The sequence below is a fragment of the Adiantum capillus-veneris genome, chromosome 15, assembly GCF_014529385.1.
Source record: "Adiantum capillus-veneris isolate H3 chromosome 15, ASM1452938v2, whole genome shotgun sequence".
Lineage (NCBI taxonomy): Eukaryota > Viridiplantae > Streptophyta > Polypodiopsida > Polypodiales > Pteridaceae > Adiantum > Adiantum capillus-veneris.
In genome coordinates, this window is record NC_140945.1 from 32580043 (window position 1) to 32652131 (window position 72089).

At 43.0% G+C, this 72089-nt stretch overlaps 1 protein-coding gene across 1 annotated transcript; it reads left to right on the forward strand.

The window, feature by feature from the left end:
- Positions 1-5944: 5944 nt before the first annotated feature.
- Positions 5945-48104, forward strand: LOC147440497 (uncharacterized). The gene is made up of 9 exons (XM_086530217.1): positions 5945-7066; positions 7144-7214; positions 7327-7420; positions 7519-7617; positions 7699-7791; positions 7865-7984; positions 8264-8367; positions 41873-41945; positions 46875-48104. The coding sequence occupies exons 1-9, from the start codon at positions 6065-6067 to the stop codon at positions 46935-46937; spliced, it is 1719 nt and encodes a 572-aa protein (XP_086386343.1). The 5' UTR covers positions 5945-6064; the 3' UTR covers positions 46938-48104.
- The last annotated feature ends 23985 nt before the right edge of the window (positions 48105-72089 follow it).

The following is a 72089-nucleotide window of genomic DNA, read 5'->3' on the forward strand; positions in this document are numbered from 1 at the left end:
TATTTTTCTAAATAAGGTTTCGTGACCATTTTTCAATTACAAGCTTTAATATCCATTGACAATTTTTTTTTGATTTGTTACTCTTTTAGCCTATTATCTTTAAAAATGCTTCAATTCAATTTCTCTAAAATGTATATTGTCTAAAATCTTCTTTCAAAAGACTTGCATACTAAGGCCTCTACCTTGATTTGGATGTATTAAGGTATGGAAGTTCAACCTGGAGACAAGGTGTATATGCTACTAGGGAACAAATGTGTTGGTGTTGGCTACATTTCTAGAATAAATCTTGAAACTTGTTGCAGTTGCACTAATCTTGGTGAGGGAAATGTATAAGCGTTTGTGGAGAAATGTATGAAAGATGTGGAACTTCCATTCTCAACTATGTATGCACAATATCTCCAAAATGCAATTTGGAGTTCAGCTCGTTGGCCTAAGGTGACGTTGATGCATATTGAAGGTCCGGAAATGGAAGATAGGATAGGACACAAAGGGTCAAAGGAGGCTCCAATTACAGAGGTCATACCGATGACATCTCTACAATCTGACCTCAAAACTAGAGAGTCTTAGAAGAGCAAAGATGTGATTTTGTGGAACAAAGAGAAAACCCAAGCCATGCATAAGGGTGTTGTGTTACACGTCATGCCATATAACAATGTCAACTTTGAGGACCTTGGGGAGGATTGTATTGGTGCCATTGTTCAGAGGCCACAAGAGAATGCATTACCTAAAAGTAGTCTTGTGGTGGATAGTGTAAATTTGATTAAGTGGCCTATTATGCAAATCACATTGCTAGACCAAACTCCATTGTAGCACTATGTGAATCTTGATGATATGCATGATGTTGAGAGTGACCATGGTAGTGTTGAGGATGTAATGATTTCTCAAGAGTTGCAACCCTAAAAAAAGAGAGGCTACACTTTCATCAATAGAACTCCAAAGCCAAAAGACCCACTAGTTTCTCTGCTTTGCATGTCTATGGAATTAGTGGAAAGGGTATTTGCAAATCGATTTTTGTAAGAATAAATGTTTTCAACTTGTAGATCATAGCATTATGATGTGCATATGTCGGGGTTATTGGGGCCAATACCAAGAGACTCGAACAAACTGTGTATATGATATGCTCTCTCTGTGTTGGCTAAGAGATCCAAATTCACAAAAAATTAAGCGTGACTTCAAGCTTGAAGGGATAGTTGTGTGTTGCAGAGCACGGTATGAGATCCATGGAATCCCTAAAACATCTTTTTACTACTATTGGGAGAAATTTGAAGTTGGTGTACGTCAACATGTGCATGGAAATATAGGAAATGTTAGAAGAACCTTAGAGCACAATGGTACGGCTAGAGCTCTAGATTTTGTGAATATTAACATTAAGCGAATGCCTAACAAAAGTAGAACAATGCTAGATGGGTCAAGAGAGACTCAACTAAAAATATTAGAGACATATAGGCAAGTGGACATATTGATGATATCAATTCAACCCTTGATCAGTTGGGGTATGAAAAGAAGTTATCCAAATCTTCATTTTCAAGGATTTGGAATCAAGCGTACCCACATGTGGCATTAACTAAAACTAGTGATTTCTCAAAGTGTAGCTTATGTAGCTCACTAAGAGCTAGAATGATAGCAAAGCCAAGTCCAGAAGAAAGGGCCAAGATAAAGGAGGAGATAAAGATCCACATGTGCCAACAACAAAGTTGTAGAAATATGTATTATGCATGGAGATGCTAATCGAGATTAAGCGACAATCACCAAATCGCATGTAGGCTAGCTTGGTGAATTTGTACCACCGCAAGGAGAAAATTTTGTCTCTTGAGTGGCCTCTGTCAGCCTCTGTGCCACAACTTTTTCTTGCTCTCCCTGTACTACTGCCATCACCCACCATCGTTTGGAAATCCTGATTTTACACTAAGGTGCCCCAAGGGTTGGGTATCTTAACTTTTTAAACCTTAAGGGCGCGTGCACATCAGCAATCTTGCCTTGAGCAAAGAGCTTGAGTGCAGAAGCTCTTTTGACTACAAGGTATCATCCATCACGATAGTACTTGGAGTATGATCTTTGCAATTTTTGTAGATCCTTCGGCAAGGCCTATGAATTTTGGCAAGTTCCTCTTCCAATATTTTAAAGTGTTTATAAAATTTCCTCATCCTCTTCACCCAATTCAAGTTACGGTGCGGAGTATCCATCAACTTCCAATCCTTATCCACCAACAAGGTTCAAAACTTGGCGGCTTTCAAAAGTCGTACTTGAAGTAAGAAGCAAATTTGGCAATTATTTTGGGTTGACAATGATTTCCAACATTCGAAATCGACATCGACAAATTACTTTGCCTTCATGGTTTTGATTTAGGAAGGCTAATCGATTTTTCTGTTAGAGCTACTCATCTACGATCATTCTTTATTTTTGCCCGACATTTTTTGCAACAAGGTATTCATCTTGTCTTGTTTGCACAATACATTACACCATGGGTTTGGATATTGACGTGCATCATAGTTTTGATTTTGAGAACCCTGCACTAGTTTCGCCTCTTGTTGCCCCGCAATCGACCACTCTCATGGAGGGTGTCCGCATGGAAACTGGGCTAGATGATAGCATCAAACTACTTGATATGCAAGAATCTAGGGCACTGCAAACACACATGTCTATTTTAAAGTCCAATTTTTCATATCGAAATGCGAATGTAATTTTTTTTGATATGCTTGTGCAATTCGTGCAACAATCAAGGGCCCAATCAATGAGCAGACTAGGGTTTCTTTGGCCACCGTGTCTGAATTAAACACACTTTGTCTACAAGAGTAAGGCAACAATTTTAAGGGGTTGCCCCTTCTCTCTCAAAAAGAGGTGGATGATTTGTTAAAGAATGCGAATCCAACAATTTTGAGTAGAGGAAAAGGAGCGCAACAAAGATACAGTGAACATATTCCTAAGCATAAGGTATGGTATTCATGATCTTATACGCACTCCCAATGCAACAAAGACATTGCAAACAAATCTAACACTATAGGGTAAGGCCTATAAATGGTGGATGTTGCTCAAGGAGAAAGGCATCCAAGGTCACAAGGTGAGAATCCCGGTAGTAGATGACGGTGCTTCGCATGATTTCATTAACTATAAGTTAGTGAAATGGCTCAATTTGCCCCAGACTCCTAGTTTTCACAAGCTACAAGGTAGCTATGATTAATAGCCATGACGCCGAGGTGTGGGATACACAAGTAAAGAGATGTACTGCTAGAGATTCAAGGGTATCATACATCCTTGAATTTTCAAGTAATGAATATGGATCGGACACATGTGATATTAAGTTAGGAGTGGTTATACAGGTAAGGGTCCTCATTAAAACCTAGCTATGAGCATAATAGTTTGATGTTTGAATCCAATGGCGTGCACGTGCTGCTATTGGGGGAAAAGGATGTTCCTTCCTTGCGACTTATTTGTGCAACTGAGCTTATGAAGCTCTCTTGTCAAGATGAAATAGAAGAACTCTTTTTGTGTTACTAGCTGTGTCATTTTTGGTCAAATGTTGATTGTGTTTTAATAAATGACAATTCCTCAACACTGCATTCTTCTCTCTCCTCTCTTCCACCTCTGGCTACTTCTCTATCACTAGAACAAGCAAATGTTGCTAGTAAATTAAGAGAATTATTAAGGGATACATGGATGTTTTTCCATACGATTTACCACCATGGTTATCGCCCTTGACACATTTTGTGTAACACGACATAGATGTGGTTGCAAGTATCAAACCTATTAGTAAACCACCCTATAGAATGAGTAGTTTTGAGGCTATTGAGGTGGGACTTTAGCTTGCTGACTACCTCAATAGAGGGTTCATTAAACCTAGTTCTTCATCATGGGTCCCTCCCATTTTGCTGGTGAAGAAAAAGGATAGTAGTATTCGCATGTGCGTGGATTATTGTTGCCTAAATGTGGTTATTATTAAGAACCAGTATCTGTTTCCTAGAGTAGATGAGTTATTATATAAACTCACCCGTTATCTGATCTTTACAAAGATAGATTTGTGATCAGTGTATCATCAAGTATGCATTAAGCTTACTAATATACCCAAAAATGCTTTTTGAACAAGGTTTGGACACTAGGGTGAATGTCCCATATTAAGGACACTGAGATTGGGCGGAAGCGCATCATCTTCCGATGGATATCCCCTCAGTTGTGTGGCATGATTTCGATAATAGTTCAACCAAATAGAGAGCTTGAAGGCGAACACACTCCGAGGCAAAAGAAGTACAATTCCATGAGAGGGCTCAATCTCTCGATCTGGAGGTCCATAACTTTTCGTGAGCTAATGAGATAACCACATTCTCATACCGGCTTGTACATTCACTGGTACACAAAGTATTCTTTTTATTGGGGTGAAGAGAGGCCTTGAAAAGGGGCATGTCCCGTAATTGGCCCCTTTACCCTATGAGTTTTTAGTTATGCCCTTTAAGTTGACCAATGTGCCAACCACTTCTACGACACTCATGGACAATGTCTTGAAACCATATTTGGGCAAGTTTGCTATTGTTTTCCTTGATGACATCTTAGTGTATAGTGTTTTTGAGGAGGAGCACTTACAACATCTGAAGCGATGTTTTAAATTACTGGGGCAAAACAAGTTATATGCCAAGGAATCCAAGTGTAATTTTCTCAAGGATGAGATTCACTATTTGGGGTGTGTAATTTCAACTATCATATTTCATATAGATAAATCTAAAGTTGATGCCATTTAGAGATATCCTTCTCTCAAAAATCTAGAAGAGCTCAGATTTGTTTGGGATTTGCTGGTTTTTATCAACGATTTGTTAAAAACTATACTAAAAGCCAAGGGAAAATGTTTCAGAGAGGAGAAGCTCAACAACAAAGTTTTAGTCCTTTCATGATTATGTATGGTTTTCAACCTAGATCACCAGTTACGATTGGGTTGGCAAGTGAAAAACTTCAGCATGTCAAGGATTTTCTCCAAGATCACATGGATATGCTGAAACTTGCTCATCAAAATGTTCAACAAGAAGGATAGATACAAAAAGTACGCCGATGAGAAACGATGGCATGTAACCTTCACGGAAGGGGAAGAGGTATTTTCACGTGTGTCAAAACACTCAAAAAGTTTAAAAACTAAACCAACACCTAAATTATCTCTAAGATATTGTGGGCCTTTTAAGATACTCAAGCGAAGTTGCTTATAAACTCTCTTTACCTGCATACTCTTGTATTCATCTGGTTTTTCATGTAAGTCGTTTACGTAAACGCTTGCATAGGGACAACAATATCATTGACCAGCAGATTTTGGTTGATTTCATTGAACCTCCAACCCAATTGCATGAACCTGATTGAATTCTTGACTATCATGATTTACGTATTCGTCATCATGTATGTCATCAACATTAGTCAAGTGGAAATAGTCAAGTGGAAAGACGACATGAAGTGAAAAAACATTAGTGTTCTTAAGAAGAAAAATTTCACTTTTTTTTTTGAGGACAAAAACACTTCTCGAAGGGGGAGGAAGTGGGGACATAAATGGCACACTAAACCCTATAGATGCAACTAATAACATCAATGTATGCGGTTCGAGCTCCCCCTTCACTTCGAGGTGTTGTCATGATGAAGTTGAATGATCATGATCTGCTAGCATAGACATCTTCTGTAGATTTCCTTACAGGTCGATGAGGATGGGGCTATTCTCTGACTGCCAAGAAATCTCATATCTTGAGCGAAATAAATTGAAAAGACCGATGAAACAACAAATCCAAAGGATGTAATCAGCAAGTGGAGAGTGGGCACATTCCTTACGGTTGGGTGATGATGATGCCACCTCCCCGTCATTTTTTTTTGTGGACACGGTATGCAAGCACATACTTCAATGATCATGATTTTCTGAACCCATGTGTGTAGTGTGACTACCCTATACGAACCATTCCCCTAAAGAGTAATGTGCTTTGCGGCGGATTTGAACGCGTACTGCCTAACGCTAAACAACGCAGCGAAAGCTATTCGGGAATTGCTGTGGTAAGTGGGGGGTGCGCGATTCTCTGCAGGCAGCGGAAAATGAGCGTGGCGCGAGCGTTCCATGGATGTGTGCGCAACAGTGACCGTGCTGGCTAAAGCAGGGCTGTGCCTAGGGTTTTTATTCAGGCTTCTTCTGTGGCAGGTAAAAATGGGTCTGCGTGCTCGTCTGGATGCCATGGAAAGTCATTCCACTGCTCAACATTGGAAGAGGCAGCGCTGCTTCCGTGCCACAAGCGGGCTTGCAAGCTTATGCTCTCCTGATGGCAGCCTTGCGCATGCTCCTGCTGACGGGTATCGCAGCATTCTTGAAAATAATTATTACAAGCAGAAAGAGAGTTTGAGCCAGTTTGTGTCGTCCTCAGTAGTGCGAAGGAGCGCCTTGAATCCAAATATAGGCTCGAATAAGTCTCGCTTCCCACTCGATGAGGCCTCAACTTTTGACCCACTTGGCATTGTACATTTTGGATCACATCCATATGATGCACCTGCCAGCGTGAGTGCCAGGGAACACCATTTGCAAGATTTTCAGCTCCACAATGATAGTACATCTTCAAGAATGCAACGGCAGCCTTTTCCATCTTCTGAAAAATACTCTGCAGCTGAAACATTGGTTGATATGCATGGCTCCGATCCGGCTGATGTTCGTTCTTCTCTTAATGATGTTTCTGCAGCTGAGGCATTGGTTGACATGCATGCAGCTTCATCTCAGCATGCAATGAAAGCTGCCACTACTTGCTCCATTTCGCGCGAACCATCTACACATTCAGGCTCTTTACGCATGCAGCAAGTGCATAGAGAAACCATGTCAAGAGAGACTTTGTGTCAAGCTTTTGAAACAAGCTTGACTCTTCCAAAAACAGTTTCTGCACCAATTTCAGTGGGAGGAATCCCTAAGCAGGAACCTTTATATAAGCAATTGTTGGAGAAGAGACATGCAGATGATGCTCGCTTCAAAGAGTTGAAATCAAAAATTGAGGTTGAAGAGGCCCTTTTGGAAAGTCTGCGACGAACCAAACAAGCACTGTTTGAGTGCAAGAAAAAGGAGTCAATTCAATTACCAACAGTAATGTTTGGACCTGCATCATCTTCCCTTTGTTTGCAGCAAAAAAGTAAATTCTTCTAAGCTTGAGTTTTGTGCAGTCTGCTGCTTTCACACCACTATCTGAGGAGGAGGAAGAGGAAGTGTGCCAGGCTTTGAATGGATCAAACAGGTACCTCTTTGATAGTGGGAGCAAATTTACAACCTTGAGAGCAAGCTTTGGATCATGTAAATTGTGCAGAGCAATTGTAGTGTTGTAGATTTGAGAGTTTTAGCACTTTCAGGCATGAAGTTCTGGTGCAGCATGAAGCCTCCAATATCGATTTGTCAAGGGCAACTCTGCAGTGCTTAAAGCCTGGAGCCTGGCTGAATGATGAAGTAGGGGTTAAAAAAATAAATAAATTCGTGGATTTATTTGAAGGCGAGCTTGGTGTGCCTGTGTCTGAAAATAACTTTTATAATACTGTTTATGCCAGGTCATAAATCTGTACATGGAGTTGTTGAAGGAGAGGGAGTGCCGAGAGCAAAAACTTTATCTGAAATGCCACTTTTTCAACACTTTTTTCTTTAACAAGGTACACACAATTCTGCACTCAGTTTGCAAAGGCTTTCCATTGTTTACTTGCATAGGAGTTGATTTCTGGTGCTCATTGCAGCTTTATAAAGATGCTCGATCGTATGATTATAAAGCAGTCAGAAGATGGACTACGCAAAGAAAGCTTGGGTATTCTTTACTTGAATGTGATAAGGTATTTTTAAATGGAGAGGAATGGAATATTGAAGAGAGCATATGCATATGTTTATTGAGATAATCATTTGCAGATATTTGTCCCCATTCATAAGGACATCCATTGGTGCTTGGCAGTCATCAATTTGCGCGAAAAGAAACTTCAGTATCTAGATTCGCTGAAAGGCCAGGACCTGAATGCTTTACAGGCTCTTGTAAGTTTCTGAGCCAAGCAGTGCACCCTTAATCTCCACTTCTTTCTTGCAAGTGGTATAGGTGATAGTGGGAGGCAGGATATAGGTCTAAGGTTGTGGAATTTGTCTCGAATTTTAGTCTGAAGGGCCAGAGCATGTTTTACCGACAGTTTGCTGATAGGTCTTGTATATTGGATGAAATATGAGAGTCCACATTTTCATCACAATACAGATATAATGTTTCACTCCTTAAAATCTATGGTTTTTGTGGTTAAATTGTCACATGAAACATGCTTGCAGGCAAGGTACATTAGAGATGAAGCAAAAGATAAGGGGGCCGAAGTGGTCGATATTAGCAGTTGGGAACTTGACTGCCCGAAAGATATTCCCGAGCAAATGAATGGGTACTAAATTTTGGATTACAAACTTTTGAATCTGCTTTCTTGGCAGTTTTGTATGCCTTGGATTCATTTATTTGCATCTTGGGCGTGACATGGTTGACTGGTGAACCTAGTTTGACAACCTGAACTTAATAAGCTATCAAGAGGAGAAACCATGTTATACTGGCAACTTGTTATTGGAGCCGCTTTTGATTGCACAGGAAAAAGGTGTTTCTTAAAAAGTCAGATCTGTTAAGTAAACCAGCAATCTTTCTGAGACCATTTACGTCACAACATCTAAAAATGACACATGGCTAAAACACTGCTGAGAATAGAGGCTCTGACCCTGTAATGATCTAGGAATAGGGGTCCCCCCTCATACCAGCCTACTTGGTGGGCTCACACATGGGGTATGCAACCAGAAGGCATGTCTACCTCACATACAGCCGCCATCCTTTGCTCACCTCCTTGTCGGTCTCTTGACGCCTTCCCTGAAACTCAGGGTCAAGCACATAAGCTGCTGCATGAAGTGGAGAGTAGTATCCATTCCACCTCGACTCACACAAGCCATGAATCTCCGCATACTGAACAGGGTCAGGCACAAGCTTCTCAAGTGCCTCTATCATCCGATCCATGGCTTCATAGACTGTGCCAATGCATGGCTGCAAGCCATCCACCACTCGAAGTAGGTGTAGAATAGGCTTGACCATGGCGTCAAGAGTCTTCACCTCCTCCCACCAAGCGGCGTCGTCGACCGATTCTCGGTATTTCAATCCTACGGCTGATGTAGACTCCGGCATGGCCTGGAACTCATCACTGAGAAAGAGGCCCCTTAAGGCTCCGCCACATGTAGACAAGCGGCCTAGCATAAGCCAATTGAATGCAAATCTTGTCTCTGAATATTTGAGCAAGGACAAGTGGCTCCTCTTTGAGAATTCATGGCGCACTTTTTGATGGTTGAGCACAAAGGAGACAATTCGAGAGGCGTCACCAATGGTGGGTGAAATCCATGACAAGTTCCCTATGTCCTTGAGGAGGTTATTGAGGCAATGCGGCATGCAAAATGTGACATGGATGCTGGGATACATGCCCTCAATGATAGCTCTGGTTGCCCTATTTGACGCCTCTCCATCTGCAACCATACAAAGGACATTCTCCGGGCCGGTGATCTCTATGGTGCTTGTCCACTCCGCAACAAGCATCTCGGCGGCCTTGCCACTATCGGATGCATCATGTGACTCCACAAAGTACATCTCCCCTCGAGTAGGCCACCACCCCGTGGATGGACCGCTTGCGGGTGTCGCTCTATCTATCTACAAGGAGAGAGATGCCATTGGTCTCCCACAAATCCTTTGTCACTTGGGCCGCTTGCTCCACGGCAAGCTTCTCTTTGTCAAGGAGGGTGGTGCGAAGCCTCTCCGATGAAGGTGGCACATAAGAGGAGCTATTTCCCCTATTTTCGTAACCATGGTTCGAAAGTATGGAGACCTATCCACACAAAATAGAGCATGTTGTGTTAGTATGGAGAGTCGAGAGTCAAGAGTCGAGAAGTTATAACCCATTATGAATACAAAATGTAAGATTGCAATGTGCATATGCCAAGGGAAACTCTCCGCGAAGCATGGAAGGCAATGTGGTCGTGGAAGAAGAATCGGGCAACTGACCTATCCACCTCTTCCTTCAATTTAGGATTCCAATTTTCGTTGAGAGTGCTTTGGCGATGCGGAACGGAAGAGGACGGTGTAGATGCATGGCTCTTGAAGCTTCGAGAGATGTCGTCAAGGTTGGCTTCCCTTTGTTCTCGCGGTGTCGCTGTGGCGGAGGGATCAACGGCAACAAAACGGCCCCTCTTGGCCGCTTCCGCAACCTCATACACCGTGAGCTTCTCAAGAAGATCCAACCTCTTCTCGCCTACATGAGGGAAAAACTTCACCTCGTGACTGGGTTCATGAAGAAGATGGGCTCGCACTTTGTTTGAACCACCCGTTCTCTTGTGTGGGCATAGCTTGCATGTCCATGGTCTTGCAACGCCACCTTTGCCACGCGTGCTAAAGTCGACTTCATCCCACCTCGACCACGTTTGCACGGCGGGCCTCCTTCGAGAAGAACCGGCTTGAGAAGTGGAGTTGGCTTGAGATGACATGATGGTGGAGAGACTCGAGAGGGTAGAGCTTAGAAGTTAGAGGAGTTAGAAGAGAGCTTGTGTGGAGAGAGAGTAGAGGAGAGCTTCAAAGTGGGTAGAAGAGGGAGAGGAGAGCTTCAAACTTCAAAGTTGGTAGAAGAGGGAGAGACTTGAGAGTGGAGACTCAACTTTCAAGGGTAGATACTAGAGTGTAGAGTAGTCAATGGTCATGCTTGAGCCTTGAGCAATGACTCAATGAGGCTATGAGGCTTGAGCATTGAGTAGAGAGGAAAGTTGGTCACTTGAGCTTGAGGGAAATTGGAATGAGTATTAAGAGGCCCAAGGGAGCCTTTTATAGCCTCCCAAGGGCCAAGGCCTCCCAAAATGTGGTAGTTGGGCTGCAAACAGCCGTTTAAAACGGTCATAAACGACTACTTTTAGCCCGCCTGACTGCTGCCATTCCCGGCCGTCCCCGTCCGACCCCGTCCGATCCGGTCGTCCCCGGTCCGTCCCCGTCCGTCCCCCTGCGACCCGCCTGTCCGGCCAGAGATCCGGCCGTCCCAAGGCGTCCCCTTCCGTCCCCGGCCCGGTTATGGCTGTCCCCCGACCCTAGGGCCCGTCCCCCCCGTCCCCTGTAACTATGAAATTTAGAGCCACCACCGGATAGGAGACGAACCTCTTTAACAACCCTTTGGTCATCCAACTCTGCCATATTTTGGGAGGCCTCATAAGTAAGTCTCGGGAGTCTGGCTGGTCTCATCTTGTTGATTCAATGTAAAGAAAGGATAGAGCCTCCACTGCTATAGGTAGTACATCAAACTTGGCTATCATGTGGTACATATGGTTTTGGCTGTGAATCATTTGTGCTAGCAGTAAAATCTGGGGTTTCCCTAGTATGCACCATGATAGTGTGGATAAACCCGGTGTCCAATTTGAAGTTGCATACATCAGTGGAGGTGCCACCAGTGTGTTGAAGAGCGAGCACTTCGTGCGTGGCTCATGGAAACGCGCCTGATGACACTGCCTCTCAAGCATGGCTAGTGAAGCATATGCCTTTGTCAAATGATCCTGAGAGGCCTGTGCCATGAAGAACCTCCATGCTCTGCCACTGAAAGTGATTCCCAGATATACATGAGATCCCTCTACCTATCTGCCCTTAGTGAAGATTGATGGTCTTCGTACCCATGCTGAGGTGTGAAAGATCATAACCTTCCAGGAGGGTATCATTGCATGGTTGCACATTTGCAGAGGGACCTCCCAGTTGTTGAACTCTTTGATTGTTATGTGTAGTGGAAGTGATTGATGGTGAATGCTCAGGATGTGTGCTTAGTGCGTGCTCAAGGTTCCTTTTACTGAATGAGAGAGCAAAGACTAGAGGGAGAAGAGAGTGATAGTGTGAGTGAAGGTGTAATCACTTTCTGGTGAGGGATTGGATAGAAACATAGAGATAACTACAATCTATCACAGAGTGCTGACGTGGCATGCCCAACTAGAAGAGAATTGGCCGAGTGGACAAGAGGAATTGAACCCAAAAGATGGACCAAGGAGCCTAAAGGGGGTTAGGTATTAAAAATTGTCACAAAGTGATGACGTGGCTGCCCGTGGAAGAAAATGCTGACGTGGCGTCCATTAGACACACACACTGAAATGGTGAAGCGGCTGACCAGCTGGCTGCAGCGTAATTCGCGGGCGAGGCTGCCACATGGCACTGCGTACGGAAGACAATGCGTTTTGCGGAAGCCCAGCGCTCAGCTTTTGGACTGCTTTTTGCTACGCAAAATGCTGACTGGAAGTCTCCGCTGGCTAAAACGATTTATTCTACGCTAGCTTGAGAAGGAAGAGCTTTAAATTTTAAGATGCTTTAAAATTAGAAGCCCATTATTGGGGCAGTTTTTTATGGGAAGCTCTTGGATTTTTAAGCTTTTGGGGCTCTGCTCTTGGCATCCCATGTAACCTTTAAATATGTGAGCAGGCCTCTCACAACTCAGAGCATGTGGACGCAGAGTCTTGAGTGTGAGCGCCTGCCCGCACTCTTGTACTTTCAACTCAGATTAATACAAAAAGAAATACCGAAAGGGGTGTCACAAAGTGATGACGTGGCTATTGACAACAAAAACCCTAATTCCTGCAAACCCTAATTTGGGGACCATAACGCGTATGGAAGCCTGTCTTAGGAATATCTTCGAGTTTGTTTCGTATCTGATGATAGCCTGATCGCAGGTCTATCTTCGTAAAATACAACGCTCCATGGAGTCGATCTGTCAGATCGTCCATGTGTGGGAGCGGATACTTCTTCTTAACAGTGAGCTTATTTTATCCTTTGTAATCCACGCAGAAGCGCATAGTGTTATCCGTCTTTTGAGAAAGTAACACTAGCGCTCCCCACGGGGATTTACTTGGCCGAACAAAACCTCGGTTGAGATAATCTTTCAGCTGCCGCTGAATCTCGTGCTCCTCGGTTTTACTAAACCGATAGGGTTGCTTTGAGAAGGGCTGACTACCGGCCACCAACTCAATGCCATGATCTACTCCTCTCGAAGGCGGCAAGCCAGGAGGTAGATCATCAGGAAAAACATCCTTGAAATCAGTCATGATTTCTCGGATAAGGTTGGATTCGTCGAAATTCCTAAGTTCAACAGAAGAACATGAACATTTTTACGAAATTCAGTGACAGAAGTACTAAGCACTAATGAATCAAACCAAGCAGATGGTACACATTGATAAAAGTCAACATCAAAAGACTTTGTTCTTTTATACATTTCCAAAGCAGTAACAACTGGTATTGCAAAACCATTATTTATAGACTTCTAATTACAAAGCGACACAGATACATGAGGCATGTCCTGCTTAACAAAAACAAGAGAATGGTGTACATAGTCTATAAACAATGAGTCTTGTTTATCATAAAACCATGGAATTCCTAAAATAACATCTGCTCTGTCCAGGCGCGTGATGTGGAAATCCAGGTTCTCTCTGTAATCAGCTAGCTCGAGCACAAGTCTGGAATCATCCGATTCCATACATCCGTATCCTCTCCATGAGCCATCTTTACGCGATACTCATGGTCACTGTCTCGCGTCCGCATGCTCAGTTTTTGCATCAATTTTTGCATCCACAAAATTGTGTGAGCTTCCATTATCAAGGAGTACGGTCACGTCGTGACCATTGATCATCTCGGGGAAACGGAGAAGATCGTGCTTATCAAACACTTTGGTGCTAAAAGTACAGTTAGTGCATGAACTGTGCGTTAAATGATGGATTTCAACTTGAACAACATTAGAGTTACCTGAGATCTCGTGAATTTGAACCGAAGGACGACCTTGCGGTTTCTGTATCTTCTTCTTCTTCTTGGGGCAATCCTTGATTTGGTGACCTGTCAGGCTGTCTTGCCACATCCGAAGCAAGCTTCCTTCTTCACTGCATCAACAACTGAAGCATTTTTGGCTTTCTTCTTCTCCTGAGGAGATCTCGCCGGTGATTTGGACTTATACTGGAATCGGGGTCGCTTCCTCGAGGCACCCTCATCGGATTGATGGTTTGTAGTTCTTTTCTTCTCACAGCTCGCTCCATTTATCAAATGGAACGTCCTGGCTTTTGCCACAACGTGCGTAGAATCCACCTTGCAGAAGGTGAGCGCTTCTTTGAAAGCTGTTGTATACTTATTAAAAGATAGAGCTTTCATCGAAAGACTCTGCAATTTAACATAAGCTTTCAAAGAATCCATTTTGGCGAAATCCCTCTTGAATTTCACACAGAAATCAGCCCACGTCGTAGGCTTCTCTGTCATGTCGCACCACCAGGTAAGCGCCTTACTGCGCAGATAGAGAGGAATCGTCTGAATCCTCCGTTCATCATGCTCCCCATGGAGATCAAAATACGTGGTCCAGTGATGCAGCTAGTTATTTACGGCCAGTTCTGTACACTCCTTATCTTCACCTGAGAAATTTGTAGTTTTGTATGGAATTGTGGTAGTCGAACCACCCTGTGAACGCTCAAAAGCAGCAATCTGCGTCCGCAATTGCTGGAGATGGGTTTCGCCCTCGAAAATACGCGCAATCGTTGACTGAGCCGTATTTTCTAGAGTAGTAAGCCGGGAACTAAGCCCTTGCACGACCCCTTCGGGAGAGGCCAAGTGAATGTTCTCCTGAACGTTCGTGTATTCCAGAGCGGTAACACGCTGGTTGAAACTCTGGAAAGTACTTGTAATCCATGTGTAGAGAGTATGCGTGAATGGAATTTGAACATTACCTGGCGCGTCGTCATGCTGCATATCCGAGCTGGAGGAATCCATGGCAAAGTGTGTGAAAAACTGGAAGTTTCATGCGAAACTGGGCCTTTCCTGCACATTTCGGTCGCGAATAGTTGAACTTCGAGGAGCTCTACGCGTCGGCGTGAGCGTCCGAAGGCGAGCAGGTGATGGCAGGAGCTCGGGAGCACGAGCAGGTGGGAGAGAGCAGACTTGAGAGAGGAGCAGGAGAGCTAAAATGAAGTTCTCTGTAAGTTTCTGTAAGTCTCTGTAAGTGAGTTTTAATAAATGACAGGTTTCAGACCATACTTTAAAAAACTCAAAATGTCCTGGCCATTTAAAATAAAAGGGTCCCTTAATAAAATGAAACAATCTATCATATAGCGTTAAAAAAAAACCCACGCAAAGCGACCAGCGTAGAAAAAAAAACTCAAGCGCTTAAGAAATCAAACACCTGTAGATGACGCGTGGAAGGGGGAGAGAAAAGAATCTGGCATGTGCCCGCTCGTGCTTGGCACGCAACAAAAAAAAACCACACTGGCTAATCCGCTCGCTTTCTCTCTCCTCTTGTGCTTTCTCTCTCTCTCTCTCCTCTTCTGCAGCGCAAGAACTCAGATGACAAGAAGTTTTTGCTGCATACTGAGAGCAGCCCCCTCTCTTCGCTCCACACTGGAGGCAACAGAGAAGGAGAGCCAAACTTCTTCTGTCTCTCTTTCACTCTCTCTCTCTTTCTACGTTTCGCACAGAGAACATTACAGAGAGTTTTAATTGTATACTGAATTTTAATCTAAAATCAGCAATTCAAAAGAAATTCACTAATTTTGTCAAAAATCAGTAAATTTAATGAAAAACTTGCACTTCTCAGCTTTTCTGCCCGCAAAATTGCTGAAGTTTATAAAAAATCAGCAAAATACACATTAAAGTTCACCTGCAAACATGTTCATGAGAAGAAAATAATCGATGAGACAGTTATTTCATAAAAAATTACATAAAACAGTGATTATCCGACTCTAACCAGCCCGTAGGTGTGCACACAGTCCTTCGTGCAGCCAAGCCGGCTCTGAGACCATGAAACGAACGTGGAGAGTGGATCTCCCGGCTACACGGACCGCCTATAGACACGCGTCAGACAAACCACCCGACCATAGCCACCATCCGGCAGCTCCTTCGTGCTGGGGCTAGCGTCCGAGGACGTAGGCGTGCACCTGTAAGACCAAGCATCCCATACCACCCGGCCTCACCTCCTCGAGGTGACCTCGCGCACTCCTAGCCTCACGGCCTAACCACTGTCTCTTTGCCAATGGGGGTCAATAATTGTAAATGAGGCCTTGGCCTCCCTTTTATAATAATGGGCGGCCACACTGGTCGGGTTCACGCTACGTCCGCCCGGACACTGGACGCCTATCTTGACGGTGTCTGGGCTAGATCCCCTCTCTTGTGAGCGGGACATAACAGTTGTATTCTTCGCTCTCTATCTTTCAGTCTCAGCACCTTCATTCACAGTGTTCATCCACTTTGTTTGTGTCCATTGCACTCTCTCACTAAAGGAACAGAAGGCTCTCCCTTCCGTAAGTAAAAGGAACCCTTGAGCAGAGTTCGGAGCACTCATCTTGAGCAAAGTTCAACATTGACTTCCGCTGCACCTTACACTACAAGACAACTTTTCGGACGACTTTCGGTTTATTTGAATTTTTGGTGATGCCTTTTGGCCTTACCATTGTTCCAACGACCTTTAACCGAATGATGGATTTTCAAAGAGTACATATCTTTTGCTGGCACTTTCTTTGATGACATTATTGTCTTCTCCAAGGATGAGACAGAACACAGAGAACATCTGCTACAAGTCTTTCAAGCATTGCACGATCACAAATTGGTGATAAATGCAAAGAATTTTTCCTACCAGAGAAACACTTTTTGGGACACATCGTCTCAGCAGAGCATGAGTGCAGATGGACCCGGCCAAGATTGAGACTATACGTGATTGGCCCAATTTGAAGAATGTCCATGAAGTTAGAAGCTTCTTGGGCTTATGTTCTTACTACCGGCAATTCATTAGAAAGTTTGCAGAGGTTGCTTCCCCTTTGCATATCTTGACACAAAAAGGAATCCCTTTCTTGTGGGGACCCACAGAGGTGACTGCCTTTTAAACTTTGAAAGAGAAATTGACTACAGGACCAGTTTTGACTTTGCCGGATTTGCAGAAGTCATTCGAAGTATATTGTGATGCTTGTGGTCGTAGTCTGGGTGCGGTCTTAATGCAAGAAGGATTGTGTTTGTACAACGGCAGTTCATTCGAAATTTTGCAGAGGTTGCTTCCCCTTTGCATATCTTGACACAGAAAGGAGTCCCTTTCTCGTGGGGACCCACAGAGGTGACTGCCTTTCAGACTTTGAAAGAGAAATTGACTACAGGACCAATTTTGACTTTGTCGGACTTGCAAAAGTCATTTGAAGTATATTGTGATGCTTGTGATCGTAGTCTGGGTGCGGTCTTAATGCAAGAAGGCCATGTCATTGCTTACGAGAGCCGATTGTTTTCAAGGCCGGAATTGACAGTACAGATTTATGAGAAAGAGCTTTTGGCGGTATCCATGCTCTTACTCAGTGGCTACACTACCTACTCGGAGCTGATTTTACTGTCTTTACAGACCATCAGAGTTTAGGCTACTTCTTGTCACAGAAGCAACTATCAAAAAAACAGATGCGGTGGGCGAACATCTTGTCACAGTTTCACTTCAAGATTGTCCATGTGCAGAGACAAAAGAACTTGGTGGCAGAAGCTTTGTCCCGGAAGCAGTTGGTCTTGACTATTTCCACGATACAGCATAGAAGCTTCGAGGACATGGTCGATTTTAGTACGCCATAGATCTAGATTTTGTAGATGTATTCGGTCGAATACAGAATGGGGAGGTAGTAGCGGGATATTCCATTCGGGATGGCTACTTGATGAAGAAAACGATGTTGTGCGTTACACGGCCGTTGTGGGAAAAGGTTCTAACCGAATGCCACTGTCCACCATTTACGGGTCACCGCGGCATTGATACCACCTTGAAAGGTGTGGAGAGATACTTCTTTTGGTCGAGACTGAAGAAGAACATGGACGATTTTGTACGTAGTTGCTTGGTATGCCATAAGGTCAAGTTTGACAGGCATAAAGCACAAGGATTGTTACAGCCTTTACCCATTCCCATCCGCCCATGGGAAAGTATTGCAATGGATTTCATTTTTGATCTCCCGAAGACACAGAGTGGGCACGATGGTATCTAGACTGTTATTGACAGATTTAGCAAGCAAGCTCATTTCATTCCAATGAAGAAAATAGTCAAGCCGGATCACTTAGCGAGACTGTGCATTGCCTAGATATATTCAGATTACATGGCATGCCTGAGATAATTGTCTCTGAAAGAGACCCCCGATTTACAAGTTTGTTTTGGAAGGCTATTTGGGAGAACATTGGCACGCGGTTGCAGCAGTTCTCGTCATCTTTCCACCCGCAGACAGATGGGCAATTTGAGATCGCAAATTCAGTCGTTCTGTGTTTATTGAAGTCATACATTTAGGATTAGAAGACTCAATGGGAAAAGTATTTGTCCTTGGTGGAATTTGCCTATAATAACGATCCACTTTTCGACGGGGAAGGCGCCATTTGAGATTATTGAAGGTGCTTTGAAGGTTCCACCCTTCTTAAGCACGAAAGATAAGACTTTTGAAGCCGACCAGTACACGAGGGACTTGGACACAGCTTTTGCCAAGTTCTGGGAGACTTTACAAAAATCTCAGGAAAGACACAAAAAGGCAGTAGATCGACACCGTCGCGATTTGAAATTAAAGGGGAACGACTGGGTGCTCTTATGTTTTGAGAAGGCACGCCTGAGAAAGAAAAAGGGAAAGGAGCTGCTTTTTTCAAAGCTTAGCATGAGATACTATGGACCTTTCCAGATAAAAGAAAAGATAAATGATGTCTCCTGTAAACTGAAGTTGCCCGATACTTGGAGAATTCACGATGCTTTTCATGTGAGTCCCCTGAAGCCTTTTAAAGGCGATGTGTCTGATGATGGGGAGCCATATGAGCAACCCGAAGTGGAGGAAAGTGAGGAGATACTCGTTCCAGAACAGATACTGACACATAAAGATAGAAAGATAAAAGGTAAAGTGATAATGCGGTTCTTGATTAAATTCAAGAACTATCCCGCATTGGATGCGAAGTGGATGGAGGAGGAGGACCTAGCAGATACTCCTCACATTGTGAAACTTTACCTTGAAGCATTTAGTTTAGCATAATCTACTTCGATAGAACCCCGATTTCAGCCTGGGCGGAATTTGGTGCAGCGGGCTTGCACAAGAGGGGAGTCACTCCGCTCCTTTGTCAACAGATTGCCTCGATTTTTGATAATAGAGTCATTGATGTCCTACTGGGTTTCAGGGATAGCTGACAATGATCTGCTGTAATGACTTTAAGATTTGGAATTCCCGATAATATAATACTGATTTGTACTTGACTTGTTTGAGTGCAGGTACTGATAGACGAAATGATTGCAACATTGTGGTCCGATAAATCTCTATAGACATGATTGTAATAAGGATTAGTTAATTGGGTATCTGAGAGGTCCCAATTGGATCTAGATGCGATTGCTAAATATGTTGCCGATTAATCATGGTCTGAGATTAGAATGATTTTTGAATGTGATTTGTCATGTGATGTCTTGTAATGGTGTAATAGACTTGGACACACCAAGTCAAGAATCTACCGCGACAGCACAAATAAACACTTCAAAACAGTTCACAGTTCACAATTGATTCGACAGTGGCCCGGCGGAGTTCCGTGCCTAGAGATATTGGCCCCAAAGACTGGCGCCCCTTTCGGTATTTCTTTTTGTATTAATTTGTGTTCAAAGTACAAGAGTGCGGACATGCGCTCACACTCAGACTCTGCGTCCAGATGCTCTGAGTTATGAGGCCCTGCCCACGTATTTAAGCGTACAAGGGATGCCAAAAGCAGAGCCCCAAAAGCTGCCCATAAAAAGCTGCCCCAAAACATAGGCTTACAATTTAAAGCATCTTTAAAAATTAAAGCTCTTTCTCTCTCTCAAACTTGCGTGGAAGCAAAAAGCAACAAGTGCGTAGGAATTTCTAGCCTGAGCTTTGCGTAGAAAAAGTAGCAAAAGCTATCTGCATTTTTCGCCGCTTTTTACGGGCTGCCACGTCAGCAAGTACGGCACTGTTCTGTATGGATCTTGCCATGTCATCCTGCCGTGTCAGCTTGCCACGTCAACCTGCAGTTTTTGGGAGCAGGCTGCAGAGAGTGTGTGTGTTGTGGGCATGCCACGTCACCAGATTGTGACATACCCCCCTCTTGAAAGCATTATGATCGCCCTCGATTACGCTTGCAAAACAGACAGAGGCCATAAACTGTCTTAGCAGACACTGACTGTTAGTACCGACGCACTAGGAACACACATCTAGCACATGTACCAATCGACAATCACATCACAGGACATCACTTGGCAACACAGGACATCACATGACAAATCACATTCAACATGCTTTTGGATCTTAGACCATGATTTATCGGCAATGCAATTAGCAATCGCATCTAGATCCACTCAAGACCTCATAGATGCTCGATTGATTAACCCCTATTGCAACCATGTCTATTCGAGATCATTCAGACCAAAATGCTACATTCATTTCGTCTATCAGTTCTTGCACTTAAAAACAAGTCAAGAACAAACCAGTTTCACATTCAAGAATTCCATTTCATAAAGTCATATAACAGTATACTGTCAGCTCTCAGTATCCCTGAAGCTCAAAGAGACATCAATGACTAGTATTCTAAAATCAAGGCATCTCTTGACAAAGGAGCGGAGTAACTCCCCTCTTGTGCAACCCACTGTACCAGATGTCCGGCCAAGCTGAATTCTGGGTTCCATTTGGAATAGACTACGCTAAACCAAAAGCTTCAAGGTAAAGTTTCACAATCTGAGGAGTATCTGCTAGGTCCTCTTCCTCCATCCACTTTGCAGCTAGAAGTGAAATTGTGACAATATGTTCGCCTACCGCATCTGTTTTTCCGATAGCTGCTTCTGTGACAAGAAGTAGCGTAAACTCTGATGGTCTGTAAAGATAGTAAAATCCGCTCCGAGTAGGTAGTGCTGTCACTGAGTAAGAGCATGGATAACTGCCAAAAGCTCTTTCTCATAAATCTGTGCTGTCAATTCCGGCCTTGAGAACAATTGGCTCTCGTAAGCAATGACATGGCCTTCTTGCATTAAGACCGCACCCAGACTACGACCACAAGCATCACAATATACTTCAAATGACTTGCAAGTCCGACAAAGTCAAAATTGGTCCTGTAGTCAATTTCTCTTTCAAAGTCTGAAAGGCAGTCACCTCTGTGGATCCCCACGAGAAAGGGACTCCTTTCTGCGTCAAGATATACAAAGGGGAAGCAACCTGTGCAAACTTTCAAATGAACTGCCTGTAGTACGAACACAATCCCAAGAAGCTTCTAGCTTCATGGACATTCTTCAAATCGGGCCAATCACGGATAGTCTCTATCTTAGCCGGATCGATGTGCACTCCTGCTGCTGACACAATGTGTCCCAGAAAGTGTATCTTTGCATTAATAACTAACTTGTGATCTCGTAATGCCTGATGATTTGAAGCAGATGATCTCTATGTTCTGCCTCATCCGTGGAGAAAACAATGATATCGTCAAAGAAAGTGCCAACAAATAGCCTGTACTCTTGAAAAATCCTGTCCATCATGCGGTTAAATGTCTCAGGAGCATTGGTTAGGCCAAAAGGCATCATCAAAAACTCAAATAACCCATAAGTCGTTCGAAAGGTTGTCTTGTAGACGTCTCTCGGCGCGATTCGGATCTGATGATACCCACTTTTCAAGTGTATCTTGCTAAAGCACGAGGATCCCTGAAGTCGGTCAAGTATATCATCGATTCTAGGAATCGGAAATTTGTTCTTGATGGTGATTTTGTTGAGAGCTCTATAATTGATGCGCATTCTCCAAGATCCGTCTTTCTTCAAAACCAACAACACTGGAGAGCAGTACGGTGAAGTACTAGGCTGGACAAGACCCTTTTCCAAGAGGTCTTTCACTTGGTTCATAATCTCTTCGTTCTGGGCTCGGCTCACACCGTAAGGTGGCCGGTTGGGTGGTGTGCTTCCAAGTATCAGATCAATGGTAGGATCTTCAAGACGAGCGGGTGGTAACTCGCCTGGCAGGCCTTCTGAGAAGCAATCGGCATGAGAGTGGAGAAAATTTTGGCGTTCTTTATCAAGTTCAGACATGTTTGTCCTCTTCTCATCACTCAACTCTTTCATAAAGATCGAGTAAACAAACAGAGTGGATTTCATTAACTTTGAAATGGTCGAAGCCGATACAATAGGGACAGACTTGCTCTTAAGTTTAATATCAAGTACAATAGTTCTGCCCTTCTCTTTGGTCAAAGTCACTTTTCTCACCTGATAGTCGACCACGGTCTTGTTCTTGTGGTACCAGGGAATTCCCAAGAGAACATCACAACCTTCCAAAGGCATTATGTAAAAGTCCTCATGCCTCACCCCTGACAATGCAATTGAAGTTTGCCAATGACAGGTGTAATGGCTACGTCCCTGCCGGGTGCTGCTAGAACTGCCTTCGCAAGTGGTCCCATCCGATTGGGAGTGATCTCGAGCCGCGCCGCCAATCCCGGTGAAATGAAGTTGGCCTTGGCTCCTCCATCAAAGAAGATCAGGGCTTCTTGGTCTTTCACTTTGCCCCAAGCTCGGCAAAGTTCTGTACTCTCGTCCATCGTGCTGGGATCGGTACCCATGCAATCTGGAACCAGTCCTATTTTCATCTTGCCTTTTCTTCCACGTTCCTTAGCTGCTCTCAAACTCTCAGGCCTCTCGTCGTCCTTGTCGTTCTGTTCTATCTGTGCCTTTTTAGGGCACTTCACGGAGATATGCCCAGTTTCCCCGCATCCAAGGCACTTCCCTTCCGTGATATAGCGAGCTCTCTCCTGAGGAATGAGTTTGGGTCGTGCATCTTTCTTTTCTGGGTTGCTCTTCCTGTTTCTTGGATGTCGTGGTATTTAGTCAATACTATGCATGATGGAGCTGATGGTTATATTGTCTTGTGGGTGACTACCATGGGTCTATACCTTGCACTTTCCTTCAAGGGTGAATCTGGGCTTATCCTGGATTCATCTAGGTATATGCTCTTCCTGTTTCTACTTTCATTTGTCGAAGTCTGTTCGGCTCTTTGCGTCATGATCTCATCGGTGGGGTAGGTCAAGCTGCGAGAGTGAATGGAAAAACCCCGTTTTGCATGACTCATCAACTCCTGAATGGAAGCTGACTTTTGTTCCAAGCAGTGATCTCGGATCTCTGAAGGAAGACCCAAGGTAAACCGCTCAATCTGTTCCTTGAACGAGATCTTCTTAAATGAACAGGCGGGTAGAAAGGAGCTCCAGAATCTCTCGCAATAAGCGTCCACTGTATCCTTCTTGGTTATCCGAAGATGGTTCCAAGCAATTCGTATATCGCGTTCATACTCTCGAATCAGCCAAGAAGAAATAAAAAGCCTCTTGAATTTCAGCCATTTAACTGGCGCAATCTTGTTTAATAGAAGCGTGGACCACCAAGTTCGAGCATTCCCCTTAGAGTAAGAGGCAGCTCTCCGAATCTTAGAGTGCTCTGAGTAACGCCCTCCCGCGAATGCGATGTGAAAGTGCTATACCAAAGACAAAGCCTTTGAAGCATCTCTATAACCAGAAAACATGTCAAATTTAATTGACTGGCCACCTTCCTTAAACTCTCTGACTTTCTAGCTTTTGTCTTCCAGAAAGTCATACTGGTTGGCTTTGTAAAAATTTTTCTTCTTTGCATAAAAGCTGTTGTCATCAGAGTCCGAACTATCTATAGACGAGTCCTCGGTAGAACTGTCAACCACGGGGCGAGATTTAGACTTCTTGGCCTTTTTCTTGCCCTTTCCGAAGTGTTGCTTTTTACTTCGCTTTTTGTCTTTTCTGTCTTTTTCGCTCAATTCGGATGAGCTAGAAGAACTGCCAGAAGAAGAAGAAGAAGAAGAAGAAGAACTGGGAACTCCTTCAAATCGAACACGCTTCTTCTGTTTCTTTGCCTTTTCAAAAGTAGACTGACGACCCAAATAACCCGGGAAGTCAATGCCTTTCTTTTGCTTTTTGTCATGCTTTTTAGCTTTGTTCTGCGCGTCAAAAAGCTGAGCAATTCGTGCATCAACCACCTCTTCTAATTCTTGCTCTGTATACTTCCTAGGAGTAGGAGGTTTCTTGAGAGCGGGTTTGGGGGGTGGTTTTGTGGTCTTCTGCCACTGCAGTTGCACCTCTTCGAAAGAAGTCTGGCTCATATATTTTGCCAACTTCGGGTCCTTGGCAAAATTAAGCATCATCTTTGTTGCATCGCCGATCAATTGTCGACGCTCCATCTCTTGACGCTCCGCCTGAGTAGGCCAAGGCGGGCCGCACTCCTCGCGTGAATCTTTGTTGTGATCCCTTCCCGCATCTCCGGATGTAGAGGGAGTTGATTGATCTTTGCTTGAAGCCATAAGTGCCGCGGAAAAAAAAGGGATCGGATTTCCCGTAGAAGAGAAATCGGCCGTGCTCTGATACCATTGAAACAGACTTGGACACACCAAGTCAAGAATCTACCGCGACAGCAAAATAAACACTTCAAAACAATTCACAGTTCACAATTGATTCGACACTGGAGTTCCATGCCTAGAGATATTGGCCCCAAAGACTGGCCCCCTTTCGGTATTTCTTTTTGTATTAATCTGTGTTCAAAGTAGAAGTGCGGGCAGGCACTCACACTCGGACTCTGCGTCCAGATGCTCTGAGTTATGAGGCCCTGCCCACGCATTTAAGGACTACAAGGGATGCCAAAAGCAGAGCCTTAAAAGCTCCCTATAAAAAGCTGCCCCAAAAAATAGGCTTACAATTTAAAGCATCTTAAAAAATTAAAGCTCATTCTCTCTCTCAAACTTGCGTGGAAGGAAAAAAGCAACAAGTGCGTAGGAATTTCCAGACTGAGCTTTGCGTAGAAAAAGCAGCAAAAGCTATCCGCATTTTCCACCGCTTTTTATGGGCTGCACATCAGCCAGTACGACGCTGTTCTGTACGGATCCTACCACGTCATTCTGCCATTAAGCTTGCAGTTTCCGAGAGTAGGCTGCAGAGAGTGTATGTGTGTTGTGGGCACGCCACGTCACCAGACTGTGACAGATGTCAAGTGATGTCCTGTGATGTGACTGTCGATTGGTACATGTGGTAGATGTGTGGTTCCTAGTGCGTCGGTACTAACAGTCAGTGTTTGCTAAGACAGTTTATGGCCTTTATTTGTTTTGCAGGCGTAATTGAGGGCGATTACAATGCTTTCAAGAGAGGGCGATTACAATGCAACAGGATGAAGACAATTGCCAAACCATAAACAAAACTGCTTATAGCATACCCATGAGAACCATAGTAAGATTTACAGGCTCATGTAGTGGGCACTGTGGATATATTGCTAGTACAGGAGCATAAGATTGCCACTCCGTTTGGCCTTGGACACAGCAGACCCGGACCCGCAGGCTGACGTGGCAAAATGATACGGATTTTCGAAAATCATGCCGCGAATTGCGTTGACACGTGGCAGTTGTACGGATCAACTTTTAATGGCGCTAGCTGTACGGAATTTCTGAAAAAGCGTGGCTGAATTTACGTGGGCTGATTTTGGCAGCTTTTGAGCCCATTGGTTTATTTTAAGAAGCCTAAGGGCTTTTGATTTTTGGGGCTCTGCTTTTGGGCATCTCTTGTAACTTATAAATAAGTGGGCAGGGCCCTCACTTCTCAGAGCATCTAGACGCAGAGTCTGAGAGTGAGAACCCTCCCACTCTCTTGTACTTTGAACACATATTAATACAAAAAGAAATACCGAAAGGGGCACCAATCTTTGGGGCCAACATCTCTAGGCACGAAACTCCGCCGGGCCGTGTCGAATCAATTGTGAATTGTGAACTGTTTTGAAGTGAATCTCTGCTATGTCGCGGTAGAATCTTGACTTGGAGTGTCAAAGTTTGTTACATCAGATGCTTTTGGGTGCTGTGCTTTTGGATCAAGTGCTTTTGGGGCTCTGCTTTTGAGCAACCCTTGTAAGTTTAAGTGCCTTGGGGCCACTCTTCCGGAGAGCATATGGACGCAGAGTCTTGTAGAGGTTTGGAACCTCGGGAGTTGTACTTTGTGAAGAGCAATAATAAAAAAATACTGAAAGGGGCTCCAGTCTTTGGGGCTGTCACAAAACGGGAGCGTACACGAGCACTTGAAAATCTGAAAATTGAAATACTTTGCAAATGTGAGAGAAGGGAGAAGACCGACACAGTATTGGGGACCAGAAGATGGGCTGGTCCCCCCCCGTTAAGAGTATTCTTTATTCAGGGAGAATTCTTATACAAGCACGAGAACCCGAGGAAACCCCTCCGTTCTGTAATCTTAGACCCGAAGGTCGTGCTTTCCCGTAAAGGGCTTGGGCACAAGGCCGTTCCTTCCCGTAAGGGACTTAGGCGCGAAGCCGTACTTTCTCGTAAGGGGCTTAGGCATGCAGCCGTACTTTCCCGTAGGGGACTTAGGCGCGAAGCCGTACTTCTCGTTAAGGGCCTTCTCGTAAGACGGGAGATTCCTTCAAAACAAACCACACAAAGCAACAATTCTCAATGCGTATCAACACCTTATACCTGTCGCTCCTTGCTCGGAAAAGCGACCTCCGTGCTTCGTAGTCTCGCGATCTCTTGCGGCAGAGTCTTCTCTTGCTGATGTTGGTACCTCCCGTGAGTGAGGGCATGTGGTGCTTTTATAGCTCCCTGGCCACTGCACGAATAACTGCTCGCGTAGAGATCGCGGTCGTTTTTTTTTTTTTTTTTGCGCTGTTCTACCCGAAATAGGGAGAGAGAATTCGCTGGCTGGTTTTGTTGCTTTATCTTCTAAGTGGCTGCCCACTTATTAAGTGGGTGGCCGGCATATTTTAAAATTGGTATGAACCTGCCCAAAAACTCAATAAAACTTTATAAGTTAAAACCAATGCATTTAACAACACTTCCCAGGCGTCCCTGGATGCAACCACATGCACGAATGCAATGCAAACATAGATTCCTCGCGGGAAAGCGTTTGCCTTCCCGCGATTGTTCCTGCTTTTCGAAAAAAGCTTCATTGAACCCATCTTTATTCTTGTGCTTGCGTTCTTACGCGTATTTTCTTACTCAATTCGGATTTCCTCCTTAGCCTATGGAATGCCCCCTTTCTGATGCACCCGTCACCCATCATGTGACGCATCAGGGGCACCCGTAACCCGGCCCTTTCCACCGAACTTACGGAAACTCCTTCGCGATGTTTACCGTCACCCATCAAATGACACATCAGAGTTGTTCGTTCTTGATGGCAGTTCCTGTAGCTACAATCTTTGAACAGTTCTTAGTGCACACAATAAAATATCCTAAAAAAGAGATTAATCATTAAAAATAAGAAAAAAGTCCAATTAGCAACATCCCTCTGGCTTCTAAACAGTTGACCTCAAGTGAAGTGCTTGGACATATACCTCCAGTATCTCGGGATAAGCTGCTAATTCCTCCTGCGCCATCCACTGAGCATCTAGATTCGAATAGTTCTTAAACTTAATCAAATACTTCCGTGTTATCTTTCCGGACTTAAGGGGCCGCTCCTGATGACTTACAATCTGCTCCGGTTGGAGTATTTCTTCTGTTTTCTCAACCTCAGGAGGTTCCTCAGCACTTGGCTGACTTGGAGGCGGTCCCACATACGGCCGGAGTAAACTGACATGGAAAGCATTGTGGATTCTCCAATTAGGCGGTAGCTCTAATCGGAGTGTAACATCATTCACTTGCTCAGTGATCTTAAACGGCCCATAATAACGGGTAGAAAGTTTTACCACCTTCCCCTTATGAGACGCTTGTTTCTTAAGTCTTGCCTTCTCAAACTTGAGTAAGACTAACTGCCCGACCGTTAAGTCGAGATTCCTCTTGTGCTTGTCTGCAGCTTTCTTATGCTTTTCTTGAGAGCGTAGAATAGCTCTCCTCACTTGCCCGTAGGCTGTGTCCAAAGCCCGGACAAATTCGTCAGCTGCGAAAATCTTATCCTTAGTTAAAAGGATAGGTGGAAGCAAAGGCTTACCATAAAGTATCTAAAAAGGTGCTTTCCCCGTCGATGAGTGTATGGTATTGTTATACGCATACTCGACAAGAGGCAAATATTTCTCCCAGTCAGATTGCCGGTCTGACACATAAGCTTTTAACATATCCAATACTGTGGAATTGGCTATCTCACTTTGCCCGTCCGTTTGAGGATGGTAGGCAGATGAAAAATTCAGCTTTGTACCAAGATTATCCATCAAGGCACGCCAAAAATTTCATGTCATGCGAGGATCTCGATCACTCACAATAGACTTAGGCATTCCATGATGCTTAAAGATCTGTGCTAGAAAGACCCTAGCCATATGATCTGCTTTGATCGTTTTCTTGACTGGTATAAAGTGTACTTGCTTGCTAAACCGGTCCACAATGGTCCAGATTGCGTCATTTCCAGTCTGAGTTCTAGGGAGGTCCATGATGAAGTCCATGGCAATACTTTCCCAGGGTTCATTAGGCACAGGCAAAGGTTGTAGCGACCCAGGCGTCTTATGCCGATCATACTTCACTTTTTGGCAAACCAAGCATTCCTTGACATACTTATCAATGTCTGCTTTAAGGCTAGGCCAAAAGAAATATCTTTCCATTGCTAAGGTTGTAGGGAGAATACCCCGATGACCCGCATAAGGCGAAGCGTGTGCTTCATCCATGATCTCATTTCTTAATGGTTCTGCCACACATATGGCCTGATGGTGGTAGAGATAACCGTCCCGAATGGAATAGGGAAACTCATTCTCTCCACGATGTAGCTTTCCCCAAATGGTGGAGAAGTCTGGATCATTCGGATACAAATCCGGTAGTGCTTCTAATTCTTGGTGATACACCGAAGTGATAGCGTTCACCCTTGGCCGCCTAGACAGTGCGTCTGCGACTACATTCTTACTCCCAGCCGTGTGAAGGATCTGGAAGTGAAACATAGACAAAAAGTTTGCCCATCTCATCTGCTTCTCAGATAGTTTCCTTTGTGTAAGAAAATACCGCAAATTCTGGTGATCAGTCTTGATCACAAAATCCGCTCCTAGAAGATAGTGCTTCCAATTGGATAAGGCGTGAATCACTGTCGTGAGTTCCTTTTCGTAGATTGATGCATGCAACTCTGCATCCTTAAGCCGTCTGCTTTCGTAGGCCACTGCATGGCCTTCTTGGTTTAACACTGCTCCGATGCAATCGCCTGAAGCATCGCAGTGAACCTCAAATGGTTTTCTTAAGTCAGGCACTATCAAAATAGGCCCATGGCTTAGCAAGTACTTGAGCCGATCAAAAGCTCCTTGTTGTCTCGATCCCCATATGAAAGGAATCTTCTTCTTTGTCAAGTCATAAAGTGGTCCTGCTACATGAGCAAATCCTCGAACAAACCTTCGATAATATGAACATAATCCTAGGAAACTACGTACATCATGTACCGTAGTGGGAATAGGCCAATCTTCTACCACTCCGATCTTGGCAGGATCCATACTCACTTGATTGTGAGAGACTATATGGCTGAGAGAGTGTATCTCTGAGAGAGAGAACTCGCTCTTCTTTGCATTCACATGCAACTCATGCTTTCGCAATTCTTGAAACACTAAGTCTAAGTGCTTCCGATGTTCCTCTTCTGACTTAGAGAAGATTAGTATGTCGTCAAAGAATACTCCCGTAAAAGCTCGATACGGGCTGAAAATGCGGTCCATCATGCGATTGAATGTCGCAGGAGCATTGGTCAAGCCGAAAGGCATTACCAAAAATTCATATAGTCCAAAGGTTGTGCGGAAAGCAATCTTATGGACATCCTCAGGGGCGATCCGTATCTGATGATACCCACTCTCTAAGTCTATGCGACTAAAGACACTTGCACCCTGCAACTTATCAAGTATATCATCAATCCGAGGGATCGGAAAGCGATTCTTGATTGTGATCTTGTTTAAAGACCGATAGTCTATGCACATTCGAAACGTGCCATCTTTCTTCTGCACCAGTAGAACTGGAGAGCAGTAGGGTGAAGCACTTGGTCGTACTAACCCTTTCTCTAGAAGCTCGTTGACTTGCTTCAAAATTTCCTCTTGCTGAGCAAGACTTACCCGATAAGGGGTTTGATTGGGAGGCGAGCTACCCGGTATGAGATCTATGCGGTGATCTTCTGGGCGTACCGGAGGGAGTTCATTAGGAAGTGTTTCTGTGAAACAATCTTTGTACTTTTCAATAAATTGAAGACGCTTCCCTTTCTCCATTTCTGTGTTTCCTTGAACATTTGGAATTTAGTTCGAGCTTGGTAGTGCGGGTTCCTTCCTTGCTTTCTCTTGCCTCGTAGAGGCTTGCTCTTGCCGTTGCTGCTTTAGCGGGCAATCAGGTTTCATATATCCTTTCTCGCCACAGTAGAAGCATCTTCCTTCTTCTCTGAAAGTTTGAAGTTGAGTAGGAGAAAGATACTTAGTTCGCTTGCCAGTGCCCTCTGGCTTCTAAGAATGATCATCGTCTCTAGATGGACGTTTTCTTCCTTGGCCCCCTTGGTCATCGTAGACCCCTCTTTGTCTTGCACGGTAAGTGCTATGCTCTATCTTTCTGGGCGTCCCAGTTGAGTGCAAATCCTAAGCAATGATTGCTGACTCCATCATCCTTTGAAGAGTATCATGCGGATACACCTTCATACTCTTTCGAAGCTGCGGTTGGAGATCCGCTTCGACCTTTCGTTTCTTTTCCTTGTCGGCAATCTTCATGGTTTTGTTGCTTTATCTTCTAAGTGGCTGCCCACTTATTAAGTGGGCGGCAGACATATTTTAAAATTGGTATGAACCTGCCCAAAAACTCAATAAAACCTTATAAGTTAAAACCAATGCATTTAACAACACTTCCCAGGCGTCCCTGGATGCAACCACATGCACGAATGCAATGCAAACATAGATTCCTCGGGGGAAAGCGTTTGCCTTCCCGCGATTGTTCCTGCTTTTCGTAAAAAGCTTCATTGAACACATCTTTATTCTTGTGCTTGCGTTCTTACGCGTATTTTCTTACTCAATTCGGATTTCCTCCTTAGCCTACGGAATGCCCCCTTTCTGATGCACCCGTCACCCATCATGTGACGCATTAGGGGCACCCGTAACCCGGCCCTTTCCTCCGAACTTACGGAAACTCCTTCGCGATGTTTACCGTCACCCATCAAATGACACATCAGAGTTGTCCGTTCTTGATGGCAGTTCCTGTAGCTACAATCTTTGAACAGTTCTTAGTGCACACAATAAAATATCCTAAAAAAGAGATTAATCATTAAAAATAAGAAAATAGTCCAATTAGCAACAGGGGCTAGGGCGTCTTGGCTTGGAACTCTGTCGTGCCGTGTCGTGCCGTGTCGAGTCTCCTTCTCTCTTTCTCTTTCATTCTCTCTCTCTAGTCAAGTTCAACGATTCTACAGTTTGTGTTGGTGTGTTGCTATTGAATTCTCACTTGGTGTGTCCAAGCCTGTAACAATGGTATTAGAGCTCATAACTATTCTTCTACGGAAGATTCGATCCCTTCTGTAGCACACATGGGTTTTCATGGAGAATCCAATAGAGACCACAACCGTATGATTGTTGGTCAGTGGGGAGATGAAGAAAAGTTGAAACCGAGCATGGGAATTGAAGAAACCAATGGAGCTTTTTGCAAATTTATGACGGGGAATTTCGACAAAACAGAGTACAAACGTCAATTGTAGGTTGACACGTTGTTAAAGATTGATCAAGTACTCCAAAGATTTGATATATGTGAAACACATGAAGGATTACTTGGTTAATGAGATTTACTCGAGATGGGGTGATGCCGTCAATTCTCCTCTCAAGACAGTAAAGAATGTGAAAGGAAAGCCGAGTGCAGAAAGGCAAAAATTGTATACGCAGAAAGCTTTTGACAAAGCTCTTGAAAAGAAGATGAACTAGAGAAGGAAAGGCTTAAAGCACTCTTGGAAGAGGAAATCGACGGATTTTTGTTGTTATTTGGGCCGGAAGCCGACTTTCGAGGTGGTAAGGAGGACCCAAATTTTTCTTCGGCTTGAGAGAGTTTTGACAGTTCGTCGTCGTGTAGTTCCACAGAGGATGTAAATAGGTGGAAGAAGCTCATAAAAAGCCAGAAAAACAAGAAAAGCAGATTTTTGAAAAAGTCAAGAAGGCACAGGAGGCCATTTAGCAGCTCAAAGGAGGAGAGCTCGTCCTCTTCTAACAGTGAGAAAATGAACTAGAGGACCAAGGAGTTCTGTCACGTGCACATGGCTCTATGTACAAAGCGGACATGGTTCATTGACTTTTAGAGCGAATTTTTCCCTTTGTCCTAGATAGGAGTGTCTAGACTCCTAGGAGTAGTAGTATCGGCAATTTTGTGAGCCTGTTCGTAGGACTTGCATGTCCAGGTGAGTCCATTAGATTAGGTTTTCCAGTTTTCGAACCCTCTTGCATAAGTGGTTTGTACATGCGTTTTGATAGGTGTTGTTACACTACGGTGGGCATTTGGCATGACATGCATGTAGTTTTAGGTTAGAGGAATGCAATGAGCCATTCCCCGCGTCAATCGGATTCTCCGATGGGCAACATTTCACTCAGAAACTTAGCTGAAGTCAAGTTTATTAATAAATCATTCATTTTTAGAACTTCGTCTTCCAAGTTTGCCCTACCTAAGTCTTAAATAATAAAAAAGTTTATAACCAGTATCTTGCCCTAAAAAGGGAGCAGTAGAGCCAGCGTTTTGGATCAGATGAGCCAGCGCCAAAGATCAGCCCAATGTTTTTGCAGATCAGCCCCTTGGAGTTTTGGACCTTCATCGTGAGCATCCGCGCCAGATCAGCCATAGCAGCCAGCGTTTTCAGTTTTCAGCCCTTTCCCTCGCCGGCAGAGCCACGGATCTGCTAACGCTAGTCTCTTTGCTGTAGCTTGGAGCTTTTGGCAACACATTGAGCCTCTCTCCCGGCGATTCTCTCGCCGCATGGAGTATTCACATCGCTGTACATCATTTGCTCCATCATTAGCTGCGTTTTTAGCCTTGATTCATGCGACATATTTATTACGTTTTACATGCGAGATCTGCGTTTTTGCAGCCAGCTTTCTGCCCTTGTTTCCTCTCACATCGGGAGCGCAAATCAGCCCCAGATCTACCCCTTGGTGGCCGTCAACAACCCCACATCGAGACGGATCCAAAGGTGCATCAAATCAGTCCTAGAGGTGCTTCACCTTGAAGAGTTATGGCGACGACATTCAACATTCGAGTTAGTAGAGTCTGCACTTGAGGTATTGCATATGTGTACACTCCATTTATGCAATCAAAAGCAAATACCGCATTGGCAATGGTGTGGGGGGACCTTGAGAGGGTTGGTCGGACCCCATCGAGTGTCATTCTCCTCTCTTCTCTCTCTCTCTACTCTACACATCTCTACGGCTCTCTCTCATTCCCTCTCTTCAGGGAAAGGTAAAAGGAACCTAAAAGGAATCACTAATGCAAGGAAAGGAAGTAAAGGATTTGTGTAAAGTGTAAAACCTAGATCTTCACCATTCCAATTCTGCTGCACTTGGCAAGTTCAAGAATGGGGATCAAGCAATCAAGTTTGACATGGTTTTAGGCTACTAAGACACCCATCAAGCCCTTGAGTTCATGCGGCAGTTTAATGCCTCCTTCTCGGGAGGTCGGTTCTCAGAATGCTCGAAGGTGCTAAGGGCGGCATCTTACTTGAAAGGAAATTGGTGGTCTACTCTGTTGTTACGTAGAGAAGCACCTAAGAAGTGGGTAAAATTCAAGAGAATTTTTGCTTTTGCCTCAATAATAGAAGAAGATGTCATTACGGCTTATCATCATCTGAAAACAACTAAGAAAGACACGTGGATGACTATTGCAAGAGGTTTTGGGATACGTATTTGCTAGTGTCCTCGTTTTGGAGGGTCACTTTGAGGGACCAGATTGAGCGGTTTTGTTGTGGTTTGCCAAAAGAGATTTGACGGTATTGTTTGCAACAGAAGTTGGACTCTATTCAGAGACTTATGGGACATGCCAAACAAGGTTTTGATATGCATGCCAGCTCATTGACTTATCCTACGGATAGGTTAGTGTTCACCTCAATTGGGCTTCCACTGATGAGAATGAATCAAGGGAACAGGATGAAAGTTCATCAGAGGATTCTAGAGAAGGGAATTAGATGATAGTGCATCTGAGGGATCCGACGAACCAAGGGAACCATATGTAAGTTTAGTAGAGGATTCCAGAGAAGAAAGAAAATCAAATAATAGTGCATCTGAGGGTTTTGATGAAGCAAGGGAATTAGCTGATGGTTCATCAGAGAATTCTAACGATTCAGATAGAGGTGCTAGTGAAGGAGGGAGGCCAACGTGGCTACCAACATGTCACAAGGCACAAGAAACGAACAGAAAGGTAAGCTAGGTCTGTCACAAACTGGTGACGTGGTTGCCCATGTGCGGTTTACCTTGGGTCTTCCTATAGAGATCCGAGATCACTGCTTAGAACAAAAATCAGCTTCCATTCAGGAGTTGATGACTCATGTGAAACGGGGTTTTGCCATTTACTCAGGCAGTTTGACATACCCCACAGATGAGATCATGACGCGAAGGGCCGAACAAACTTCGAAAAATGAAAGTAGAAACAGGAAGAGCAACCCAAAAAAGAAAGAAAAGGATGCACGACCCAAGCTCACTCCTTAAGAGAGAGCTCTCTAGATCAAGGAGGGGAAGTGCTTTGGATGCGGGGAAACTGGGCATATCTCCGCGAAGTGCAGAAAGAACAGAACGACAAGGACGATGAAAGGCCTGAGAGTTCCAGAGTAGCTGAGAAACGTGGAAGAAAAGGCAAGATGAAAACAGGATTGGTTCCAGATTGCGTGGGTACGGATCCCAGCACGATGGACGAGAGTACAGAACTTTGCCGAGCTTGGGGCAAAGTGAAAGACCAAGAAGCCCTGATCTTCTTTGTGGAGGAGCCAAGGCCAACTTCATTTCACCGGAATTGGCGGCACGACTCGAGATCACACCAGATCGGATGGGACCACTAGCAGAGGCAATTCTAGCGGCACCCAACAGGGACGTAGCCATTACACCTGTCATTGGCAAACTTCGGTTGCGTTGTCAGGGGTATTTGGGGCATGAGGACTTCTACATAATGGCTTTGGAGGGTTGTGATGTCCTCTTGGGAATTCCCTGGTACCACAAGAATAATGTCGTGGTCGACTATTGGGCGAGAAAAGCGACTTTGAGCACAGAGAAGGGCAGAACCATTGTACTAGATATAAAACTTAAGGGCGAGTCTGTCCCTATTGTATCGGCTTCGGCCATTTCAAAGTTAATGAAATCCACTCTGTTGGTTTACTCGATCTTTATGAAAGAGTTGAGTGATGAGAATAGGACAAACATGTGTGAACTTGATAAAGAACGCCAAGATTTTCTCCACTCTCATGCCGATTGCTTCTCAGAAGGCCTGCCAGGCGAGTTACCACCCGCTTGTCTTGAAGATCATACCATTGATTGAAGATCATACCATTGATCTGATTCCTGGAAGCACACCACCGAACCGGCCACCTTACTGTGTGAGTCGAGCCCAAAACGAAATTATGAACCAAGTGAAAGACCTCTTGGAAAAGGGTCTTGTCCAACCTAGTACTTTACCGTACTGCTCTCCAGTGTTGTTGGTTTTGAAGAAAGACGGATCTTGGAGAATTTGCATCGATTATAGAGCTCTCAACAAAATTACCATCAAGAATAAATTTCCGATTCCTAGAATCGATGATATAGTTGACCGACTTCAGGGATCCTCGTGCTTTAGCAGGATCGACTTGAAAAGTGGATATCATCAGATCCGAATCGCGCCGGGAGATGTCTACAAGACAACCTTTCGAACAACTTATGGGTTATTTGAGTTTTTGGTGATGCCTTTTGGCCTAACCAATGCTCTTGTGACATTTAACCGGATGATGGACAGGATTTTTTGAGAGTACAGACTATTTGTTGGCACTTTCTTTGACGACATCATTGTTTTCTCCAAGGATGAGGCAGAACATAGAGAACATCTGCTTCAGGTCTTTCAGGCATTACGAGATCACAAGCTAGTGATTAGTGCGAAGAAAAGTGAATTTTTCCTACCAGAGATACACTTTTGGGACACATTGTGTCAACAGCAGGAGTGCAGATAGATCCGGCCAAGATAGAGACAATCCGTGATTGGCCTGATTTGAAGAATGTCCATGAAGTTAGAAGCTTCTTGGGATTGTGTTCATACTACAGGCGGTTCATTAGAAAGTTTGCAGAGGTTGCTTCCCCTTCGCATATCTTGACACAGAAAGGAGTCCCTTTCTCGTGGGGACCCACAAAGGTGACTGCCTTTCAGACATTGAAAGAGAAATTGACTACGGGACCAGTTTTCACTTTGCCGGACTTGCAGAAGTCATTTGAAGTATATTGTGATGGTTGTGGTCGTAGTCTGGGTGCGGTCTTAATGCGAGAAGGCCATGTTATTGCCTACGAGTGCCGATTGTTCTCAAGGCCGGAATTGATAGCACAGATTTATGAGAAAGAGCTTTTGGCGGTTATCCATGCTCTTACTCATTGGCAGCATTACCTACTCAAAGCGGATTTTACTCTCTTTACAGACCATCATAGTTTACGCTACTTCTTGTCACAGAAGCAGTTATCGGAAAAGCAGATGCAGTGGGCGAACCCAGAGGACAGTCCCCCTTCTCTATTCTGGATGATGACATATGGGAGTTCTCTAGAGATGGTGACATCATCATTCTAGGGGATTTCAATGCTAGGACAGCCCATCATCGGACAGTATTTTATGATACTTCAGAGGAGATGCTGAGAGAGTTGGATGTTGCAGAGACGGGCCTATCCAGACTATCACAGGATGGAGAACACACTGAGTATGGACGACACTTGATAGACATGGGGACTGCACATGGATTGGCCATCTTGAATGGCCTACAGAGATTTCCTGCTGCGGGGGGTTTTACATGCTTTCCACACAGACATGGAGCCAGCACAGTGGATTATGTCATGGCACAGCCGAGCCTCATCTCTAGTATCCAGGACCTCATGGTTGGACCCAGACCTGTTGGTGTGGTAGTGGATCATGCTCTTGTGTCGCTGACCATTTCTTTTCAGTTTAGTGTAGCACCCAGACTACGGGCAGCAGCCCCTACTCGCTACATCTTCACCACGGGAGACGGACTCTGTATACATAGATGGGATCTACAGATGCCTGTGCACAAAGGAGCCAGGGCGACCTTCGGAGGAGCTTACTACTATATTGACACAGACACTACATGATGTAGCAGCAGAGGCATACCCACATACCCAACCTGAGTAGAGACGCCGTTCGGGGAGCATGCCCCAAAACAGTTGATATGATGAGGAATGCCGGGACACTAGAGCTAGACTTCAGAGGGAGGTGCTTTTGGGGGACATCACTCACAGGCAGTCACAGATTGACTTACGACGCCTAGTGCGGCGGAAGAAGAGGGCATTTTTGGCTCGCCTAGAGCAGGATCTATACCAGCTATTCTTGAGTCAGGACTCACGTGAGGCATGGAGGCTCTTCCATGAGCACTCCCCTCCCCCTTCCATCACTTCTACAGAGGCCTAGGGCTAGTATGCATCATCTCTGTACACAGTCCTTGAGCAGCCCCCCCTTCCCGACCCCCCCGATCCATGCCCACACACATGTGCTTTTTTCACCGCTGAGATGGTGAGGAAGGCCATTGACAGGATGAGGACTGGGAGAGCATATGATCATGATGGCTTAGTGGCTGAGCATTTCACGCATGCCAAATATTTACTAGCAGAGCTTCTAGCAGTTATGTTTAACCGTGCCATGTGTGAGGGCTTGCCTGATACTTGGAGCCTATCTACTATTGTACCTATCTTCAAGTCGGGAGACCCTATGGAGCCTAGGAACTATCGCACTATCATGATTGGACACACATTGGCATGATTGTACGCATCTATTCTTGAGCAGCAGCTGAGTAGATGGGCAGAGAGGGAGGGGAAACGCGCAGCCGGGCAGGCAGGTTTTAGGAGGGGTTTTTCTACTCTTGACCATATCTTGACACTCAAAGCCATCATTGAGGAGGGGAGATCGCGTGGGAGACGGATCTATTGTAGCTTTGTGGATTTCCGCAAAGCATTTGACACACTGCCGAGAGCTAGATTGATGCGTAGATTACATCAAATGGGAGTACCCACAGAGCTCATTTGGGGGGTCATGGCATTATACAGGTTAGTAGTGGGGCATGTACGCACCCCAGAGGGTCTATCCACACCGGTTTACTCCACTATTGGGGTGAAGCAGGGCTGCCGCTCTCTCCTACTCTATTTGGTATGTATGTAGATGAGGTTTCTGACTACATTGAGAGAGATAGTGATAGAGGTGCACAGCTAGCAGGGACATGGACTCCACTATTGTTATATGCTGATCATATTGTGTTGATCTCTGACTCTCCGGAGGGGATGCAACGTCACTTGGATGCTTTGCATAGGTTTGCCCAGGAAAGTGGTTTGTCTGTCAACCTTGGTAAAACCAAGGTCATGGTATTTAATACCACCCCACAGTGGATCAGGAGGTCAGCGCCCGCCTTCATATACGGCCAGGAGAAGGTCGAGTATACAGATGCTTACACTTACCTGGAGTGGTTTTTAGTGGGCCAGCATTTTCATTTAGGAGGGCAACAGAGACTAGATTGACCAGAGCCCATGCAACATTGGGTAGATTAGAAAGGATGTGTTCATAGGTTCAGTTCAGGAGCCTCGGACGAAGCTCTGGCTCTTTGGCGGCTTCTGCATTGCTTTATGGAGCTGAGATTTGGGGACCTTCACTGGATCATCACGGGAGGACATGCCGTAGTGATGGATGGGGGGACATGGAGAAGCCTCTGGTCTCTATGATCTTGCGGCTCATTAGAGCCAAGGCTTCAGTACCACGTGCTATTGTATGAGCAGAGCTAGATGCCCCCCCACTGGTGGTTGAGGCGCTCACGAGATCTGTCTCCTTCATACACCGCATGTGGGAACTTCCTAGAGACAGATATGCACGCCTGCACTTGAGTCCTCTCGACAGTTAGCCATGCTGGGAGATACAACATGCTGGTATGGGGAGATGACATCATGGTTTCAGGCGCATGGGTTCAGCATAGACAGATTGCCTCCCTTCCAATAGTCACTAGATGCGCCCTCTCTGACTCTTACACAGTCCGAGATCACCAGGCTCATTCGCCAGGACTTGACTCAGCTAGACACCAAGAGGACATGGATACAGCTAGCACAGGAGCTGGGCACGAAGATGGCTTTCTACAGAGAGCATCTCCTCCAGCTTACGAAGAGCATCTCCTCCAGCTTACGAAGCATGGTTTTGTGACGAGGCCCAGATACATGGACACCCACTTGTCTCATGGGATACGATGTGCTATTGGCCAGATGCGCACATCTTCACACCAGCTGCGGATCGAGATTGGGAGATACAGCGGAGTACCAGCAGAGGCCAGGACATGCCCCCTGTGTGACATCGAGCCTGAGACAGAGTTGCACTACACATGCCACTCCCCCGTCTACTACGAGATACGGGGCCGCTTCCATTGCTTGTTCAGAGAGGGCTTTGGACCATTCTCTAGAGTCATGCGGTAGGAGGATCAGAGATGCCTGGGTTTGTTCTTGCTCGAGCTGTGCAGACACAGAGAGAGCCTGCTGAGAGGAGAGGCTAGGCAGTTTCAGAGACCGATCACAGACTTCTTTAGAGCTGCCACTGGACACCCGGAGGAGTTACTACCACAGCAGAGCTCGTCGCTTTACACCAGAGGCATACTGATCGACCGAGCGATTGAGCTGGGGAGATCCAGACGCCCACGACTGCGGAGGACTACACAGCATCGACGGAGGCTGCATCAGAGGATTCGGGTCACTTTGGCTCGACATGCACGACGCCAGTGAAGACCAGTGAACCAGCGTTTTTAGCCCTCTTCTCAGCAACGTTTTGAGTGAAGTGAAACCAGCCTTTTCAGCCCAAAAAGCCAACGTTTTCAGCCCAGAACAGCCAGCAGAACCTCAGTCTAGCCTCGTCGTGGTTGCAGACCCCTTACCATTGACACCGCTAGCAGATTCTGGCATTTAGTCACGTCGTCGTCGACGTCGTCGTCATCACCGTCTTCGACACAATATCCTAGCAGTTAGTACCCCTTACGCTTGACTTGGCTATGCCTAGCTTTGCATAAGGATCATGAGACCCATAGAATAAAGAAAGTACTTGCTTTGGCAACAAGGGGCCCTTGAGGGTTTGGGACCCGACATTCGGTGTCCTCTCTTTTCTCTCTCTTTCATTCGGTTCAGTTCAGTTCTTTCAAGTGAAGTAAAGTGTCCCTTGTGTTTGTGCGGAGTACTAGATCCGAGCTAAATCCACAAACACTTCCGTTGCACCTGACAATTTGAATCGCATGGATTTGTCGGTCTTTATGGTTCTTGTCAGGACCTTTACCTTTTTCATCATCCTTTTTTCTTTTGTTCTTTGGACAATTACATTGAGAATGGTAGGGTGAAAAACAAGTGAAGCACAAGTTTTCTTTTTTAGCCTTTGAAAAATCCTCTTGGTTCAACCTAGGTCCTGCTACCACCCTAGTTTTAAACAATGGATTACCCTCCTTATTAAGTGGAAATTTCCTTTTTATTTTTAGAAAAGGCCACGCGTGGTACCCCCGTCTTTGTGGACTTGGGCTCAGTCTGAGTGGGATTAGAAGCTGTCAAGCGAGTATTATCTTCATAAATTTGTGCAAATTTAATTGCTTCCTCCAAAGTTTTAGGTGCACTTCTTTTCACATGTAGCTTGAAGTGTCCTTCTAATCCCCGTATAAATCCTCTTGTTTTGTAAGAGTGATATAAAGCATGAAAGCTTGAGGATTATTTCTCTATACTGTGCAATGTAAGCAAGCAAAGGCCTACCCCGTTGCATAACTTTATCCCAATCCTCTTGGTTTCTTTCTGGTTCATTTTCAAGGAGAAATACTTTCACAAAAATGTTTTCAAATTGAGCCCAATCCCTTGGAATCTTTCTAATGCTTTGAGACTTTTGCACCATTTGTAAGTTTTTGGCCCCAATGACAGACTAGCTTCAAGTGGTTGATACTAAGGTGGGGTATTTTTTAATCTATGAAGGTCTTGCATTTTTGTAGGAAAGTTTCTATCCTTTCCTTCACCGTTAAATTGAGCTGAGGGCTAAATCTGAAAATGCTGGCTGATCTGGTGCGGAAATCTGAAAACTGAAGACGATGCAATCTGCTCATGGCTGAAAACGCTGGTGGGCTGAATGTGCTGATTGAAAAACGCCATGGGTGCTATGGCGGAATTGCTAGCAAAAACGCTAGAGGTGCTGAGGTAGTGTGGGTACTGGTGCTGGTACTGAGGTACTGACTTATGCTTAAGAAGTGACCCCTAGGGTCACTTATATATGGGGTAAAAGCTGGGTCGGGCAATCCAACTTAAAAATCCCACGATTCTAAAAATGATGCAAAAATGTCACTTATTGATAAGTTGATGACCCACTAATAAGAGGTGATTCACATGCAGATAAATACTTAGGCTGGGTACTAATGCAAGCGTATGGGAACACTCCCCAATGCCTACACGCAGCAGACATTGGCTATGCTCATGTGCAATCAGAGGGTATGCAACCAATGTAAAGTGCCTGAACATGCGCATCCTGCGTTCAGGCTCACAATGGTGCCGGAACACTTCCTAGGCTAACCTAAACCCTAGAAGTAGGAGTTACAGCTTGTCCACATGCACATAGGGTTAGATGTGCACGAGAGAGAGAGAGAGAGAGAGAGAGAGAGAGAGAGAGAGAGAGAGAGAGAGAGAGAGAGAGAGAGAGAGAATTTTCTTTCTTTCTGAAACGTATTGGCTTGTTTCAAACGTTTGTGGGGTCTGTTGAGCTGTTGAATGAATGTAAATAGCTAACTAGTTTGGTTTGCCACTTCAGGTGTGATTGTGGGATGTTCATGATCAAGTATGCTGATTTTCTTAGTCGGGGTGAGGAATTGAAGTTCACACAGGTATGTTTATAGAGTTACATTTGACAAGTGTGTTTCTAGTCTGCTGTCATGTGGAGTAGGATCTGCATTAATTTGTAATCTATGTGTCTGGCTGTTGTGACCTGTAATTGTTAGAACCATTGAGGAAGTGAGCAGTCCATAGAATTTTCAATGTATAATTCCAGCAAATGATCATGCAATTACGCTGAGTTTTACCTCGTGCATGGAGGCATCATTCCACACTTCTCATGATGATTATCATGATGTATATTTGAGAAATTGACACAAAACCTCTCTTGCTGCAAGGAGGACGTTCTAAACAAGTTGTAAGTCATCTACATGGTTATAATGAGTGGTCTTTAATGGTCGAAGGTAGCAATCAACTTTGTTATTGCGTTGCTTCCAAGTTCTTCAGAGAAATCTGCATTCTAGTGTACCACTTTGTGATGCCATGCCAAAAAGGCATGTTGGGACCTATCTTGTGTGATCTCAAGGCTTGCACTACACTCCGTTGTGAGTGCTTTCCTGGACACAAGTGGTATAGAAAATGAGGTATTAAGTGTGGCGCTCGGCCGGAGTAGTTGCAGGCTCCTAGTCTCGAGGGGGAACTAGTAAGGTTATTCAGCTAGGAGTTGAGTAAGATTTCTATTCCTAATGTTGTTGTATCTATGTGTTTAGCTTGTGTCACGTCATGTATGCAGGAGGGATCCCCAGGGGTACCTTGCAACAAGAGCATCGTCCTGCTCTCTTACATGAGGCATGGCAAGTTGCAACATGCACAAAACCCAGAGAGCCTAGAGGTCATGGGATAGTGATGGACAGCCTGACGGATCTGTGCAGTGGATGATAAATGTTACAGCGAATCATTATCACACTAGCATAACACCACTTTTTGCTCGGTTGCACTACTACTGAGTTCTTTTATTTGTTTTGAGTGAATGTTTTTGACCTTATGCAGTGGATGATAAATGTTACAGCGAATCATTATCACACTAGCATAACACCACTTTTTGCTCGGTTGCACTACTACCGAGTTCTTTTATTTGTTTTGAGTGAATGTTTTTGACCTTATAAGGGAGATAGAGATAGAGAGAGAGGGGATCGTCAATTTGGGTGGGATAAATAAAGAGGGAGAAGAACCGGCGATAGAGTTGCCGCTCCCCCGAAGACTCACACACAACTGGAGGAGTTGTTTATTGGAGTGTTGGTCCCCCCCTTGACGGTGTTTCTTTACTAAATTTAATTTCAATAAATGACTTTCTGTACAACCGGAGACCACTTGAGAGTGAAGTGGCGCTTTGGCCACATACTTTACAGTTTTTAGAGCCTAAAAGCAGGTAAAAGCATATGCAATTTACAACTTGGCCTAAGACCAACTGACCCCAATAATCCACCCAAGAAATCTGTTAAAAATCTTCCACGTCAGCAGGGCCAAATATGCTGCCACGTCACTAGGTTTTCACACATGCCAAAGGGGTGAGACCGTGTGGAATGCCATGCACGGGCTTTCAGGTTCACGCCTCCATCCTCGGACTCCTGCTTAAGATAGGGGTTGCTATTGGATGGTGGCTATGGTTGGGTGGTTAGTTCGACAGGTTTGCCCTTGTCCACAGGTGATCTAGGTAGCCGGAAGATGGATCTTGGTTTGTGTTCCACTTGACTGTAATTGCTCAGGTTTAAAAACCAAAGTTTTTGAACTAACCTGTAGCTGGCTCCTGTAAGATCTATGGGGTTGCTTATGCTCAGATCTGATGGCTGAGTAGTGGTTGTCAAGAACACAGATGGAGGGGAGAAATATGGGCTTCCCTTGGGCTGCTCTTGCTTTAGATAGGCTTTTAGGCTGGCTTCTCTGAACGGTAATGGTTTAAAATCCAGATTTGACAGGGTCTAATGAGGGCGACCAGCTTTTGAGATGGGTCCCCTAGGCTGAGTAGGTAAGATGCTGGCAAGAGGTTGCCCCACGCTGCTTGTAGCAGGCTGCAGTGGTCTTGCGGTAACACTAGATTAACTGGCTAGGGAAACACCCTTGTGGCGGAGTACTCCTTTCTTGTCCACTAATGCTAAGCTTGTTGGCTACTAGGCTCTGCTACTCTGGTCTCGAGAATGCACATTAAAGGTCTCCTACTTTGTAAATAAGGTTGGGGTCTACCAGGACATATAAGAATCATTAATTCCTTAAAAACCACCACTGATTGTGCCAAGTCACCATTAATGAGTCTCCACCAACAATATTTGTAAAGACACCATATTTGAGACATTCACACGCTCCACATCATGCTAGGCTGTTCCTATAGGTCCGTGGCTGCAAACATGTGAGCTGCTGGTTGGCCGGCTGTATCGGTTATGCAAAGAATGCAGGGGCTTTAACTAAGCTAATGGATCTGTCTGGGCATGCAGGTCGTGTGAACAATCTCACGAATCCAGATCTCCTAGGCTTTCCTAGTCCTCTTGGGTGTAATATTATGTGCATGTGCCAGATCGAGCCCATGCCCTCTACTCTACTCCCGGGTAGGGTGATATGGGGCGTAAGTATACACGGAGGGCACATGCCAGTTGGTGTGGGAATCTCTTGTATGCATTTTTTTCTTTCTTCTGGTCTCCATGCATTCTCGTTGGATGGTGGTGGTTGTTGCCAGGAGTCATGTGACAGTTGGAGCTGCTGGCTGTTATAGCCATGAAGGACCGCTGTCATGCTAGCATTGCATGTGGCCCAGCCATGTTGGTACAGGTATTGAATGCGCGCGAAGACCATGTCTGTGACAGCCATTCTCAACCCCCTTTGAGGGAATTGCAGTGTAGCCATAGTTGCCAGGAGTCTCGGAAATGGGGAAACAAATGGCTGGGCAACGGGAGAAACGGTGTTTCGGGTCCGGGAGGAAATGGGAAACAGGAAATGCGAATATAGATAAACTTACAAACAGGCAAGATAGTATATTGTAAAGAGATGTTAGTTCTAACCAAACTTACAAAAGTTAACATAACAATTATGTAAATTTGTTACCACTAACTTGACCATTCGTACGTCAAAGGTTCACTTCACAACAATCAATTATCCATTATTAGCTTATCACGATTCACATCAAGAGTTTAACACTAAAGCATACTACTTAGACTTCCATTTCAGCAAAAGAGTACATCTTTTGGCATGATCGTCCGCCACGTATTCACTGAAGTTTTGAATTTGTCTGTGTGTGTGTGACTGCATATTTCCGCTCCCAATACCCCACACACACACACACACACACACACACACACACACACACACTCACACTCACACTCACACTCACACTCACACTCACACTCACACTCACACTCACACTCACACTCACACTCACTCTCACTCACTCACTCACTCACTCACTCACTACAGAAACGCTGAAATGATCACTCACTCACTCACTCACTCACTCACTCACTCACTCACTACAGAAACGCTGAAATGATCAGAAATGGCAGAGCGTTTCGGAGGGGCTGGAAATGCCGTTTCGGGCAACTATGAGCGCAGCTTCAGCAGTGCTTTGCAGGCTCTTGTGAACGGGCTTTTTGCAGGCCATTCGGCTGGCAAGATACTCCAACTGTTACAGGAGCAACAGCCCCTATTGGGTGCCTCCATCCAGATCCAGTAGGGCAGCCTGAGCCATTGCATCTAGCAATAGTTATATACAGCAGTGGACAGACCAGTCAGGCCACTTTGATGACAACTCCCTGGAAGCTTCACTTGCCTCCTTTAGTAGCTTCCTCACAGGAGGTTGAATATTGTCTCCTAGATTCTTGGGCTCTTTCTTCAGCCGGCCAACTAGGGATTCTTCGAGGAAATCCCTACCCTTATGAATAGACACCTTGGGGGCAACGTCAAGAAGCTTCCTCTGAGCCCCTTTTGCAGGTACCTGGAGCTCACCTTGTAGGGCAGTTGCCTGGATCGCCTGAAGCACTTTGTGGGTAGCTTCTCAAAAGCTTCCTTAGACCCTCTTGTAAGTTCCAAGGAATTGCCTCATGAGCAGCTGATGTGGGCGGTTCCCCATCTGCATTATGGGCAGCTGGTGAGGCCTCATCATTTGGGCACTGAGGGCGGTCAGGCAAAGTACATGGGCTCAGTGCTTAAGGGAAGCTAGGAGTGGTTTTACTTGTATTAAGTAGCTTCCATCTATGCAAAACCTCACTTTCTCAATTTTGACGCATGGAATCATAAGATTTTGCTTTAGTTTAATTATAAAGTCCAAATAGGCGAATGAGTGACTGGAGAAAGGATTTTTCCAAAACTGATCCTGTATTCCTTTATTGCAACAAAAGTGGTTATTGTGTGTAGGGTCACTTGCATTCGTCACTGGATAGTTTACGTTTAGTTTCCTAGGATCACCTCTTGGATAAGGACAATTGTTCATTCCATGTCCACTTTCTCCATAATTCCAGCACCTAGCACTAGCCTAGGTCTAGGATCTCATTCCATGGTGCACCGGAGGGTCCTCTTGCTCTTATGCCCTATCCAAAATGAATGGTGGAAGTATTAATTGACTTGTTGAGCCTCTCAATGACCTCTGTTGTGACGTTTGGTTGTTTTTTATGGTTAGACCTTTGTCCCACCTCCCTTTTCTGGTTGTCGTATAGAATCTTGAGTTGTGTTTGGTCTTTAGGAGGGACAATACTGGGCATCTGCAATTAAGCTAGTATGACTTTTTAGTTCGATCAAAGCGGCACAGTTTATCTTCTTTTATACTTGATCAACATGACAAAGGTGCAAGTTTAACATGCCTTGTGTGAGTATCGTCACGTATCTTTTTGCTCAGAAGAGAGTGAGATGCCTGTTTAAGTAATTTGTCTTCTGCTTGAGTGAATTAATTGCTGTTTCCATTACTTTCTAAGGGCCTTTCTTTCTTGAAGCGTGCAGCTTGATATTGATGTTTTCATGTCTGAAAATTTGGGCAACACTGCTGGTATGCTATATCCTTGCAGGAAAACATGGAATACTTTCGGAAGCGAACTGTACTAGAGCTGCTTCAACTGAAGGCGAGATGATACAAACTGGAGCATTTGGGGAGGTTCTATGGCTGTAAATGCCACTCGGGCAAATATCGGTTTGGATTTGTTCAGCCCTTGGGTTCTCTAAATGCTTGTTCTCTGGAAGGTTGCACAGGTTGTGAAGCTCATGGAGGGTGGGGTTTCTACCAGAATGCTTCTAACAGAAGTTCTTTGTGGGTAAAGCTTTTTGAAGAGTGTGGATGACATCCCAATGATAATCATTTGTCACCATATAGTAAAAGATACAATGCTATCCAATCATGAGGAAGAGAAGTCAACAATGAACATGTAACATATTGCAGGCATGAGACTCTCAGTTTCAATGGAATTTCGGAGTCCCTGACCTCTGCTAGAGTTGATTCGACCATCAGCCCTTTCATATGGGCTCTACGGCTGTGAAACATTTTTGCTCCATTACGAGCTCGGAAGTCCAAGGGACAATGGCATTTATACTGGTCAAAGGAGTACCAGCAACGAATGGAGTGCTGCATAGGAGGCCGTCTTGTTGTAAAATTTGGTCAGGCAATGAAATGGTGGTTTATTGTTGTTTTTTACAACTGAAATTGTTCAGGAGTATCCGTGTCCTTGTCTTTCATACTTGCAAGTGAAAGCGGATTGTTACCAAATGAAAGCCAATACTTGAATAAACTTGTCTTGGTTACATTCATGCTGATCAGCGAACAGTGACAGTTTCTTTTTTCTTTTTGTGCTTGTATCAAAGAAGCAGAGGTTACAGGTGAGCTATCCCTTGGATGCAGATTTAGTTTCCGTGATCTTGCTCATGTGGGTAGGAGTTTATGTAACAGCTACTATGATGATGTCCCTGTTATTATGTGCCAAAATCAATGGCTCGAAGCAGCGGGAAGATTTGTGCTTAATTTGGTTGGCCATTCTGATGGTCATGGTCAATCAATGTCTTCCAGCAGGTAGATTACTTCATGGTGGGTTGCGAAGTGTAAAAGTTGTACAGCCCTTGCTCTGTTGGCACTGCAATTCACAAGACTGCCTACTGCAATTGAGGAATTGCAAGAACTGTATGTGTGATATAAAGGGCCCTGTGGAAACAAACTTTAATTTAAAACTCAGTAAAGAAAAAAAAAAAAGCTGAACTTTATACTCTTTGAGCATGCTACTGCAATGTAAAAGAAATGAACCATTGTTGCACTTATGCGCCCCCCCCCCCCCCTCTCTCTCTCTCTCTCTAAGGTCATTATCTCCTGTTGACATCATCAGAACGGAGCTTGCCATGCCGTCGATATGACTGGAGGCTCTATTTCAGACAAATATGTTTCATCTAGAGATTGAGGGAGCTACGACACTTAACCCTCTTGTATTGCGGTCCTTTTCTCTTTCCCACATTCTTTGTGATGATGTATAATCCTTTTCAGTAACATCCTTATTCTTGTTTGCTACCCTTGGACAAGGAGCTCTATAGAAGAATGATTGGGCCTGATGCAGATGTTCATTGTAGTAACATAGCTTCAATGCATTCTCATCTTAACATTTGCCTCTCTATGCAGATTTACTCGACACCTTAGCGAAATGGTAATATTGTCACTTAATGTGTTACTCATCTTAACACATTTTCTCTCTACACATTTTCGTACAGCAATGGTAATGATATCACTTAATGCTCAGTATGAGGAACTGGCTATGCACACAAAGCTCTCCCTCTTTGAATTCAATCACGTTGATAGATACCCATGTAAACCCAACGTTAATTGCAATGTTCAATAATGACCACCCACTATCATGTGACTAGTCTCAAGTTTTGTTTTCTTCAAGCCTAATTTTTGTTTGATGAGGGTTCATGTGTCATATGAGATTCAAGTTGGATTGGTCTTGTTGTTTGTTTGTTGCTTACAAGAATAGTTTTGGCATAAAGGGTATGCACACCCCAAAATCCAAGTGGCTTTGCAACATGAGTGGATTCCTGATCATTTTGCGACAAAGCGTTTGTGGTGAATTATGTTTGCAAGCTGCATTGTAATTGTGGTGAATTATGTATTATCTGAGAATTTATGTCGTCAGGCTTAATCCCCTCAATCAATTGATGGGCTACACCAATTTGAGATCATTTAATTGTGCTACCCTTCTTAAAATATCTTAATCGTTATATAGGCAATATACTAATACATGTCTTTTGATGGCTCGTAGGTAAACCTCGCTCATGTTGGTATCAACGTAGAAGCCCTTATATCAGCTTTCATGACAACACATACCTCATTGGATATTAGAAATTGAGCATGGGCTCAACACGTGTTCTCTAGTGCTGTTTCAAAAAGCATCCTTATAGGAGTGCAATACCAAGCCTTTGCCTCTCTTAAGTATTTTACTCCCTACTTTTTGCTCCCACTCCCATCACCACATTGAAGGATGCCAAGCAAATGACTAGCTCAGTGGGGCAACTTTAACATTCATGGAAACTCCAATCTATGCATTGGAAGAGCTTATGAGTATACACATTAAGCAAAAGTATAATGGAACAATCCTGAAGAGATGCCTTTTTTGATTGAGCCATTGTAACCAAGTTCAATTCTTAGGTAGTCTTGACTTTTTATCGCCAATTTGGCATTTATGATCAAACGATAAAAATCCTATCCATTCAAGCCAAAGTCACCAATGTATGACACTTTTGCGCACTTTCAATACATGCTCTTGGAGAGATTTTGTCACCACAAAAGTATAGTGAAGATATAAAGTAGCTTTCATATACCCTCCACTCCCCCTACCACGAGTTACAAGCGAGGGAGGGTTATATGCAAATTAGACATGTATATTAAATTATCTATGTCTTGTAACTTGTAATAATTCACTTCACACATGTGCGCACACGCGCAGCGCGCGCACACACACACACACACATGCATGTGGGTGTGTGTGTGTGCACTATGGATGAGGGCTCACTATCCCTAACTTGGGATCTTAACTAAACTTGGGGTTGGGTCTTAATGGCTTTGAGAAAAAAGTAAAAGGCTTTCCTAATGGCACTAATGGCTTGAAAACCCTAGAGGAAAGAAAAACACAAATGTGAGGTGTATTCGACCATCCATCTCTATCTATATGCACACAAAACGTCTTTTGACTTTCCACCTCCATGGTCTTTTCATTTCCTCATTTCACCCTTCACTCATGCACTCAAGATGTTTTGAGAGGATTTTTAATTTTCCGAGATTGGGGAAACCTAATATCTCTATTCATTATAAAAAATGGCCTATGGGTTCTTACTATATAAATACTTGGTTGATATTTCAATCATTAGTTGGTTTTGGGCACATGAAAACCGTGGTTTTGGTTAATATTTCGTTCGTTGGTTGCTTTTGGGCACATGGAAACCGTGCCCTATGGTACCTTGGACAAGAATATATTGCACTTGGTGTGACTATGACATACTCTCTTTACAACCTGGTTTTGACAAAGGAGTTATGTGCTTCTGTCTATTGGTGGGGATGGTTGTGTGCCTTGGAGTGGTGAGGATTAGCTATGCTCGCTAAATTGTGTAATAATTGATTGAGTAAGCATAACGAATGAATTTTTAATATTAAGCTAAAATTAAAAATAAGAGAAAAGAAAAAACTGATTAAATTTTTTACCCAATGATGGTAATTTAGAGGTTTTTTAAAACAAACTAACAAAATATACTAACTTGATGAATTTGATCCTTGAAGATCATTTAAGGAGCTCATATAATTTGGGATGTAAAATCTAATAAAGAAAAAACTAGAGGATGGATAAATTTTTGACATTTGACTAGAATATGGATACTAAATCCACATACTTAAATTTTATATGCTTTATTATAATATCTAGTGCCATTAGGTGACTCTAATCTTTGGTTGCTTCTTTGCAAAGTTGATGTTTTAAGAACCTAATGTACTTATATTCTAGATGACTCATGTGTGAGCCTATTATATTAGTCCTGATCTAGACTACTCAAGTTTATGTTACCTTCAATCTTCAAGAGAATTAGTCCAAGTAATAGGCTCACTGTCTTCCTTAAAGGTGAAAGAGATAGTCCCATTAAGGATATAGCCATTAGTGTGTAGATAAGAGTCCAACAAGGGACTGAGCTTAATGGAGGTTCCCCTTAATGCAGATTCTTCCAACTCCTCTAAGAAGAGATGAACTAGAAGGGGCTGTAGGACCAGACCACCCATCATGGATTACCCTAATCCCTAAGAAGAGTAGCTATTTGAAATACAAGCGAGCGAGACACCAAAGTGGCTGAGGAAGAGTCTAAGTTTTTGAATGTTTCTTCAGCCATCTGGCTCTGTGATAATAAAAAAACTTGATAATGCTCTTAACACTGTTGAAAATGCTATGAACTCTTGAGTGGCTTTGGCTAAGGATACACTTGCTAAATTAAGCAGTACCCTTGTGCTCTTGAGGATGCGGTGCATTATCCTTACAACCAAAAACTCTTCAAATTGACTGAGGCTATTGCCATAGCCCCATTACAAACGATTGTCACATGCAAAAAACCTTGAAACCATTTTTGAAAGGATCGAGCCACAGACTAGTGGTTGACTTTGAGTCAACTATGCCATTGGCTAGCTATCAAAGTGGCAAAAACTAATGCTATGATTATCACGAATGACAACTATATCTATAAAATTTTTTGAGATTTTGAGAATGCCAACCGAGAGTTGATGCACATCCTACCCACATGCCCATACCACATCCAAATTTTTGTACCAAAACATCTTTGTGCACTTTGGCTTACCTATAGAGATTGTTCGTGATCATGGGTAACATTTCCTCAACAATCATTTTTAAGGTTCTACTTCAGGTTTTCCTAGTGACTTACAATAGGTTCGAGCTCTATCATCTATAGGGCAGGTAGAGAGTACACTATGTGCAACACTCACAAAGATCATACATGGAGACAAAAAAACCTAGATCACAAAATTGCCAAGCATTTTATGGGATTATAGAACAACCTACAAAAAATTACTAGGAACCACACATTTTGAGCTAGTCTATGGACTTAATGCTGTTCTTTTGGTAGGATTTCTTCTCCCTACCTTGTTGGAGTTCCTTTGGGTTGGACCACCCATGCTTTTCCTAACAGGCTATTTGAGCTTCGATCAAGACTCTCATCTCAAGAATTATGAAAAGGGGACTAGGTTCTCTTTTACACACTTCACAACAACAAATGCCAACTCACCATTGGGGGGCTAGGACCTTTTGTGCTAACTCCTAGAGATGTGGTTGGCTTGGCAATGCTTGATGCATGGGGTTGCACCTTTAGGCATGTAGGTGTATCACTACAGGCCTCACTGTGCGGTTCACCAAGAGATCTTACTATTCCTTCGTGGTCGGCATGATCATAAACCTTCCACCTCTCAACAACCTCAGCCCATGCAAACAACCTCGCTCCCCATTCCAAAGCACCATTTACCCACTCAACAAGCTTGAGTTACCATCCACTTTAGGTCACAACCACCATCAACTTATAAGCCACCAAGATCCCCAAATCTTAATAGTGGGTGCCAAAGAATTGTTGCATGCCTAGAAATACCACAAGGGATGTAAACTTGTTTGGATTCCAAAGAGGAGAGACCTGCTACCCAAGCCACTAGTGAACCTCAACTCGTGCATAGCCCCTCACTTCCGATGGCTACCCAAAGCTAGAGTACTCAAGGTCCAAAACCCTCATCGAACTAGCCATACTACATTTCCAAGGAGAGCCCACCATTCAAAAAAGAGCACATGTTCTACAAGCCTTATCGGATCAGATGGTATTTGTTCTATCTAGCAACTCTTAATTCGATCTCCAAAACATGGAGCAACATAAGAGTCAAAATTTGCGTAACTTGGTCCTTCGACATGTGGGCAAGGTAAAAATGCCAATGGCATTTATGTAGATACCACTTATCCCATGGTAGTCTTGTGTATACATTGCTTTATTTTTCTTTTGTGGTGTGATATAATCATTTGCCTGGATGAGAAAATGCAATATATTTGCTCATGCACGAGGTGAGCATAAGAGTCTAACAATAGAGGAGAAGGAAAGAGGCTAGTTTCCTCTTTCCTTGCCATCAAAAGCATAGTGACACCTTTATTTGCTTCTCTTTTGAACAACATTTCTCAACCATTTTTCACATAGGGTCTCATCATCCATGAGGCTCGCATGAAGCACTCTTCTCTCTTCCAATCCATGCACTAACCTTGGCATCCACCTCTATATGAATTCATGACTATACCTACCCCAAGAAGGGGGGATTAAGTGGGCAAAGAACAAATAGATCTGGCAAACATAGTTCCCAAGAGTTTGAAATCAAGAGAAGGAGAGAAAAGGAAAAAAATTGCAACCACTATTCCAAGGCAATAGCAAAAAGACAATTGGACAACAGATGACCAAAATGAACCAAAATAAATATGTAGAAGATGGCTTTTAGCCCATTTTTGACTAAAAGAATTCTGCACTTTTTGACAATTTCGAGCGGAAAAAAATCATGCCAAGCATAACATTACACTTATAAATGTTACTAACCTACCCATTTGGGCACAACAAAGTGAAAAGTGCACAAAACGATATGAGAAACATAGTTGTTTTTGATAGTCAAATTTTCAATCAAAATTAAACTAGGGTGTCCAACACAGTTATGACCGTTAGGGAATTTTCCCTCATTAGAAGGGTTTTCCCCCCGTGCATTGTATATACATCCATCATGTTAGGGTTCATGCCAACTGACCGAGAACCCATCACACTGACTGTACTAACGTTATCCATTTTTTTGATCATAAATAACAATAAGGAGAGGAGAGGAATTTATCCTCACATTGAGCTCCACCAACACTCTGTCTACTCTTCTTTTCTCTCGCACTCCACACACACTGTGCTCTCTGCAAGTGGTATCAGAGCTACGGTGGTGTACTCCTTGCATGTGCATGCACGAGCTAAGGCTTGTAGCCATAGGTGAAGGACACAAAAAATATTGTACATTGTGCAGAGCTTTTGCAAACTGTGCAAAATCCTGAACAAAGGAGCTTCAGAGCTTGAATCCAACACACAGTAGTGAAGTGTGAAAGAGAACTCTATATCTATGTAGCTGCCTTCTACTGAGCTATGTCATAGCCGCCTTGGTCATATGAGCTAGAAGGGAATGAAGTAGATACAATAATTTGGCTGTAACCCTGTGTTAAAATATTCCAATTTTAGTATTTTAGTTTGTGTGAGCATTGCATATATGGAAAATAGACTAGGCTTAAATCATCGCCATTGGATCTAAAATTAGGGAATCCTCTAGATTTGGTTCATAGTGATCTATGTGGGCCTATGCCACATAAGTCTCTAGGGGGGCATTATATTTCCCAATTTTCATCAATGAATCCACTCAAAAGGTGTGGGTCTACCTCTTGAAGAGGAAAGGTGAAGTCTTTAGTGTCTTCCATAAGATCCTAGCTATGGCAAAAGACCAATCAGGCAAGAAGTTGAAGGCGTTGTGCACTCACAATGGGGGAGAGTACTTCTTTATTGAGGTGAAGGACTTTTGTAGCAAATGAGGCAATTTACTATGATTCCATATACACCTGTCCAAAATGCAATTGCTGAGTGCATGAATAGGACTATTTGGCCAAAGGTCACTTCCATGCTATCTATGGAAAATTTACCTCAAGATTTTTGGGGAGGAGAGGCTGTTATGATAGCGGTCCATATAATCAAAAGGTCGCTTAATGCACCATTGAACTACAAGATTTTGGAGGAGATGTGGATAGGTAAGAAGCCTAATTATGAGGAATTACTTGTGACTGGGTGTGAGACATTCTCACATGGGCTAGAGGAGCTTAGAAAGATGTTGGACCCCAAGTCACACAAATGCATCTCCATTGGCTATGGTACATTTGGAGAGATGGGTTATTGTCTCTAGCACCTAGAATCTTGGAGAGTTATTCACAACACACAAGTGATGTTTAATGAATCAAAGATACACAAACAACCCATGAAAGAGGTTGAGTATTGCATATAATGAGATTCAAGGATGTAGCCTCAAGTCCAATTACGCAAACAACTAACTGTACTAGTAATCAATATTTTGGCCAACTTACAATTGGTCAAATCCACAAAATCAAAGGCAAATAGTGTCAAGATATCCAAATTATGAGCATTTGAGCCATAGGTGATATGCCATGAGCAATGAAGGCAAAGGAGGTAAGCGTGCACTTGGGGTTCCGGGTAAGTTGGATACATATAGCCAAGTACGAAAAATTAGGCCTCAATTGCATTTTTCTAGAGTGAAGGGTATATGTATGAATAAGTGGATTTGCTACCTATGTCCCAGACAACACTAGCAAGGTGGTAGCTACCTCCCAAATCTAAAAGTGGAGGGAAGCTTTTGAAACTTTGAACAATAATAGAATTTTCAAAATTTAGCAGCGTCCACCACAATCCAAGGCTGTTACGACATTTTTCCTCTTTGTGTGTGTGTGTGTGTGTGTGTGTGTGTGTGTGTGTGTGTGTGTGTGTGTGTGTGTGTGTGTGTGTGTGTGTGTGTGTCGAAGCCTACACCTATGCAGACCTTGCCTTCATAGCTACCGCTGTCCCCCCCTCCCCCTCTTTAGACTCCTGCTGCCTGGACCATACTAGGTGTAAAAAAACCTTTATTGTTTATTTAATTTTGACCACTGCCGGGGGCCATGCCCTTTACTAAGTAATAATGCTCTGTTGAGCATGATCAATGGCTACTGCCCTCAGGGAGTGGCGAAGGCCACCCTCATCCTCCTCCCAGTCTGTCGATCTCCATTGAAAGCTATAGGCGTGATACTCGATGCTGTATATCTTACTCATGATGAAGCGTGGCCTCCCTCTCTCGTGACCGTGACACTGCACAAAAGGCAAGGCTTGCCTCCTCCTGCTATAAAAACAGGTGAGGGCGCATCTCTGCCCCTCACTTAGCTATATTGGGTGTGTTGAGTCATTTTGTGAAACATCTCTTGTCTGCTTGCCACTACCAAGGAGAATGGAGCTCTCCTCGGAGGTGACTCAGGTGTTCAATCCCTCCTCTGCCGAGTTTACTGTTTTTTCTGCAGCGTTATTACACATTCTAATGGTCGTTTCCTACCTTTTGCTTGGAAAAAACATGCATACTGTGCTAGCTGGTTTTTTTGTGGGCTTCTTGCAAAAACTGAGCAGAGTAGCCCTTTTCTGCTGATATTCTCAAAGGGCTGGATATAGTGAAAATAAGGATTGGAGCATCCCTGCCCTTTGCATAAGAAAATGATCCTGACCTATAAATTGTTGGGCCGTCTTTGTGGCTTACTGTAGGCTATGTCGATTACTGCAGGTGCATATACTTTCAAAAACTTGACTGGTGTTTTGTTTGCTTAAAGCCTAGACACTATGGGTGGCCATGGGCTTCTTGTGCATAAAAAAAAGATCATGGTCTGCATAATGCGGTGGCCTCAGGGCGCAACACTTCACCTTCACATAAGACTGCATGTGCGTAAAAAGACGGCCAATGCATAACTAGTATTATTACACCTAGGCATTGTTGTGGGCTTTTGGACTACTTGTGCATAAAGAGCATTTGTTTTGGCCTGTCTATGTTGACTGTATCAATGGGAAAACACCTAAGGGGATGGTGTTAGATATACAAGTTGCTACATTGGCTTTTTTCTGCCGCTTTAGGACCTTACTTGCGTTTTTTAAAGTACCTCATTTGGGTTTTTGATATTAGAGAACACTTGCATAAAGTTGGATTTCATTACTGCTTCTTACTGGCTCTGTTATAGCCGCTGACAGTTGCTGTATGGGCTCTGGTTTAACTGCTAATGATTGTTTTAGGGGCTCAATTTTTGCCGCTACAGGTTTTTTCACTACTCGTTGCTATATTGGCCCTGTTGTAGCCGCTACAGAATGTCAATTTATTGATAAACAATATAATTGGAAACTATTTTTTGATAAATTGATGAACTGTTGCCGCACCATAAGTGCAGTTTGGCCCTCGAGATTTCATTTAAAATGACTATGTGGGGTGTTATTTAGTTGGCTTGATAAGTAAAAAACAATCTATGTTAGCTTGGTTTGACAAGCTACTGAGGCTTAAATCCAATTTTGGCACTTGAAATTGCATATATAGTCACTGGTTGGGGTGTTATGTATTTCATCTGGTACCTCTGGTTAATGGATCTTACTCAGTCAAAGGGCCGGACACTACTGTTCTGTAAGAATTGCTAATAACTTGTGGATATCTTGGGATCATGAAGGTAAGTATATGGCAAGTATTTTTCGGCTTTGGCATAGCTTCCAAACTCGTAAAAAAGTGGGGATTCTAGAACAAGCTTTATTGGTGTCCTTAGCTGATACCGTTTGTTGTCAAGAAATAGAAATTAAATGATTAGGGATCTTGTACAAAAAAGGTCGGACATGACCTATCTTTGTCTAAAGGGATACTAATGATACCATGGGATTGCTAAAGTCTGATGGTAAGTATATGGTTGCTATTTTTTTGGGACTTAAGTATAGCTACCAAGCTATGGATCTTGAAATGTTTGGATTCTTGGTGGACTTCACCACTCAGATTAGAAAGATGAATGTACCACTCATTTTTTTGATGATGATGTAAAAAAAACTACTAACATACAAACTAGCTTGTCTAAAGTAATTAAAACCTATAAGATGGACATGGATAACAACTGATATGGTCCATTGATACCTGTAAAACACATCCAAGGCTAACTGAATTGTTGTCTTGTTTGGATGGATGCAGGTAAGGACTCTATCTTATCTTGGATGGCTTTTTTTTCTTTGGCAAGCAACCTTTCTGTAATGAATTACTCAATGAGGAACCAGGAAGTTCTCCTATTTCTAGTATCATTGAAAGAGGATCTCTTTCCTACAATCATTGTACCTAAATAATTCTAATACTGAGTTATTTTTATACATATTAGTTCATTTATTCCTTGGCCAGCTGTCTTTTGAATGTGAAAATTCAATTATGTCTTATTAGTGAAGATTTAAACAGCTACACACACATCCTATACATAAGGTTTCTCCTTTTCGAAAAAACCGGGATGCTGGCCTAGGATATTTTCTTAGGAATGGAGCTCTAAATTGGACCCACAGTCGATAAATCCTTCATTGGTAGACATGTGTTAGGTGGCCCCCTTTAGACTCTTGTTCCTGGTTCCCTGCTCACGGCTACCATAGTCTCTGACTTTTGCCGGTTGAAGGTTTGCAGGACCACTTATACTTTACTATTTAGACACTTTTTTGCTAATCTTTATGTCACTTTTTTCAGGACCGCTCACGCTATAGATTGACTACTCGCATGAGCACTAATCACAACCCTAAGAATCATTCAAAGATTCTTGATCAAATTAAGCTTTACATTAAAAAACAAACACCAAAGGATATCTTGGCTTCTAGAACTAGACCTTTCCTTGCTAGAAAAGCCAAACTATGTACTACGTACTATGGCAAGAAAAAGTAAACTTGACTTCACTGTTTTTGTAGACTCTGGCCTTATCTCAAGGATTGGAACTCACCTCGGAGCCCCTCTCTGTAGTTTCATCTCTTGTCCTCAGATGTATAAGCAGTTTGGATGCTTCACAGCTTATTTATGATTCAGCTCTTGTCTCGGATAAAAAACTGTCTATCTTGCATGTTGTCATTTAATGACTGGGTAAAGATTCTGGCTACATTGGACAAGGACTCCCTAGAAGGCATTAACTTATTGACCCAATATATTGCCCAACTTCCAGTCCTCACTACACAATATCAGCAAGAGCTTGCTCAGTTTTCCTCTTCTGGAGCTGAGTTGTCAAACTTCCTTAGGAAACTCTGTGGGCTTAACCCCTCGTTTGTCTTCACCCCGAATAACCCCTCCATCCCTCCAACTGGAGGAATATTCTGTAGAGATAGTGCTGCACAAGAGGCAATAAAATAATTACAGAACAATCTCTATTCCCTCAATGATGTCAACCTCTTGGAGATGGTACCAAAAATCTCTAAAGTGTTTCCTGTCTTACCAATAAGATAAATAGAAATTGAATCTCTCGGAGTTGATCATCAACTATGGGTTCTACTTAACAAGGCTTTCCTTGCCCCCATCCTTAGTGAAACCTGGGTGTACTTGGCCAATCTCCCTGCCTCTACAGTGGAAGATTGTAAACTCAAGATTCTCAAAGGTGGGGAGTTTTTGGACAAGGGAGAACTAATTAAAGCACCCTTTAACCTCCACCTCATCGACCACTCCAAATGCCCCTCACATGCTGGATTGTACATACGTACTAAAGGAAGTATGGAATTTGCAAAAAGCAACCCGGATTTCTACACAGAGTCTATCTGGAATATCTTCCGTCCCTATGTAGAATGTGCTTGCAGGTTTCGACCCCAAAGCTACATGTGAATCAAGCATCATGTGGTTTGACCATGCAATATGGTTTATCCTCAATCACTTGGATGTATTATTCCCAAAGAAACTTGTCGACTTTCATCTGTCCCTCATCTGCTCTTGGCTTGGTGGACAGGCTAAGCACATTGTGATTGCACAAATTGCCTTTAATATTTTCCGAGGTCTTATGCATGATATTATGAAAGAGCTTAAAGCAGATGAGATCGGTCTATACCTCACCACCTATGCAAACTTTAAAGGAGTCAAATTCATCACTAATCTGCTCAAACCTTGTATTGAAGATGATGAGTCTCCTGCTCTGAAAAGAGCCAACTTTGTTGCTACTCCCAACTCCTTCACCTTGTTTTTTACACCTAGCTCCTCTTCTAATTGAGGAAAACCCCGTAGTGTTACAAGAGGGAGAAGTAGATTCCCTGCAATCAGAAACTTCCCTGAAATCTAACCCATGAATATATTGCAGGTCGCTACCAACCCTTGTGGAAGAAGGATTCTCAGCAAAGATGATTCGAATCATGGTGCTATCTACATACATTGTCTGTTTCACAATATCCTTATCGATTGGATCTTACCAAAAAACCTTTTTTGTGAGTGCTTTGACATATTTTTTGGTGATCATAAACTGCTTGACAACATTCTCATAGGATGGAAATACCATCATCCTATAAAAGGATTAGTTTTAAATAATGAATTTCTTAGACAAGAAACAATCCCTTACTGTACTTGCTTTCAACTCACTTCATTTTGCAGAAACTTTGAAGGATTTGGTGAAAATGTCTGCACCCAAGATCTTAGAATTATTGATAATATCACAATACGAAGACTACTAGCCAAAGGGCTCAATCACATACCCAACTACCCAAAAAAACCTTACCTTGCTCTATCAGCTTTACTGCCTCACTGACCTTGTCAGTGCTCTCTGATTGGAGATGACAGTCCTACCGGACTTAAAGAGATTAGTGAAGGAAGGCTTTCTTCATAAAATTTCTCAACTTCCTAGGAAATGACTTTCGTTTGATAGCTCTTGGCTTACTCCTCAACTAGCTCTTGATTTTCAACTAATCTCAGATAAATGGCTTGTGGTCGGGCTTGACAAAAGTGCCAACTATCCTACTATTATGTGCAAATACCTTGCTTGGATAGCCGCTCGGGATCGAGTTTCAGGAAAAGAATTCTGTCATACTAACAAAACACCGCAAGAGATCTTTGACAAGATCTCTAAACATCTAGGACAACTTGGCTATTCTCTTAACAACACCAGGCTACCGGTACTATTTCCTACATATAAATTCCACAAACATAAATTCAGATGGATATCTGATGCCTCTAACTACATCTTCACAGATATCACCAAGGATATTACTTTATGCCTGGATATTATTCTCACAGAATTAGAACTCATTTGTGCAGAGAAACAAAAAATCTGCAAAAACTTCTTAAATATCCATACAATCCCTTCTGGCTAACAAAAAACGCTACAGAAGTCACACTTACCCTTCCTCAACATATCTTCCACATCTTTTCAGCTGACATAACACAATGCTATGAAAACATTCCACTTAGTGGAGAACTTGGCCTTAAGACTGTTTTAGCTAAGGTGATTAAATTAGCCTTCTCCAATGCGAAAAAAAGAAAGTATCATTCTATCTCTCTATCCAAGAAACCCAGATGGATTCTAACATCTCAATCCATACACCCTCTACACTTCAACGAAGCAAAGATCTGCGCCTATTTCTTCTGGCTATGCTGAATAAATGCACTGTGATTGCAGGCGGCTGCTGTTTCAACGAATGCCTTGGCATTCCTATGGGCTTCTCTTGCTCACCTCTTATGTGTAACATCTACCTTGCCTTTTTTGAATACAAATGGTGTCTAAAGAACTTGGAAACTAACCATAAAATACTTCCATTGTTCAATCATACTTTTAGGTATATGGATGACCTGCTGAGTGTTAACAACAGAATGTTCTCTAATGAGATTGATCAAATCTACCCCCACTGCTTAAAGATTGAGCCTACATCCCTCCCAGAGAATCCAATTGCTGTTGAGAAATTTTGCAAAACAACCGAGTTTCTCAACCTTTCAATTTCCCTTCATTCCCCATCCACAGGCGGTTATGACCTTATATTTATATGGAGGAAAGATCTTCTCAAGCTGCCCCATATAGAATTCATCAAAAGAAATAGCAATAGGCCATACAAAGCCTCTATTTGCTCCTGTATTGACATTCTCTACTTAATTTGTTACTTGTCATCTACCTCCTATCTGGCCTGGGAAGAAATATTTGTGCTAATCAGGAAATACTACCGGAACGGGTTTAACCGTAATCAAATCAAGAATACCATCATATAGGCCCTCAATCGACATAACTGGCCGGGGCTATTATTTCAAAAAGAGAGTGTTATCTCTCTCATTAGGTAGTAAGACCATACACAATGGGCCTACTACCGACCCATTGTGTGTGGTGCCTGGGTTAGGGCGGGTACACACACACACACACACACACACACACACACACACACACACACACACACACACACACACACACACACACACACACACACACACACACACACACACACACACACACACACACACACACACACACACACACACACACACACACACACACACACACACACACACACACGTGCGCGCGCACACACACACACACACACGCGCGCGTGCACACACACTTGTATACTGTTCATATGAAGAAAAAATCGCTAAAAAGAAAAAACAAAACACTCCCCTTCTTTCTTCCCCTGTCCCCCCCCCCCTTTAGATTCCTGCTGCCTGGACCATGCTAGGTGTAAAAAAACCTTTATTGTTTATTTAATTTTGACCACTACCGGGGGCCATGCCCTTTACTAAGTAATGATGCTTTGTCGAGCGTGATCAATGGCTACTGCCCTCAGGGAGTGGCGAAGGCGGCCCTCATCCTCCTCCCAGTCTGTCGATCTCCATTGAAATCTATAGGTGTGATACTCGATGCTGTATATCTTACTCATGATAAAGCGTGGCCTCCCTCTCTCGTGACCGTGACACTGCACAAAGGTAAGGCTTGCCTCCTCCTGCTATAAAAACAGGTGAGGGCGCATCTCTGCCCCTCACTTAGCTATATTGGGTGTGCTGAGTCATTTTGTGAAACATCTCCTGTCTGCTTGCCACTACCAAGGACAATGGAGCTCTCCTCGGAGGTGACCCAGGTGTTCAATCCCTCCCCTGCTAAGTTTACTATTTTTTGTGCACCGTTTATTACACATTCTAATGGTCTTTTCCTACCTTTTGCTTGGAAAAAACATGCCTACTGTGCTAGCTATTTTTTGTGTGGGCTTCTTGCAAAAACTGAGCAGAGTAGCACTTTTCTGCTGATATTCTCAAAGGGTTGGATATAGTGAAAATAAGGATTGGAGCATCCATGCCCTTTGCATAAGAAAATGATCCTGACCTATAAATTGTTGGGCTGTCTTTGTGGCTTACTGTAGGCTATGTCAATTACTGCAAGTGCATATACTTTCAAAAACGTGACTGGTGTTTTGTTTGCTTAAAGCCTAGACACTATGGGTGGCCGTGGGCTTCTTGTGCATAAAAAAAAGATCATGGTATGCATAATGGGGTGGCCTCAGGGCGCAACACTTCACCTCCACATAAGACTGCATGTGCGTAAAAGACGGCCAATGCATAACTAGTATTATTACACCTAGGCATTGTTGTGGGCTTTTGGACTGCTTGTGCATAAAGAGCATTTGTTTTGGCCTGTCTATGTTGACTGTATCAATGGGAAAACACCTGAGGGGATGGTGTTAGATATACAAGTTGCTACATTGGCTTTTTTCTGCCACTTTAGGACCTTACCTGCGTTTTTTAAAGTACCTGGTTTGGGTTTTTGATATTAGAGAACACTTGCATAAAGTTGGATTTCATTACTGCCTCTTACTGGCTCTATTATAGCCGATGACAGTTGCTGTATGGGCTTTGGTTTAGCCACTAATGATTGTTTTAGGGGCTCAGTTTTTGCCGCTACAGGTTTTTTCACTACTGGTTGCTATATTGGCCCTGTTGTAGCCGCTACAGAATGTCCATTTATTGATAAACAATATAATTGGAAACTATTTTTTGATAAATTGATGAACTGCTACCGCACCATAAGTGCAGTTTGGCCCTCGAGATTTCATTTAAAATGACTATGTGGGGTGTTATTTAGTTGGCTTGATAAGTCAAAAACAATCTATGTTAGCTTGGCTTGATAAGCTGCTGAGGCTTAAATCCAGTTTTGGCACTTGAAATTGCATATATAGTCACTGGTAGGGGTGTTATGTACTTTATCTGGTACCTCTGGTTAATGGATCTTACTCAATCAAAGGGCCGGACACTACCGTTCTGTAAGAATTGCTAATAACTTGTGGATATCTTGGGATCATGAAGGTAAGTATATGGTAGGTATTTTTCGGCTTTGGCATAGCTTCCAAAATCGTAAAAAAAGTGGGGATTCCAGAACAAGCTTTATTGGTGTTCTTAGATGATACCGTTTGTTGTCAAGAAATAGAAATTAAATGATTAGGGATCTTGTACAAAAAAGGTCGAACATGACCTATCTTTGTCTAAAGGGATACTAATGATACCATGGGATTGCTAAAGTCTGAAGGTAAGTATATGGTTGCTATTTTTTTGGGACTTAAGTATAGCTACCAAGCTATGGATCTGGAAATGTTTGGATTCTTGGTGGACTTCACCACTCAGATTAGAAAGATGAATGTACCACTCATTTTTTTGTTGATGTAGAAAAAACTACTTACATACAAACTAGCTTGTCTAAAGTAATTAAAACCTATAAGATGGACATGGATAACAATTGATATGGTCCATTGATACCTGTAAAACACATCCAAGGCCAATTGAATTTTTGTCTTGTTTGGATGGATGCAGGTAAGGACTCTATCTTATCTTGGATGGCTTTGTTTTCTTTGGCAAGCAACCTTTCTATAATGAATTACTCACTGAGGAACCAGGAAGTTCTCCTATTTCTAGTATCACTGAAAGAGGATCTCTTTCCTACAATCATTGTACCTAAATAATTCTAACACTGAGTTACTTTTGTACATATCAGTTCATTTATTCCTTGGCCAGCTGTCTTTTGAATGTGAAAATTCAATTATGTCTTATTAGTTAAGATTTAAACAGCTACACACACACACACACACACACACACACACACACACACACACACTAAAACCCCTCTAGAGGCATTTCTTGTCCAAAAACTTTGGATATGGCACTTTGTTTTCCACCTCTCAAAGACCCACACATTGCTAGCAATCTTTCAAGTTGAGGATGTTATAGACTCAATTGTTAGTACATGCCTTTGTTCTGGCTTAGTGAAGTGCAACTTATGCAAACAAAGTGTAATCAAGGAGTATGAAGAACACCAAAAGTGCGCATATCATGAGAGACTTAAAGAATGGGAAGTTAGAATTAAACAGGTAAGCTTCAATGAGTTTAAGCACCCCAAAATTACTACTTAGGTTATCAACTGTTTCAAGATGGCAACATTTTGAAGCATTGAGTATTGAGAGACCTAAAGATTCAATCTACAGGAGCCGAGGTTTCCAATGATGAGTAGAAGGTTTTGATAAGTGGAATGCACAACACTTTGAAGGCAATGAAGAGACCAAAAAGCTTAAAGGATTGTTTATTGAACATGCGAGTATCATGATGGTTATGAGTTTAAACAAGCATGAAATCAAATAAAGTAGCTGCATCGGGGCTTCTTGGTTTACATCGAGGAACTTCTATGTAGCTAGATCACAATTTAAACATAATCATACACAATTGCCATTGCATTTGTGCGAGCTCCAACCATACAAAAACAATGTAATTATTGAGGAAGTGAAGGCCATAGTGGTGACATTTTGGACTAACAATACACGCATACCACCCAACAAGAAGGACGTGTGTTGAAAGCGTATTGCACAAAAAGTGTTCGAGAAACACGCAGTGCATCTTCTTGAGCAACCTCATGTTTGTTTTTACTTCTCGAGCAATCTCAAGTTTGTTTTGACTTCTTGAGCAAAAAAAAATTATTTTCATTGTCATGGAATGGCTTTGATTGTCCTTCAATTGAGTTTGGTAGCTAAATAATAGTTTGTTGGTTGCTCCACATTGCTTTAGGCCTTGTAACTACCACTGTCAAATAGGTAGCTAACTCTACATGCTCCCTCTCTCAAGGATTGGTACCACTGTGATCCTTTTAATCACCATTGTCACACAATGGTAGCTTCCATGCTATCCTCGATAAAGATAGCCACTAGTTTGATAGTGCTTGCTACCAATTTTCCTTGGTGATCCTGTAGATTGGTAGCTACCACTATCAACCTGCTAGTTACCATAACTAGTGCTAGCTACCATGGTAGTCCTAGGAGAGGGAGACACATCTATGATATTGATAGATAGAAGTGTACTTTTTTTGTAATGCTAGCTACAAGTCTTCCATGTTAGTGAGCACATGCACACTGGTGGCTAACATTGTCAGTAGTGCCTACCACTAATTTTGAGGAAGCAAGAGTCTTCTAGTACTAGTCATGGTAGATGCCATTCTAATAGTGGTAGTAGCTGCCAGTCTACCATGGTGGTGGATTGGTAGCTTTTTCTATCAACCTCCTTGGTAGTCCCCATAAAGGTAGCCATGAGTATTATAAATGCGGCTACCCGTTTGCAATGGTAGTTTGACTGGATTGGTAGCTACCACTATCAACTTGGTAGCTATTACTCTCATAATGCTAGCTATCATGCTAGTCCTAGGAAAGGTAGCTACCACTCTCAGCGTGATAGCTACCAGTATAATAGTGGTACAATGGTAGCTATCAGTCTACCATACTAATATTGGTAGCTACCACTATTACTCTGGAAGGCATTAGTCTTACAATCATAATCTTGATAGCTGCCAATCTGATAGTGGTAGCTATCTATCTAAAAGGTAGCTACCACTCTCAGGGTGGTAGCTACCAATATAAAAGTAGTATAATGGTAGCTACCAGTTTGCCATGGTAGTACTGGTAGCTACCACTAGTAGTGTGGAAGGCATCAATCTTATAGTCTTGGTCTTAGTAGCTACCAATCTGATAGCGGTAGCTATTTGTCTGAATGGGAGCTTCCAATGTCAACGTGGTTTCTACTTAGCTTTACATTACTAGTTCTGGTAGCCACCAATCTTACAATGATCGGTACTATTAGACTTAGATTCTTGTTATATTTCTCCATCAATCGACCACAAAAGTGTCACTTACTAGCCTTAGACTAACTCCCACTAGATTAGTTTTAGTTTTTCATGTTGACAATAACTTTGTATTTTGCCAATATGCGTATTGATTATCATTATTTAATGCAGGTAGAATCCTTTCTTTCCTCCAAACACAGTCACCCAGATGTACAAATTCACCAGAGAACATTTGAAAAGCTGAAGCCTTATTTCGTATGCAAGCTTCGAGATCGATACAGTTGTTGTTGCATCACACATGTTCAAATGTCATTCTTGAGGGATGTCCTGAATCATATAAGGAAAGTTTATTATGGTGTGCATGGGAAAGAGTGTGGATTTCAATATGACATTTGTGGTGCAGATGTGAAATGCAATGCTCCTACAAAAATTCTCCTAGCCTTACAAAGCTTTGGAAATCAGTTTTATGCTCGAAGGCTAGCGGTTCAAGTTTCTTTGCACCAAAGTGTTTGATGGGTGAATGCTCCTCATGTGGGCCTTCAAAGAAGCTACCCATTTTCCCAATTGAGGATTTGAATAGTGCACGCATGGTAACAGTCAAGATATTTAAAGACCTCAAAGTTGGCGAAATAGATACCAGGAAAAAGAAGAAAAGAAAAGTTATGTCGCATAAGGAGATGCACTGCGGTAAACTTTTTGTATTGTTCAAGGATCATCTGAGCAAGTTTATAAAGCACAATTTTGTTTACAAATGGTAGGCTGAGCAATTTAAAGAGTGTCTACATATCTTCTGAAGATGTGGTAGTTTCAATTATGGATTTCGCTAAAATTACACATTCAAAGAACAAAATGAGATTCAATCCATGCATTGATTTTCTAGGCAAGTCACAATCTTTATCCAGGATTGAGCATGTATAAACATACTATCATTATATGGTGATAAAAGCCATCATACTCTTTTTGTCCAACATTGCTTTATGCAACATTATAGATGGTTGAAAGAGCTAGGCATATCGCTCAAAGAACATTGGGTGTGGTCAGACAATGCATCCTCACAATTCAAAGCAAAGGGACCCTTCTATTTCGTTGCTTGATATGGAGCTCTGACAAGTTTGAAACTGAAACATCACTTTTCAGGTTCAAGTCATGGGAAGGGTGAACATGATGGTGCAAGTGCTGTGATTAAGAGGCATCTCACTCAGGAGCAGCTAAAGCCAGACTGTTGAAAATTATAGTGTGTAGCAGATGTGGTGTCATTTTTAAGAGAAACCATGTCCAATGGGGCTACACCTACTAGTTCTTCTTCTCAAGTATGACCAATTACTCCAGTGTTCTAGGAGTTCAAGGAAAGTGAAGTGGATAAAAGCCAACATTGGGATTGTAAACCTGCGCCTAATGCACTTGTGTTACATTGTGTCAGTGGGTACTCCTTAACAAATGGAAAAGATATGTGTAGGCAATTCTCATGCTTTTGTATTGCTCCTCAATGACAACGTGGAGCCACCAATCTATCTGAAAATTTTGTTGTTATAGCTCCTCAATGACAATGTGGAGCTTGTGGACTTCTATTTCTGAAATGCACAACAAAAAAGACTCAGACTAAAAGTTTGTTGAAAGATGCATGGGGGAATGTTAGCAATGCCGGCTCATTTCTTGTCAAGGGGTTTTGGTACAAACAAGCAAAAGGAAATCCCTATGAGTTCAAGCTGTTGAATTCGAAGCCTGAAGCTACCTTGCAATCCCACCTTGTACAAGCTATTAAGTCCCCAATGAAGAAAGTGGGATGTCAAAGAAAATTCCTAATTTCCTCAGAAGTGTATAAGGCTATTTACAATAGCACACCTTTTGATGTATAGCAACCCCTCAACACCTTTCTTGTCCTTGAATGTAAGGTTTTTCAAAACATATTTGATCAAGGATTTTGTTCATGCTGCTTGTATACTAAACCTAAGATGTTTTTTGCAAATTCTGGAGAGTAGATGCAAGTAGGACAACGGTAGCTACCATGCAAACTACCTAATCTACCAATGATGTCCCAGGGGCTACCAGAGATATCCTAGTAGCTACCAAAGATATCATCGTAGCTACCAAATATATCTTGGTATTTGCCAATATTATCCTGCTAGTTGGATGACTGAGAGCTACCAGGATGACACTAGTAGCTACCAATGCTACCAGCAAGACTATGCAACTACTATGCACAAATTGGTAGCCACTATGCAAAATAGTAGCTACTAATGCAATAAATACTAGTGGCTACCAATGCTAGACATTGGTAGCTGCTGTTGCTTCCTATTAATAATAGAGTTAATAAAAGGGTTGTTACCAGAAAGATTGGTGGCTACCAACAAATACTGAGGAAACTACCACTCTATACATGGACACAAGGGTATGCAGACCATGCATACAAGGGTAGCTACCATGCACACTATGAGATAACAAGGACATCCTGGTGCCTACCAAACATAGGATGGTAGCTACCAAACGTATATTGGTAGCTACTAGTAATATCATGCTAGCTAGTTGACTAAGAGCTACCAAGATGACACTAGTAGCTACCATGGCTTCCAGCAAGACTATGCAACTATTACAAAAATTGGTAGCCACTATGCAAATGGTATATATCAATGAAATAAATAATAGTGGCTACCACTATTAGACATTGGTAGCTGATGTTGCTTTCTAATAGTAGAGTCAATACAAGGGTTGCTACTAGATAGGTTGGTGGCTACCAATAGATACTCTGGAAGCTCCTACTCTATACATGGACTCAAAGCGTTCAATGCATGTAGAACTCATACACATAAATGCTTTGGAAGCTATTGGTGGTACTCAATTCATAAACTTTGGGCTTTCAATGTATGCAGACCTTGGATCCATAAATAGTGTGAAGTGAAAATCTTGATAGCTTGTCGCACACAAGTCACTACAATGCCCACAAACCTTGCATAACAAGTTGACTGTGCAACAAAAATAGAGACAAGAGACTTATCGTAACTTTGAGATAAGTAAAAGAAAGGGGTTTTTATTGACTCGTTCAAAAAAAGCAATAGAAAATGCGTTAATCTTTTTTCGAGAATAGGAGGAAACAATCATACCCTTTCATGATGGTATCACAAAAACTTGCGTAGTAAGTCAATCTTGCGTCAAAAATTGATGCATGAGACTTATCATTCAACAAGTAAAAGTAAGGGGTTTTTATTGACTCACTAAAAAGAAAGTAGCAGGAACTGCACAAGAAACGTTTTTGGCTTCGAAAATAGGAGGAAACGCATGTACCCTTTCTAGGTATTGCAAAAACACCGTCTAAGAGTGTCGCTTTGTAGGTGCAATAATAAACAATGTAAAAACGTGAAAAAGTGTAGAAGTCAACATAACTCACTATATGACATTAAGCACTTAACATTCATCCTCTTTGTTCAGTACAAAAGAAGATACATCACCATTTCCAATGAGCAAAATATTGTTTAGCACATTAACTACTTGATTGTTTACACCGCTTATCGTGATTACATGCCAGACAATGTATCGCAATCATATTCTCTGTGCTATTTCCTTGCAACTTCTACGCTCACATCATTGATCGATCGCCGCAATGATGAGTGGATGGCGAATTGGAGAGAATCTTTGTCATAAAGCCAAGATCTGACACTTGTTGTAAGATATTCTTGAATCTCAATGGGATTCTAATCTTTGATTGTCTTATTATGCAGGAAGTGCCTTTAGCATTCCAAAGCAGCTTGTACTCTGAGTCATCCACTACAATTGTGGATGCGGGAGTGTAACAGTAACTTGTCTCTCAGAAGTTACATAACTTCTTGTAAAATACAATCTTTCCACCTTGCAATGCAAATCTATGATCTCTTGTGCAATTTTCTTGTGAAAACATTGCCTTCAACCTCGAAAAGTGCTTTGAGAAGCGGGATTGCAACAAATTTTTTTCTTTCTTTCTCATACAACATGTCCACATGAAAACATCAAAGTGCTGAAGGTACTAGCCCAAGAAGGTAGGTGCATCCAGTTTGAACCCATCATACTCCCCTGGTGCCATTTTCAGAATTGTGAGCTCATCCCAAAAGGGAGGCACATCTTTACTGTGCTTTCTATCTATTGAAGTCAGTAGGACACCATTAATATCAAGGATTACCGCTTTGACTTAAACAGTGTATTCTTTAGATCCTCCCATGGCCAATACATCGTCCCATCCTTGTGCTTCACATATCCACTAGCACCAGATGCATCACCACCTGCATCACAACCTGCCTCACCTGAATCATTATCAGTAGCACTTCCAGATGCATGACCAACTACATCACCCCCAAAGGAATCACCACTTGCACCACCTACATCACTCTCTACAACACTCCCAGATGCATCACCAATTTCATCACCCCTAGAGGCATCACCGCTTGCACTACCACCTTGTGCTTCACATATCCACTAGCACCAGATGCATCACCACCTGCAACAACCTGCCTCACCTGCAGCACTTCCAAATGCATGACCAACTACATCACCCCCAAAGGAATTACCACTTGCACCACCTACATCACTATCTACAACACTCCCAGATGCATCACCAATTGCATCACCCCTAGAGGCACAACCGCTTGCACTACCACTTGCACAATCTAGATCACCATCACTCCCAGATGCATCACCCCTAGAGGCATCATCGCTTGCACTACCACCTAGGCAACCTAGATCACCATCACTCCCAGATGCATCTCCTTTTGGTTTATCAGAAACATCCATAGATACATCATCACACTTTCCAATAGTGAAAGCTTTGATTGCCTTCAATAACTCACCCATGCTGACCACATTTAGCCCATAACCCAATTCACCGAGTGCCTTATGCTGTGAAGACAATTTTGCCAGCTTCCAAAAATCCCAGCTTAGACCAAAACCTGTTTCCTTATCCTCTCAATCCTCAAGAGTGCTAGGACCTGGAGCTTTGCCCTCATCCCTAAATGAAGTATCTACATCGGGAGGGTCTTGCGCTACAGACTTTACAACCACATCTATTATGTGATCTAGATCCTCAATGCGGAAGCTATTGGTAGTGTCAGAGTATAAAAAAACAACAAACAGATAAGCTAATTGAAAACATTTAAGAATGGGTTTTGACAATGGAAGTAGCACCTTTTTTTCCAACATCTCTGGAAATATTTTTTGTTGCTTCTTTGTCCGCCTGGTCCTTCAATGTCTCTCTTGACCCTTGTCCATCCTCTATAGGCTTTTTAACAACCTTATCTGCAAGAAAAAATAAAAAATGAGCATGATTTACCTTTAAACATTATTATCTACCTTAAGGACATAACAGAACCATCTTTGTCTCACACACCTTCCTTCTCAAGTTGTATGTGCACCTTTGAAGATTGTTCTTCACAATTGCTACCTCCTACAATCTCCACCTTTTTGGTAGGCTCAGCCTCTGTAGTAATGAAAAGTATTAAGAAATTAAGGATATTGCCTCAATCTACGTATGGATACACCATGACAATGTTAGCTACCATGATAGCAATGAGATCTATGAGTACTATGCAAGTAGCTACTAATATTGTCCCAAAAGCT

Coding starts and splice junctions, on each gene's coding strand:
- LOC147440497 (XM_086530217.1), top strand. CDS start 6,065: ATGGATGTGTGCGCAACAGTGACCGTGCTGGCTAAAGCAGGGCTGTGC. Junction 7,067..7,143: donor AGTCAATTCAATTACCAACA/GTAATGTTTGGA, acceptor AGTTTTGTGCAG/TCTGCTGCTTTCACACCACT. Junction 7,421..7,518: donor GAGCCTGGCTGAATGATGAA/GTAGGGGTTAAA, acceptor TGTTTATGCCAG/GTCATAAATCTGTACATGGA.